General features: G+C 36.1%; 1 protein-coding gene across 1 annotated transcript; it reads right to left on the bottom strand.

The window, feature by feature from the left end:
- Window positions 1–18,494: 18,494 nt before the first annotated feature.
- LOC149549215 (BRISC complex subunit Abro1-like protein) lies at window positions 18,495–62,281 on the bottom strand. The gene is made up of 3 exons (XM_089792634.1): window positions 61,134–62,281; window positions 38,622–38,701; window positions 18,495–19,533 (listed from the first exon to the last, which is right to left on the bottom strand). The coding sequence occupies exons 1-2, from the start codon at window positions 62,244–62,246 to the stop codon at window positions 38,654–38,656; spliced, it is 1,161 nt and encodes a 386-aa protein (XP_089648760.1). The 5' UTR covers window positions 62,247–62,281; the 3' UTR covers window positions 18,495–19,533; window positions 38,622–38,653.
- Between the last annotated feature and the right edge of the window lie 9,808 nt (window positions 62,282–72,089).

The following is a 72,089-nucleotide window of genomic DNA, read 5'->3' as shown; positions in this document are numbered from 1 at the left end:
TGTGGTCTTGTCTAGACACAGTATAGCCAATTTTTCAGAGTCAATACCAAACTTTGTAAAAAAGGAATAAGATGGATGAAGCCATGGGTCTGATTTCTTTGAGTGTTTTAGACAACTTACAATTTTATCTTGAAGAATGTTCCACTCCTCAAGAATTGTGGGACAAGTTTAAAGACTTGTTTGGTACCATCAACGAGTTCATAGCACTTCAAATTGAGACAGAGCTTACTTATCTTGTACCTGATGCTTTCCCCTCTATTAAGGACTTTCTTATGACATTCAAATAGTAGAGGAATTTGTTACAGGGATGTAGGAAAGAGAAGCCAGATAAGGAGTGCATCTACCTGATTCTCTCCAAGCTTCGAGGAAACTTTCAAATTTTCTCTTCTACCTTCCATTCCACTATGGATGCCTTGGGTCGTAGATTTACCATGCCCCCTTTTGACATCTTTTGTGATCAATTGACTAGAGAGAAATCCAAGCTTACACAGTTGGGCACTATCAACGGTTCAAAGACTTAGGCATTGGTTGCTCAGAAATCTACAGGGAAACAGAAGAAGAAACTGAAGCCCAAGACAAATTCAGCAGCCAATGAGAGTTCCTCCAAGCCTACTCCTAAATCAAATGCTCAAAAATTATTTCAAAATGGTGAATCTTCTAAGTCTGGTGAGTCTTCCTCCAAGACTAAGAAGTTCACAAGTGATCCTTGCAATTTTTGTGGCAAGGAAGGACATCTAGTTTTCAGGTGTTGGAAACGTCTTAAGGCTTTAGAGGAGGCCATGCAGTAGCATAGTATTGCTTCTCTAAAGCCACCACCTCCTCCCTTAAGGAAAGGACATGCTCTTTCTACATGATCATTATCCTCTACAGCTACTTGGATTCTTGATTCTGGAGCTTCACATCATATGACACACTCACCTTATTTGGTTACCTCACTTGCTTAGAGTGTTACTAAACAGATTGCAGATGGTGATTCTTCTCAGCTTTCAGTTACAAGTTTAGGAACTATCTCTTTAAAAGGTGGTTCACTATAGGATTTTCTCTTAGCTCCGGCCATTTCTACGAACCTCATGTCTATCTTTTAGATTTGTCATTCGGGCTTTAGAAAGATAGTTGAGTTCTCACCACATGATGTGGTTATTCGAGACCTCCATGATCCTGACTTGATTATTTCTACAAGGAGTGTTGATCTTCAATCTCACTTATATCGGTTTGATGGCTTTGAGAGCTCTAATTCTACAGGTGTTTCTATCATTGCTCATGCAGACACGGTGAGCAAGCTTTGGCATGAGCATTTTGGCCATGTCAACTACGGATATCTACAGTAGATGAGTACATAGGAGTTGGTGATTGGATTATCTCAAATCTCTTGTATTGATGGTGTGTGTCAAGGTTGCACACTTTGAAACCATCATAGAGATCATTTTTCGATAGGCAGATCTACACATGCTAAGGCACAATTGGAGTTGATACATAGTGATCTTATTTCATTTCCCACTCCATCTTTTCAGGTGCTTGATATGTGCTCACCTTCATTGATGACTTTTTCTTTAGACGCACATGGGTGTACTTTTTGAAGTACAAGTTTGATGTCTTTGATTCATTTCAAATCTTTAAGACATTTGTGGAGAAGCAGTCTGGTCTTTCAATCAGACTATACACATTGACAATGGGGGGGAATATGTGAATCAGTCTTTCAGATATTTTTGTACTGAGCATGGTTTACAACATCAATTCATAGTTCCCCACACCCCACAGTAGAATGGGGTTGCGGAGAGAAAGAATAGGACATTACAGGAGATGGCCAATTATATGATACAGTCTTGAGCTATGAGTTTCGCATTTTGAGCTAAGGTTATCAATTGTGCCAACTATATTCAAAATCAGATGCCTCACAAGGCATTGCAACACTTGACTCTTGAGGAGGCTTGGACTCATGGCAAGCCCGATGTTTCTACTTTTTGCATTTTTGGTAGTGAGGCTTGGGAATCTATTCCAGATGCTCAATGGAAAGCCATGGAGAAGAAGAGTTCGCCACTCACTTTTGTTGGCTGCTATGAGGATGTGAAGCCATACAAGTTTTTTGATCTTCATCCTAGAGATGTCTTGTTTCAGCAAGATGTTCAGTTTGATGAGTGTTATCCTCCATTTCCAACTTCTTCCTCACTACCAAGTATTTCCTCTACTCCTCCACTGGATTATGCATCCTTTGAGGAAGATCTTGATATTGATCCCCCTTCACCACCTGCATCAGATATTTTGTGAGTTCCCAAGTGGGCTCGTGATACTGTTGATGCAGTTGCATGTTTGGTAGGTGATCCTATAGGTACTCATCGTACTTATACTTAGACTGTTGGTAGTGGCCTTTTGGTTCATGTCATTTAAGATGATCCTCAGAGTGGGATAGGGCTATGGATGAGCAGTACTCTTCTTTAATGAAGAACCACACACGGGATCTTTGTCCTCTTCCAAAAGAAAGAAAGTTAGTTAGGTGTCGTTGGGTGTACAGTACCATGTATGATGCAGATGGTTCTATTGATAGGTATAAGGCATGTCTTGTTTCCAAGGGTTTTTCACAAGTTGAGGGTATTGATTACTCTGAGACCTTTTCCCCTGTTGCCAAGATGAATTCTATTTGCCTTGTACTCTCTCTAGCAGCTTCACAGGGATGGACAATTTTTCAAATGGACGTGAAGAGTGTTTTTTTGCATGGAGACCTTCATGAGGAGATCTATATGGAGCAGCCTTATGGTTTTGTGCAAGACTCTTCATTGGTATGTTAGTTTCAGAGGTCTTTGTATGGTCTCAAACAAGCCCCTAGGGCTTGGTATGAGAAGATGGATTCCTTTTTGCTTGCTTCATAGTTAACTCATGGTCATTCCGATCCACAGTTTACATTCAACATCATGGGGTTAACTTATTGATACTTGTGCTTTATGTTGATGAGCTCATCATCACAGGAAGCTCAGTCTCCATGATACAGAGTGTTCAGTAAGCATTGAGAGAGCAGTTTGAGATGACAAACCTTAGACTTCAGCACTATTTTTTGGGCCTACAAGTTGTTCAATCTTTGGATGGGATAGCCATACTCTAGCAGAAGTATGCTCTTAATATGCTTCAAAGATTTAGCATGCTTCATTGCAAGCCTACTCCCACACCTTTTCAATCAAGTGTTGTTTTATCTACCACTTGCCCTACTCCTATAGTGGATTCAACTCTATATAGATAGCTTGTGGGTAGTTTGTTGTACCTAACACACACTTGTCTTGATATTTCCTTTGCGGTTGGTCTTGTCTCTCGATTCTCCCATGATCTGTATGAGAGTCATTGGAAAGCTTCCAAACATATCTTAAGGTATATTAGAGGTACAACATGTTATGGCATTCACTACACATCAGAGGATCCTCACATTGTTGGTTTCACAGATTTAGATTAGGCCGGTGATATTGATGATTGAGAATCTACTTCTGGTTTTGTATTCTATCTTGGTTCTACTCCTATCACATGGTCTTGTAAGAAGAAGCATGCTCACGCATTATCATCTACAGAGGCAAAATACAGGGCATTTGTATTGGCTAGTCAGGAGGTTTTGTGGTCTCAACAGTTGATGACAAAGTTTGGATTTTCTCCTAATAGTCTCACCTTTCTATGGTGTGATAATCAAAGTGTTATACACATTTCACGCAACCCAGTTGAGCATCAACGGACCAAGCACATTGTGCTTCACATGCACTTCATCATGCATCTCATTCAAGATGGTGCCTTAAGCTTGGAGTACATTCCTACTGCTGAGTAGGTTGCAAACATTTTCACCAAAACTTTTGCATCTCTGTGGTATCTTTAGCTATGTTCTATGCTTGGGGTGAAGGAAGTTGTCCTTGGGAGGTCTCAGTGATGAATCCTTCCTTCTTTTTCTACTATCTCTTTTTGGAGTAGAGTTTTTCCCACTGGGTTTTCTCTATTTCTCTGTTTCATAGAGATATGGTTGTGATTAGATACCTCATCAGGCCTTGTTGCATGTACCCAAGCTTTCTTTCAGCATTTCATTGTAGTTTCTTTGCTCTTTATGCATTGTTTGTAGTTGCACTATTTCTCATCTTAAGGGGGGTGTTAGAGTAAAGTGTTAATTTAATTTCATTTATTAAATTCACCTTATTTCCTTCTTAAGATTTCATTTTATGCACCTTTTCCATTCTCATATAATAATTAATTAGTAATTATTAAATAGCATTTACCTTTTAGCTTACCCTTTGTACCTTTTCGGGTTTCGATCTCCTTCTATAAGGATAGATTGTTTGTAAGTATCTTGCATCTTTTTCATTTCTGATAATACAATTTGCATATTTTCAGAGCAAAACCCTTGCCTCTTCTCGTCTTTTTCTTCTGTAACAAGTTTTTTACATGCAGGTATTCTTCAGGCTTTGTGGATTTGTATTGATCAAATCCTTCAGATGCATCTTTATTTTTATTTTTTTGTAGTTCAGATACCACCAAAAAGTGGTTTTTTCCATTTGAACTCTTTTTCTTTATTTTGATTTTATGACTAAGGTACTTGATATCTTTTTCTGTCATATTAACCACAGGTTTGCTGGTGGAAGATATTACAGGTTCAAAGCATTAAGGTAGCATGTGATCTCATAATCATTCTGAAAAGACAGTAGTTCAAGTCTTTGATGTTGAACCGACCAATCTATGAGATCATTGTGAGTCAAGGAAAGTGATGTGGAAGCTTCTAGGTGTATTGATACGAAAGGAGTCATCTCTGGTGACTTGAGAAGTTGAGCATATAGTGAAATTTCCAAAGGGATCCAAATTAGGAATAGGCCCAAAGGGATCAGCGTGATCCACTAAAACAATTTGTAGACCGAACTCGTCAGACCCTAGGCTAGACTCTTCACCTACACTTGTTTGGGTAGCATAGGCCTATATAACATTCACACCTATCTCACAAGATACGTTAGAAGGACTATCCCATTCATATTCACCAGAATTTGTACTTTGGTTCCTAGATATCAAATGAGCAATAGTTTCTCTTGTATGTCCTCTGTTTTGATCTTCATTACCAAATGTATCTAATTGGCACTGTCAAGAAGTGGAAGATTTGGCAACATTAGAAGACATTATATGTTCTTCTCCCCAAAGTAGGGAAGTGGGAGGCAAAAATTCCTCACTTGATAAAGTAGTGGCTACAGAGGGTGGATCTCCATCCTCTGATTCGCTAGACATAGGAGCTCGTCTGTCCAATCTAGGTAGTCCATCTTCTAGACCGAAGCCTAAGCTAGCAGTATCTCTATGGTTGGGACCCTCGATATGACTCAACGGTTCTATGAGAGATTTATTGGCACCATTTAAGGATCCTTGACCCTGATAGCCCATGTTTTGTAGCATCTTGTAATCATTCCCATAGCGCTTGGGAGAGATGGGGGTAGTGACTATAACCTCATCATTATTTTCTACTTCTCTATAAATCCAATCCCTTAGAGCCTAATCTTCTTTTTCTACTTTTAAAGGGATAGGTGACTGAAAAAAAGTTCCAAAGACAGTCATGGTGGAGGCTAGGGGTTTTTATTTTTTTAAAGTTCTGACATATGATATAGGAGAGAATGGTGGAGAAGCAATAGAATCAAGAGTGTATTCCCCCATATCAAGACATCATTTTTAATCTTTGTTGAGAATTTGTAAGAGGAAGCCGAATGTCATGAGATGACTTATTGTGAGAAACAATGGTTTCAATAGTAGGCAATGTATTGATAGACATTGAGTTGTCACCCGGGATGACAACTTGTACACCATTGAATGGGAATTTGATACATTGATGATATATTGATGGCACGACTTGCATATCATGCATCCATGGTCTCCCCAATAATAAATTGTATGCCAATGGAATGTCTAAGACTTGAAATACTACATCTTTCTCAATTGGTCCCACACGAATTGGCAACACAATCAGGCCTTTGCAGGGTTGTTCAACTTCATCATAAGCTTTTATAGTTATTTTCTTTTGAGGATCGATAGAAAACTCAGACATTCCAAGTTGTTGTATAACATTATAGGAAATAATGTTCAACCCAGCACCATTGTCTATTAGGACTCAACGGACACGGATGCGAAAGATTTGAACTTCAATGTGAAGAGCTAGGTTATGAGGATGGCTTAATGATTTATCATCTTACTTAGAGAAGGTATGGTAGTGAGGTGAAGAAATGTGGTTCACCATAACTTGGAATCGTTATGCATCAATATTTGTGGGGACATTGGCAAAGCGTAAGGCCTTTTCAAGGATTTCCTTGTGCAAAGGAAATAACTCTAACAATTCAAAAATGGAAATCTGAGCTAGTGTTCGTTGAAGTTGACTAACAAGATCATAGTTAGAGATGGTGGGGGTAGTTGTTTGTTTGGATGAAAAAGCACTCCTAAGATCATTGGCAAGTTTTAGAAAAACCTTTGATTGCCCCCTAGTGACAGCATTAAGCTCACCATGTGAGGAAGAGGATTCTGCCACTCTAAGAACTACCTTTGGTCGCGTGTTGGTATGTTGTCATTGAGTATTTTGAGTTCTTAATACAACTGTAAGCCTCTCATCATTTGTATCATAGTTGGGATCTTTGTCAATTTTTGGACCCATCATGCAAAGATATTTGATGGGTTTTATTATTTTAATGATGTCGTTGGTGTTAGGATAGGTGTAATTGATCTTTGCATCATGATTTTTCTTATTAGCTTTGGAGGTTTCGCCCTTTTCGTACTCTAGTAGTGGTTGCTTAAAAGCTTTATGATCAGAGTTTTTAACAAGGCCATCTGTAACAACTTTGCTAGCATCGATAGATCTTGGATGACGTCTTTGAGCTTAAAATAATGTTCAGTGTGTTGGCCTTTACTTCTATGATAACTACAGCTATGATCTTCTCTCCACCAAGGAGGTCTGATGGATGGGTCATAGGATCTGGAATTGTCTGGAATTGTAACCAATTTGTTTGCAAGAAAAGTCTTCAAAACCACCTCATAGGGTTCAACCATAGGCATGTAAACACGCCTTTTCTTCACAAATTTGCTATCGTTTTTGTCAGATGTGAGAATTTTCGAAGCCTCTTATTGTTTAGTAGCATATATAGCATTTGAAAGATTGAAGGCCAGTTCTTTTTTAAGCTTTAGAGGTATCCACCACACCATCGTTGACAAGATACTTGTTCTTGTTCCAAGACCAATTTCTATCTTTCCCAATGTTGTTGCCATTTTTATCTTTGTTTAGTACTATGTCACCTTTTTTAATGGCAACATCCTAGATTCAATAAGCGCTTTCAATCATTTCATTGAAGGAAGTGAATAATTATTTTCTATGGTCAAAATAGAGTTTAGGCACTAAAGTGTTGACAAAGATGTCAATTTTCTCAACTTCAAGTATTTGTCGAGGATATCTGGAATATAGAACTCTCCAGCATTGTAGATAGGTAGAAAAAGGTTCTCCTTGCTTTTGCTTAATGTCACATTAATCCAGCATAGTAACAAGATGTTGAATATTGTACAAATACTACTGGATGAAACGACGCACAAGTTCATCAAATGTCTTGAGAGGTGATGATAGCTTTGTAAACCATTCCATGGTTTGTCCTTTCAAGCTTCTAGGAAATAACCTCATAAGGTATCCTCATGCATAAAATCCATACTAATGGTGTAGAAGTGTCTGACGTGGTCATGGGGATCGCCATTCCCGTCATACTTATCATACTTAAGAATCTCTATGTCCCTAGGAAATGGGACCATAAGAAGACTCTTGTCGAAAGGGAGTTTACATATGGATTCTACAAAAGAAGTTTTAGGTTGTTCCTTAGAAACTTGTAAGTGGATAAGTTGGTCTCTAAGTTCCTTCATTTCTTCTCTCAATATTTAAGCCTCAGTGGGCTCTCATTTTATTTTTATTCTCTGTACATCAAAGCCTTGGGGGAATTTCCACCCCTTTGCTGCCATATATTGATCCTCATTTTGTTCTAGGGCTCTAAGCATTAGTCTTTGTGCAATTTCGTCTTGTTGGGACTTCATCAAGTCTTCACTAGTGATTTCATCATCACTTTTATGAGGTGGTTGTGAGCATCTAGGTGGTGATGGACATGTTGTTGTGTTGACCCTATGAGTCATAGGAGGCGTGTTATTCCCGTCATTTCCACCACCTATGTCATTCACAAAGGGATTGCTACAATAACCATAACCAAGAATATCAATGTTGTGTTTCATGCCATGCATTTCTTTGATAGAGATTTGTCTAGCCTCTTCCAACCTTTCCCTATCTAAACGTGTTTGTTCCTCTTTGAATGCTAAGTGTGTCAAAGGAGTAATTTCTTTTCTCTTGGTTGTTGGTGAATGCCATATCAGTGCTATCAACATTTGTTTCTAAGGAACTATTGAGACTGAAAAGTGGGTTCTACCACGTAGTGACACTAGTTTCTTGCAAAGGTTCTCTATCACTAGTCTACTTGTGTGGATGCCTAGTGGGAGTAGTCGACTGTTCAAAAGAAAAGGGACAGCTAGCTTGATCGACTTGGAGCCTAGTTGTGACTGGCATGTAAAGATATATCTCTAGTCTAGGGATAGATTGAGATTTTTGGATTAAAGCTTAGATACCAAAAATGTTTACCTATCAATTAAAGAATGGCTTGTCAAGGATGTTCAAGATCTTACAATGTCAATGACTCGAGCTGAGAATTTGAGCAAGAAGCCCAGTAGAAAATAGCTTGAAGTGATAAGGTAACCGAAACTTGACAAGTGATTATCAATGATAGTTGCAACTTATGTCCAATTAACTGGATCTATCTTTTCGACTTCAAGAACATGACCATAATGCAAATTTTGAACCAAGCTCAAGCAGGACGTAGTTAAGAAACCCCTAGAAAAACTAAGGTACAATTACGACTCAATTCTGCAAGTGACTGAACTAAGGCGACACTTTTCAACAGGATGTGCAAAATTTTTCTAGAAATAACTAGCGTATGACAGTTTCTCTTTAATGATGCGACACTTTGTGACAATGCAGCAGTATATGCAAATCAATGGGACTGAATAAAGGAATTCATGCAACAGAGTTTATAACTAGATGCTACAGAAAATTTGATGTGAACTATCATGCAACAATATATCAGCAAATGTAGTTTAAAGTTTCAAAACGTCTCTATTTTAGCTTGATTTCTTGATTGTTTCTGATCAGTGTATGACAATAGTGATAGAACGTTTTAGTTTGTAGTTTGAAGACAACAAGGGTAATAAACATGACACAAATAGTTGATAAAGGGACAAAGCAACCTTGTCAACACAAGCACTTGTGATATCAAAGAAAAATCTTATGCATGCTACCATTGTGTTTGATGTTCAAGAATGTTTACAAGGGTTTTTCACTTTCGAAAATACATACCAGGCAGATCTACCTAGAGATCATGGCTCAGTACTCAACAATTTGGCCCACACTTGATGCCTCTTCACCTCACACCAAGTGTTCACCCACGAGAGATATTCGCTTTTTCGTGGAAGTGCCAATGGCACAACCAAGGAGACACAAATGGTGAGTGTAAACTCTTGGGGTTATCTGGGTAGTACACTAGGATCGATCCTTGCACCAATATGTTCATAGCACTCCTCTTGCACCCAATTATGAGACACCCTTGCCTTGCGGCAAGTAAAAAACTTTGAAGTCACAAGAGTACCTTTAGCATTCCTCCCTAGTGATCTTCTCATGATCGCAATCCCGCAAGCAATCACACTAAGTAAGACAAGCACTATGTCTACCGAGGTTTTGTGTCCTCGATAGCCTTGAGCTTGTAGTGGGTCAGAATAGTCGGGTTCACTTGTCCCCACTTGGGTCATTCCTCTTGGTTGCCCAAGAGCAAGCCCTCTAAAGAATTCTAACTAAAAACAAATTGGATCCACTTTCAAGAGTCCAGATTTCTGATTCACCGCAAAGGTGAAGAGAATACTCTCCTATCTTGATTGTTTTCCCCAAACATGCCAAGAAGATTCAATTATCCCCTTGCTCTTGAAATCCAAAGGTGAGTTAAGATTTGTGATTTGACACAAGGGTGAAGAGCATACTCTCCTATCACCAAAGAATCCCAATTACAAGTTGTATGTGCCTAGGAAACGAAAACAACTATTAAAATGTCGCATATGGAATAAAAGAAATAAAAGCACGTATTTGGTTTTTATGCTTTTAGGCAGCCCTACAAATAATCATTAGTATCTTTTTTGCATTTGAAGCTTTAATATGTTATCTTCTTCTTTTTTAAATCCCTACAAAACCACAAGTTAGAGCATCAAAACTGCATAACAAACATGAGTTATGAAAATGTTAACAACTTGACATGAGTGATGATGTCTAACATCCCAAATGAAAGTTTGACAATGGGAAAAAAAAAATTTAACTTTTTTTGTTATTTTTTATATACGTAAAACAGCTTAGAATATCCTAAATCCTACGGAACCACCAAAAGTCAAATTTCTTCTTTTGAAATTTTAAAAAAAAATACAAGTTAGAATAGCAAAAATATAACCAAAAATCTGTAAAAGAAAACTCTGTAAAACTAGTGATTAAATCTATCAAAAACTAGAGAACTAAAGAGATTTGAATTCAAGTTCCTTTAAACAAAATAGAACAGTCTAGAACAGAATAGAACAAAATGGAACAGTCCCTTTAAATAGAACAGGTGATTAAGTCTGCTAAAAACCAGAGAACTCAAAAGATTGAAATTTAGTTGCAATATGATTGGAGAAATATCAAAATAGTTAATGGAAATGGACTACAATAGAATTGGACAAAGACCAAAACAATCAATTGCAACAGAATTGTGAAGCGGTATTTTATGTTGATGACATAAAATATAACTCACAGGTGATGGTCTCCTGTATGTTTGTGCGATGCTTTTTGGAAAAGTGTGGCCTCCAATTTGAGATCCCTTTAGAGAAACAATCACCTGATTATCTGCAAAATAGAAAGCAATTCGAACAGCAAAATCGAAGCAAAATAGTTAGTTATACCTGCAAGGCAAAAATGTGTGCTCTAAAAAGTGCACTTATCTATGTCCTTCTATCCAAGGTTGTCTCATAGGTTGAGAGCCTCAAATGTTGACATAGAGCTCCCTAGTCATGGAGTGCAAGGAGCAATGCATAAGTGTTAAATTAGCTCTTAGTTTGAGATGTAGGACCATGCCCCTTGCTAGTAAACCATGAAACAGGAGATTCTTGAACAAAAACAAGAGTGTAGATGCCAAGAATTTCTTAGATATGCAATGCAAGATGTATTATGCCAAATGAGATGTAAATTACTCTCAAACCAGCGAAAACAAGTGTTACAACCTTCCTAATTAAGATACATGTATTAACTACAGCAAGAGAAAGCATCTAAACTAAATGCAAATGAACCTAAGCTAGCATGAAGATGCAAGCATGAGAGAAGAAGTAGACTAGAAGATAGAAATTCTCCTCAAAGCTTCAAAGTAGTGATGATTGCACCAATGGAGTCTCAAAACCTGCAGCATAACCTTAAGAGAGTGAGCCTTTTTTTTGAGAGGGAGAGAGCCCCCCCTTTAAAGTTGAACGAACGGTGGACATTGAAGTCCAAGGGTCAAGATCAAGAGTGGAGATTGGTGAAGAAGTGAGTGGATGTGTCATATTTATCATTTCTTTACTGAGCACTTTGAATATTCAATATTAAAATGAGCACTCATGGATCCATTTCAAATTCCATTATGACATTATGGTGACAATTCTCATCCCATTGTGACATTCTTCATTAAATCTTGACACCTCCAATTCCATTATGACATTCTTCATTTAATATTGACACCTCTGATTCCACTATGACATCATGATTATTAAATCAATCTCCAATATTAAATCATTTTCCTTTATCCAAATGTGATTCCACCATAAATATTAAATGAATTATAGATTTTTCCAAATATTTAAAAGATAAATACCCTTTTTAGCTTTATTTGGAATTAATATTCATGTGTATTTTCTAAATTGGTTCAAGTAATTGAATTAAATGAGAATGTCTAACATTTGAATTAATTCAAATGTCTAACGTTTTATAGATGAACATGAGTGATTAAAAAGCATGAGCTAGACCAAATTTGATGATTATCTGATTTTGTTTGATTTCATTATAAAAGCAATGAATTTAGCAATTTGAGATTGTAAGGCCAATTTTGGGTGATTACATGGACAACACCCATAACTTGGAGGGCACCACATGGAGTTGTTCCAATAGAGAGCGATAGCTCTTAGATGCACCAGAGGCTAGCAAGGCAACTAACATTACAAAAATAAAAACAATGGCATTGAGTGCAATGCCAATACCCAACAAGGGCTGAGGAATGCCAATAGTTGGTAGCCTCAGAGACAACAAATTTCTGAAGGACACACAATCCCTCAACAAGAGGGCATGTAATGCAGAGGAAACAAAGTTGACAATGATGTTACTATTATGCATGCTTAAGTCCTTTTTGCTCTATGTAGAAATTGTATTTACTCAAGATTCTTATTTCTAATGTATTGTTTTCCTCTATAGGAATGTTTTCCATGCTAGCACATATATAGCTTATTATTATTATTAGAGTTTACATACATAGTTTTCATTATTTTTCTTTAACAAAACTCAATGTTTACTTATAAATTGCCATATAAGAATGTATTCTTAAGATCTTTTTTTATGAATTAAACATCTATTTAAAATTAGCAAATGTAAAATAAATTAATAATGCTCATGCTTGCTACAAGTGCAAATTAATAATCATTGTTGACTTTTTCATTAATAAAAACCTCCAATTGCTAAGGTTCATTTTCTTCAACAAGGCTCTCTATAAGATTACCCTCAAATATTACTTTTCCTCGATGTTGCATCATGTCCAAAACTTTTTATAGTCCCATCCCTTTTAAATTGTTATTTATGAAGAGAGGTGTCTATATTCTTTCATGTACAAGTTTCTACCATATTTTATTCCCTTGTTTCTCCTCTTATTATTTTTTCCCTTTAGCACCCTACCCTTTCATCTCTAGCACAATTTCATAGTTAATACCTAAGCATCCATGGATCTCATGTGTGACACTAGTTGGTTGTTTGAAAACAACAAAAGAAAGAAAAAAATCATCATCTCAAAGAAACATTGAAATTGAAAGAGGAAATGAAATGAAAAATGAAAAATGAAAGGCTACATTCTCCCTTATGTTTTATGGGCATATTTAAATCAATTCCAAAACAATGCACTAGAATCATTTGTTCTATTTGTCAAAAGACTTTTAATTCACGTAATTGGGTCTTTCATATTCATACCCTTTTTATAATTTCACATGTTTTAAAATTTTACTAAGATGCATAACTCTACGACCATTGTCAATTTATTAAGAAATTTTGGTACTTTTTTTTAAAATTACTACAATCTTCAACTCTACAACTCAACTTAAATCCCTACTTCACATAAATTTGATGTTCTTGTTCACACCAATACATATTCATGTCCATTTTAACAATGTTGAATGGTCACTAAAAGAATTATATAACTTTAAAAAATGTAATAGGATGCATAATTCTACAAGCATTGCCTAATTTAGCTACCCACAAAGAACACTTGATATTTCAATCACTTTGCAAAGTATGTCTACAACTATTTCTTATCGAATTCCTTCTATAGTGACATATATATTTACTTAAAAGTATATAAAAACCTTTATGAAAATTGCAAAAATAAAAGATGAGGAAAAAAGATGCTTGATTTCAAAAAGAAAACAAAAAATCATTTTTGATTATTGCTTTAAAAGTTATATTATTCTAGACATGGAAACAAGATGTTTCAATCACTTTGTAGGTACGTATACAACTCTCCCTTGTGTGAATACTTCTACTATGAACATATATCTTAAAAGTCACAAGTATAAAAATCTTTATTAAAATTAAAAAATTTAAAACACAGTCATTAATCATTTCAACATTTACTTAAATTTTTCCAAGTGAACTCTAATTGTTGTCCCTATTTCTACTAGTGCAACTCCTTTAAGCCACAAGGACCTTTTGGCTCCTAATGCTTTTGCTTCCACTCTGCAACAAGTTTCTATTGCAATGCTCAACTTCTTCATCACTTTAACCATTATACTCACAATTACCCTAGCAAGGTGATGGAGGAGCACCCATGACACAAACACATCAAGAGAATAAGGGTCACAAAATGATCAAATTTGAGTCATTATCGATATCTTGAGAGTCATATGAATGTATTTGAACCATGAAATGTGTTATAAAATTGCTAAAGTTGTCATGAATAACTCATCTTTGGTCAAATGGTCAAATGGTCAAATATTGTGAAAAAACTTCTCATGAAAAGGTAATCATAATGTAAAATCTTGTGTATTGTCCATTTAGATGTATTGAGATGGTTTATGCAAGGTCATTATATGTGTAAGAATTTGCCTAAGGGCAAAATTCACCAAAGAACTAAGAACTCAAACACAAGTACACAGTAGACCAAAGAGAGAGTATGATCAGAATAACAATGTATTCAATAACTTGCATTCTCATTAAGAGTACACTAAGAGTGCCTGAATATAAAAGCCTCATGAGAGCTTCTAGAATGCATAGAAGTTAGCATCATGATGTGTCATACAACCAAGCGCATGTCCACCAGATATGGATTATCCTCCATTAAGCACGGAAGTAAGTGCGGTGATGAGAGGATAAGCCTACAAGGGTAGGATACGCAAAACAGTGTTGTAGACACCATGTGCTCAAATAGAATTGTGTACTCCTGTGTTGTCAACATGACAACTCAAAAGGTGTGCAAACTCTTAAATGTCTCACAAATAAAAATAATTAAATAATGCATTAACCTAAGTAAACTTAAGTAAGCGTAAATAATAAAGTACGTATTTACACCAACAATATGCAATAGTGCAAAAATTGCAACAACAACAAAAAAAAATTTAACTCTGCAAAAGTAGCAATGTTAGACAAGAAGTTGTAACTTTACAAAAGTTGCAATGTTAATGGTCGTTCCTTGAGGTAGTTAAATATGTTGGTAACTGATCCAATGCTTTAAAAGGAAAGTGTAATGGTCGAAGTGTAAGGGGACAGTCAAAGAGTTTCATGTATCCATGGCAATGGATCTCCATGGAACGTTAATGAGGAGAAGATAATGGGTGAGAGGCACAATCAAGATGAACAGTATAATATATTTTATTGAATAGGAATAAAGCTCTTATTGTTGAGTGCAAAAGTATTTAACATTTAATGAATGCAGAGGTAATTTTTATTGTTTCATGGCATTTATTGATACACAACAGATTGGGTTTTGTCTGAACTTGATTTGGTAAAGTGCATTGAGAGTTTGGTTAAATCTTATTAAAACTGTTGCAAAACCCTTTGTAACATAGTATCTCACGAGGGTTTGATGATATCTGTAAATGTAACCAGTCAAAAAATTTGAAACTCTCGTGTTTTACAATAGACTCGGGTATCCTTAAAACAAACTCGCTTTTGTATTAAAAGATTGAGGCATGTGCAAGTACAGCGATCCCCTCGCAGGTAAAACTCGGGGAAAATGCCTTGTTTGGACAGTATGCCATTTTATCTGATGGATTTAATGGCTGCAAGGAGTTTTTAAGGACATGAAAATGATCTCTTAAGATAAGTAGACGTGGAAAGATCCCACACTTGGTAGGAAGATTAAAACATTCAGTCTTAAAAGGTTTTGATTGTGGGAAGTTATCTAAAACTACCACATTAGGACAATCCAACCAAGTCTGATCCGAAGTATCATACATTATTGGAACATGATTGTTTGAAAGCTATGCTTATGGGAATGTAAAGCATAAGCTGTAATGGTCTAATAACTTCAATGCCAGGGATGGACTGATGCTTTTGTTGATTATGATGTATATAGAGAACAATAAGCTCCTTATGGAGTTACTGAACCACAATAGGACTGACCGACAACATGTTATCTTTTGTGTGGGTAAGTCATACTAGAGGTTATGAATTGGTTGATAGAATCATTATATTAACAACATGAGTGTTGCATGATTTGTTGACAAGACCTTGTGGTGGTTTGATGATCAGTGCGCTACCTATAATGTGAGACAAAAGGCCTTCGATAAACTAATGTAATTAGGGATTTGAGATTCTGAAGATCGATTGTTGCATTGGATTGATAAACATGTTGTTTTGCCTTTAACAAGTTGTTTATATGATTTAGTGTTGATGGATCATCAGAACCCTTGAAGAATGGTTGAGTTTCAGGATGCTCTGCCAATATCGCCTGGACAATTGTCTGATCATGTAAGAAGAATTGTCCTCAAAACTCTTAGTATCCCTTGTCATGTAAGTTTGGCCTGAAATTTTACCTTCAAGTATTGTCTTTGTAAGGGTCATCCCATTTGTTAAGCTGCTTACCCAATCGAAAACTTTTACTTAAAATGACAGTAAATTTTTAAAATTGATTTATTATTTATTAAAGCTACTTCGTTATTCAACAGTAATGTAATTAATCATAGAAAGCACATAAAAGTTGTCACATTAAACCAAAACACAGAGTTCAAATGTATATCTAGAGTTATTATAACCCTAAACGTATTACTCATTTTACTTGAATTATTTTGAGTTATTTTCAATCTAGACAAACACCTTTGGAATGTTAAAAAAAAAAATGTCAATGATAATTTTTGCCTGCTTAAATCTGATATATATATATATATATATATATATATATATATATATATATGGGACTCAAACTCACCTCTGATTCGGAAAGTCAAAATCTAACTCGAACTCGAAATTGGCAAATCAAAAAATCCATGTAATTCAAAAATTTTAAAAATTTAAAGATTTTTCCATTCATCATTTAATCAATTAACACCAAATACACAATAATTTAGATAAATAGAAGCTACTTAACACTCATACAAAATTTTGCATAGATCACATAAGTATAACAGCGAATTTTTTAAAGAAGAAACTGAATAACATAATATAAAGTTAAACGTAGTGTCACTCTCAAATGTCTACAATATATGAAATCCATGAAATCAAAAGTCGAAAACATTTATCAAAATATCAGCTAGAGTGTAGAAGACTAAGGTTCATAGTAGCCTATGCCCTCCTACGAATACGCCTAAAATAAGTCATGGAAGACTCGAATATTGAGAAATATGTGTGTTACAACTTATGCACGCATTGTAGACAACAATAGAGCTCTCAAGTATGTCTATCAATTTGCTTGGTGAAACAAAATCTTCAACAGTAAAAAAATTTTAATAACAATTATAGTTGGCTTACAAATTTTTGCCAAAAAAATGATCAAGGACATAGCCAACAACACATACACATGTAAGTGTGAAAGTTTATAACTTTATGTACAAGACTAGAGAGTTCTAACATTCATGAACACGTAAATCTAAAAAAAATAGAAAAACTCATTCATCATTATAGAATTCTAACACGTATATATGTAAATCTGAAAATATTTATACAGCATTACTAAACTCTACAATGCTGAAAGCAAATTCTTCATAATGAAACCCAGATAGTAACCAATATTGGCAGTGAGCTTTCAATTTGGGTAACTATCCTTCATTTTGAGATGCAAGGCAATTCAGCTGTGTAATTTGCTATACCCTGGTTAACGACATTTGAATATTTATAGTTAAAAATTAAATTTCCTATAATATTCAAGAATTTCAGACATAAATTTGAAAATTTAAGATTCAATCCTTAATAATATCTTGACATACCACAACATCATTTTCAGAATTAATATACAATAAAAAACAAAAACAAAACCTTCCAGAAATCTATCTTTGAAAATTTTTTAAAAAAATTAAAATAATTTTTTTAAGTTAAAATTTTTTGGGGGAGTCCTGGGTTCAAAACTCGACGAATCCACATGGACTCTGCCAGGACTCGGCCAAGTCAGAGTCCAGAAGCCATTTGCCTCAGAAAATGCTGGAACACTGATATATATATATATATATATATTATTATTATTATTTATTTTTATTTTTTGGTTTTTATTTTTTGGTTTTTAATGACATGCATGCATTGACACGTGGATGGTTAAATAGCAAATTTGAAAAAGAAAAATAGACAACAATCATTTTAACTTGAAAATTATTCTATTAATCATAGAAACCTACATAAATTACCGAACAGATTGAAACAAAACAAAACCATTGTAACTTTTGCTTCAATAATTCAGACAATAAAAGACAATTAAATTTAAAAAGTTTTAAACAACTTAGTTCTACAAAATTTGTTACGACTTCTTTATTTTTTTTTCCTGTTGATGTTTATTCGGCTACTTATTAATTACATGTCAATAATTAATTATATGCATTTATTAAATATTAATAATTTGATGTCCAAATGAGCGTCGAATTAAGTAAAGAATTGTTTATGTGCAGGATCACAATTAAAAAACTCAGTGCTGCCACTACTGAATGCTTCTCAACAATAAAAAACACCTTGCTTCCTCTGTAGAATGCCTTTCAAATTAATAATATTAGAAATGATGTATCAGCAAACAGATTCCAAAATACATTTAAGGTCTTCAAAACAATTCCATTGAGCCATATTGGATGGAAACTGAATTAGCTGATAGGGACTACATATTCAGACATCTCTTGTATTTTATTCATTCTGAGAATACACAATATTCTTACATTTCATTCTGAGGGCAGTAAAAGCTGCAGAGCTTTCGAAATATTGCGCTTTGAACGCCAAAGATTATTCCAGACTACAATCTGGTTAAAGCTAATTGCTGGGTCACAACAAGGATATCAATTCTTTCAAAATCATCACTACATAATATATGACGCCTGCATGTGAAGGTTTCCCACTACGAAATTGTGCCAGAAATGCTAAAATTACTTCCGAGGATAATAGTAGTGATTCCATAAACAATTATTTTGGAATAAGTACCATAGAAATACCCTTGGTTTATTTAAAGCACGAAATGCAAAGAGACGCACATATTGAAAATGATTTTTGTTCTAATGGCCACAATTTGGGTCACAATTTGTGCATTGTGCAACATAAAGTGCCCAACAGTAGAACATTTTCTTGACTGTATGATCACTGGTAAGAGCATTATACCTAAAAAAATTCAAAGACGTTCAAAGAAACAACATACAGATGCCTTAAACACTACCATCATATTTCCTGACTTGGAAGGCACCTAAATTACATTTGATGGAGAAATTAGGTACAAATCTAGAAACGGCTAATTCCAACACAGACTACAAATGTCTACCATTTTCAAATTTCAGAGACAATTGGCATCAAAATTTATAAATATATGACCAATCTTCACACGTACAGCAAAAATGGGTAAGAAGCATATCCAAATAACATACCTCTGGCTAGAAAATCCCACAACATAGAGATCAATGTTTAACTCTGTCAAAAAATCTTGACATGACTAACTTTATTGCACCTCAATCAAGTTGCAGGAAACCATAGCCCCAAAAAGAACAGACATATTTGGGGAAGATTTGCCAGGTACTTATCTGCAATTATAATTGAGAAAATTAGCCATAAGCTGTAAATGTATCTAATCGTAGCAAGCACTTCTATAGAAGACAAAAGAATACCAAAGAGAATAAACATGCACATTAGCTGCATCATAAACAAAACAAAAAATTCAAATTCTCATGGAAAAATGTATTATTCTTCTTTGTAAGAAAAATAATCCACTTGCTTGTTACAAACAATATATTGCATTTAAATGGTTAGAGATGGGAAGTTCAAACCCCAGGAAATTTCCCAAGCAATAAATCATTAAACTGAAATAGCAGTGTAATGCATCACATTATCATTAGTTTCCTAACAATTATTACAAGCTAGTGAACTCATACTTCTAACACTAGGCAGAAACGAAATTCTGTTGATAAACGTCATCCAAGCACAAATATACTCAAAACAATAAAAATTGTTTGACTATGAAAATCTGTCTATTCAATCATAGATGTAGTGGTTTGAATCCCCCAACATCAGCAACTATTGCGATTTCTAGGGCAGGCTTAAAATAGTTGTGTAATGAAGGAAACAAGGTTCACTAGCTTGTATGCAATGATCCTTTGTTATTATGGAAAATGACAACACAAATGTATTTTGAAAATGCAAGGTTTCGAGATAGGTAGAGAGAGAAGATGGTTTTCTGCATGCATAGGATGACTAGAGATAGACCAATTTCGGGAACAGAGCCTAGAATCAAAGACTGTAACTGACCTGCAAACTAAATTTTGGGCCGACAGGTATGGGGCAACTCGCTCACCCTAGGACAGGTCATAAGCAACTTGCTCGCCCTTGGCCTGACACTTTTCAATGAAAACAGATGCTGACTATAGCCTTTCTCCTGATCAATTCTGTTACCCTGGAATTAGTCTGGTCCAAATTTCAAAATTTCATCATTTTTTTGGTAAAAAAACATTAAAAAGTAACATTAAAAAATTTATGAATTAAAAATGGTGAATCATTTATGGGAATTTTGGTGATTTTATGTTTCTAAACATCAGGTTTCCAGCCAGCTCCATCCTGTATTTTGAATTTTAAAACCAGAGTTCTGGGTCAAAAGTTGTGCCACTTCGAAGTTGAAATCTTAACTTTTTAAAAGTTAAGATTTGGGTTTTTAACTTTAAAAAAAGATAATGGTTCGGATCTTAACTTTTAAAACAAAGAGGTTAGAAAGTTAAGATCTTAACTAAAAATAAGGTTAAGAAGTTAAGATCTTAACTCAAAAGAGGGTTTAGAGTTAGGATTCCAGCTCTTCTATATTTTTTGGTCAAAATCTCAACTTACAGTCCAAATCTTAACTTTAAAGAAGTTAGTTGGGATGATAACTTCTTTCCAGAATTTGCCCATAATCTTAACCTTGAACGATATCAAGATTAAAACCAAGATCCAAACTCCAACTTCGCAATAACTACCGTCTGGCAACTCATGAGAAAATACAATGGCAAGTACAGGTTCTGCAAGAAGAAAAATTTGTTAGCAATCCAATGGAGAAACTTTCAAAAGTGGATATGAAGTCAAGGTGAAAAGAATGTGGTTTCATGGAACTCCGTGATTATGGTGAACCATAGACTATGGAATCTTATTGCTTGACAGATTGTCATAATAGATGCTGCAGTATATATCTTTGTAAAAACTAAAATGTGGAAAAACAGGAACCCATGGGATGTTTAACAGAATCCTTCAATGATATGTGTTCTATTGAAGGTTAATACTTTTTATGATTATTGTGAGATTATGCACAACATGAATTTGTTGAGGCTTCAAAAATTATCAGATGGATGCAATTGGCAGATATGCAGTTAAATTCTACACCCTTTTCCAGCCTTGATCTTACCTGTATCTGCATGGAAGCTTTGAAATATGCTGCAAAAACTTCTTTCGGAAGTTGCATCTGTAGTATATGTTGATCATACATGAAAGAGGCACATAAACTGTTTGACCAAATCCCTCTGTAGCGTGGTTATTTGCAGTCCTTAGGATCTCCAAATGAACACCTCTCAAAATGCAATGACTGGAGGATGCACCCCATTGAGATGTTATAAAATGTTTTAAAAACATTAAATTTAGCCATCAGAGGTATCACATAATATGTAGGAAATCACCACACAGGGCAGGAATATTGAATATGCCAATGATAAATTCCATGGCAGCAAATTCTAGGGCAGCAGAGAAATTGAAATGGATCTTCACACAGATCTTCAGGAACATGGTTTCTATGATCTTCTGCTTGGCTGTCTGGTTAACGGATCGTATTTTCCACGGTCTCCATACTTTCCTACCATCTCATATTTCAATGCTTACAGACATTAGCCATCAAGGAGAAAGACATGTTGCTACCACTCAATGAAGAATTGGCAGACATGAAAGACAAAGAAGCTGTGTGACAGGGTATTTATGTCCTTTCTATGCATATGAGGAGCGCAACCATGGAAGACTTTTTGTCAAATACACTTGTTGAAGTTCTTGTAGAACTTCATTCAAAATGTGGAATCATAAACCTAAGTCACAAGGTTCGAATTCGAATTCAAGTTCGTCGATCATAAACTTCGGATGGAATTCAGCAAGGGTAAATATTCGGAAAAAAATTGACATTAAATTGAACTTATATATTTTTCTATTTTTAAATATAAGTAATATATCCACAAAATTGTCAAATACATTGCTAAATAATTAAACTTATTATAAATAACAATTATATGTTAAATATATCATAAAATTCGGATGAAGTTTGGAAAGGGTAAAAATTCGCTGAAATTCAAGCTTCTGGGATTAAATCCGGCAAATCTTGTGGCTTAGTCATAAACAATGCTCCTGAATTGTTTGAATGAATGTTTGAGAAAATACAGGTTATTCCAAATGGTCTATGCATGCAAAATGTTTAATATCATATAGTATTATACCTTAACAGAGATGTTATCATAAGGAATGCAATGACTGTGAGTGGATATTAAAAAACTGCCAGACCCACATTCAAGAAAGTGCTCTTCCACGACATGGATCCATGCCAAGCATGTGTGCATTGTGTGGATTCATTAAGAGTGCACAAATTGTTATACAGATAATCTTGCTGAAGAAGCCTATGCTCAAATGTTCAGCTCTTGTAGAAGTTCTAAACTTTAAAACAAATGAAAATGGCATGTGCAAGGGCACCATCCACAACCTCTGCTCCATCCTCCTAGTGTGAGCCATGGTCAAAGCATTGACTTGATCCAAAAATAATTTGACAACGTGCATAGAAGTGATGTGGCTTTATAGAGCACTCACAGAGCCAAAACACAAAGCGGAAGGCACTGAACCTTTTAACTGAATGCCTTGGTTGCAAGGTACACTGAAACCAATCTATTGAAATAGCCTCATAAATTCTCAAGCAAAAGAAATTGGCAGGGGTGCCAAATATTTCATTCTCCCTCCTCAAGGGTTGAAGCAGGAATAGTCAAGCAATGATTGTCATCTTTCAAAGCATACTTAAGGTGGATTTTTACAGAAGTGTGCGAAGACACACACCACAGTGAGCCATTCAAAATACCGCCAGCTATGTGAGAGTATGCCTCTTTCCCATCAAGAACCACTGTGAAAGTGTTGGACAAAGCATCAAGGTGTTTCACAGAATGCTTTGAAGAGATCCCATGTCATGGAATTAAACAATCAAATCGCTCAAATACGTAGCACCCGAGTTGCTTCATGAAATTGTGGACCATGTAACACAATGATTGCACATTGTAATTATAATTCAAAAGTCATGGTGCAATTGCTAATCATGCAGATGCTTGTGGAGTAGGCATTTTGGGACAGGTTATGGACATCCACCAAAGTTTCAAAGTTTGAAGATACATACTGTACAATCTAGCCGCAAACCACAATCTCTCAATGGACATACAGATAAAGTGTTGAACTTTGACAACATGCCTGAAAGTGCTATTTCATAGCAATGCTCACAGTAGGGTGGCCTTTAAACTACTGTTATTCTATTTTGTTATCAATTAAAAAGGGTCCTAGAATGATATTCTCTCATGAATTATGGACCCACAGGTCATGACACGAGCCTTGTGGGGATCCACCGCGAGCCCAGGGCATACCCGCTGAGAACTCATGCGGACCTGCAGCAAGGGAATCCAAAAATTGGGGAAAAAAAAACAATGTATGACTTTTCAAATATGTTTTTTCTGCTAACCCTAAAAGGAACCTAATAAAAAACATTTGACACATTCAATCACTCATTTGCTCTTTCATTTTGGTGTACCCATTTTGCAAGTTTGAAGAGAAAGTTGTAGATATTGTTTCTGAAATCTCAAATCCTTCCAATAATCAGTGTTGAGAGTTCCATGTATGCATTTGATCCTTCCTTCTGCTTCTTTGATAATTTGTTTCAAGTTATTTTATTCTTCTAAATTTTATAAAGTTTTTGTATACGTTTTGAAATATGTTTTTTTGGTTATAAACTGCAAGAATGAATAGTCAGAACTCAATAGGTGGGGAAAGATCCCACAACTTTAAAATTGATAAAAGTTTTCCTTTCTAGAAGGGGTTTATATGGAAATGCAATTTTTCCAAAATCCAATATAGAAGCTCCTATTACCGCGTTAAACATCATTTTATAAGCCCTGGGGTAAAGGGATCAATATGTGTGAAGGCTCAAAGACAAAGAATAAGGGGTTGTCGGCTTCTCAAATAAAAGCCATGTTAAAAGAACAAGAAGATGCTGATAGGTTAGTGTCAAGGGGGAAACAAGAAAAATCAAAGCACAAACCACAAACACCACCCTCTCAAACAACCACTAGACATCATCCCTTCTTACCTATCCCTTCTATGGATGAAGAAAATGTAGAAACACCCCAAAGCACCACTCACAAGAGAGGCCCATTACATAGGGCATTTCAAAGTGAATTGAGAGAAATTGATGATGTAATGGTTGGGTGTTGCCTCTTTGTAAATGGTCTTCCATTCAATCTAGTTAGATCACCTTATTGGAGAGAGATGGCGCAAGCAATAAATGAAGCACCTTGTAGTTACCAAGGTCCTAGATATGAAAAGGTAAGAACCACCTTATTGCATAGTGAGATAAAAATGTAGTTAACCTCCTCAAACCAATAAGAGATTCTTGGATCCAAACGAGGGTGAATGCTGTCTCCCCCAAAGGGACAATGTTTTTGAAGGCAGTTGATTGTGAAAGGGAGGTAAAGGATACAAAATTTATTGCCTGGATTCTCATTGAATCCATTAAGTCCGTAGTAGTTGATAATGTTGTCCAAGGAGTAACGGGCAATGCAAAAGTTTGTAGGGATGCAGGTACTCTGGTAGAAGCGTGACATGATCATATCTTTTGGACACCATGCAACATCCACTCCTTGAATTTGGTGGCGAAAGGGCACACAAATTGAATGGGTGAAAAAAAGTATACGAGACTGAGGAGATCCAAATATTTGTGGCAAACCACCATATGTCATGAGCAATTTTCAGAACTTTCTCCCATTTGGAATTTTTAAAGGTAAATTCTAAGATTTAATTTACACTTTATTTAGTTTCATTTATCATTGTGTCATACTTAACATAATTAAATTTAAAAAAATTGTCTTGTTTGCATATTTGAAATATGCTATTAACTTACAATGAACATGTCATTAGGTTGCTGAAACTCGGTTTGCTTCAAACACAACCGTCCTTAGAGGACTTTGAGGGATAAGGATGCATTGTCCTACATGGTTATTAGCAACCAATGGAGTGTATGGAAGCAACCAAACACAACAAGGGCATTGGATGATCTTGGATGATGATTGATGGGGTTGGGTGGATTTTGCATTAGAATTCACCGAGTCCATCATGTCTATGCTTTGGTTTGTCGACACTAATTTGCCTTGTTTGGGGGACATCTATGATGCCATGCACTCATGCTAAAGGAGGTGAAAACAGTAAGTTCAAATTTTTATACGATACTCTTTGTTTATTGAGATATTGTAAGTTTTTATTTTAATTAACACTACATCAAGATAACTTACATGAACATTATTTGACATCACAAGTCGTTCATAGGAGAGACCATATTCCTAAGGATAACTTGTACAAAAAGGTGTAGTAAATTATTCTTCATTATTGGAACAAGATGACTAGACCTTTTCAACCTCCTGGCATATGCACTATCTCCCAAGGATTACAGCAGTGAAATACTTATTATTCCCAGAGACCACCATATAGAAATCCTAAGGTTGCTAGTGGGTATAAGAAGGCATTCAACAGGCTCTTTAGTGATCCTAAGGCGGCATCAAATGTTAGAAGACAGTTTGCAGAGTTCGTTTCAAAGAAAAATGCAAACCTCGATGCAATCAATGACCAAAGTAGAATGGATGCCATTAGATGGCAGTACCTACATGGGCAAGATTATATGCACCTCCAACCTCTTGCCATTAAAATTTTAGGGAAACTTAGCTTGTACAATTCACACTCATAAATCTCTATTGTATTGCAATTTCTAATTTTTTTTAATTTTGTTGGTTGTCATTAAATTTGTTGTTGGTTGCCTCTCTAGGTTGTGAGCTCTTTTGCTACTAAGTGGAATTGGAGTACATACTCCTTTATCCACTCGATGAAGCATAACCAATTGGGCTCCAAGAAAGCAGAGAACTTGGTATATATGCACAACAACTAGCGCCTCTCGTGACACAAGGATACAAGATACAAGAAGGGGCCAGAGAAGTTGTGGGATGTATTACCCAAATCTGTTGACTTAGATCCGACCATCCAAGATCTAGCTAGAGCTACCTTGCTAGATGTTGAGGATGATGATAATGGTATAACAACATCTGGGGCTAGTGGAACCAGTTTGGGTTCCAACGATAAGGATCCAAATATAGTTGCAATCAGCGATGAAGCCACTAATCCCTCATTTTTTGATGACACATTTGACCCTTGAAGGGCATTGATAATATGATAATTGTGATTGTAAATTTGATTTTGAGTGGGAGGATTGAGTTACCAAAATAAGGTGGGTAGCCTTAGGAATATACCTCTCCTAGCCATTCCAAGGTGTAAAGCTTGAAGGAGCTGACAAGGATTTAGGTATCCCACATAAACCAAATCACCATTACACTGTCCAAATTTCGATTAATTCTCGAGGTCAAGGACAATTCCTAGATCAAGGGCAACCCAAACGTCTACCCAATATAGACCTAGGTTTGGACAAGAGGTCTATTTGGTATGGAGATGTCGAAAATGTGTAAAATAAAGGTAGGATAAGCATAAACATATGTGAGAGGCCACAAATGCTAAAATGGGGCGTAGGTAAGCAAGAAATTGTAAAGGGATACAATTTACGATGCTACAATTAGCACCCACTTTACTGAGTGTGAATCTTAGAAGCATACTCGTGGTAAAGTGAGAGAAAAAGAGTGAATGAAAGATGATCATGGGCAAGATTTAAGGAGATAAGACACCACTAAGTTTGGCGGAGCAAGCCCCCAAGCCAAGAATCTTAACCCATACAACTATGCGTAAGGGCACACATAACCAAACAAAGAAAACTAAAACTAAATCCCTAACAATATTATCAAAATGTTATTGGAATAGTATACATCAAATATGAAGCAAAAATTCTATGATCCAACTAACTAGCAAGGTATGTTGTGCTATTAGATTTTGGAGGAGAGATAAACACACCATGAATTATATAGACCAGCAAATCATGTTATGCTAGGTGATCAATGAAAAGAAGGAAGAGTTGAGGGGCTAGCAAGTTGCATTATGCTAGTTAACTCATCCTAAGAGAGTTGGGAATAAAGAAGTTGATGGTCTAGCAAGCTACTCAAATCATCTTGAAAAATTACATAAAGGAGGGTCAAATCTCTAGACAGTTGCACTATGCTACACAACTGAGCCTAAGGATAACCAAGGAAAGCATTGTATCCAAAGAAATTTGCTAGAAACGTTGTGAAGGAGAATCATTTGTATCTAACAAATTGTGATAATCTAGAAGATTCAACCTAAAATATTTTGAATAATGATAAGAAGAACATTTGTAGCAACAAGGCCATGCATGTGCGTGACTTAAGATATCAAGATAAGATTATGTTGATGCCTTGAGGAAAATAACAGCGATAAACACCTTCAACACTAAGGTGATATCATTTAAGCAACAATGTTCATTCAATACAGCTTAAAGGGAACATAGTTCTTATGAGGCGAGGAAGAGATGGTTGTAAAGAGATATCATACAAGTGTTAAAAGGATCCTTTCAAGGGATTAAAAAAAAGAGGGAGGGATCTTTGCTAAAATACATCCACTTCCAAGAGACCTTAAACAAAAACAATACATAATTGATTTAAAGATAAGGAAGATAAAAATTCACACCGTCCTCCATTGCATGGTAAAGGGATTCTTCATGGAGAATAACACACTTAAAGCCTCCAAGTGACAAATTTCTTTATGACTGACATACAATTGTAAACAAGGAAGACATCGTGATCAAGAATCCAAACATCTTGCATGAGAGAGAATCCATCAGCAAAACAAATACTTCCATGTACCAAAGAATGTCACATGATAAACAAATACTACTTCACCAAAGGAATGTGGATCCTTCAAAAGGATAGTAGATTGAAACACTACCATTTTACTTCAAGCATTAAGACAAGGATAAAGATGACTCTTATGTTGCTTACAAAGTATGATTACAGCAGAACTTGTACGACCATGAATGATAATGAGCCCCCATGAGATTGGCTAATAATGTCGCATTGTCTAGAGCAACATAATTGGACTTCAAATGTTATTTAAAATAATCGGAATAGAAGTACAATTCATCATTATTACACGTTATGTAAATAATATCACAATCAATAAGGTTTTTATTCTTATAATGCAAGGCATGACATTCATTAGTCTAATGGTCATGATATTGTTGATACATGCAAAAAGGTAGATTTTGAAGATCTTGTTTATATTTCTTCTTTTGTTTGGGTTGGGTTATCGACTTGGCACAAAGAAGGTCCATCAATATTCTATCTTGGTTAAATTGAGGCATGAAAGATATTAAAGAATTAGACAATAGAAGAGGGAATGGTGAGAAAGGAGGAGGTTGCAAACTTACCTTTCCATAGGCTAGTGTGACGTAAGTTTCTCATAAATCTCTATGCTTTGCTACACACATTCTAAACCATGTCCAAGATAAGGTGTTCAAATGTCACGAGGGGAGGGTTAAAATAATGACACACTAGTCCCTTTCAAGGCTCCTTTGTATGCTATAAAATATAATGGCCCCCAATCATTTTCTAGAAGTTTTTCTTGAACTGTAGGAATAGAAGGATGTTCCAATTATAAACAACTTTGTAATTTATGATTGGTTTCAATGTTATCGAGAATATTGTTATAGATGAACTTGACTTTCTGAGAAAGAGTTGAAGAGCCAATGCACATAGCATGAAGTCAAGGTCTAGAAAGAGTTGAAGAGCCAATGCACATAGCATGAAGTCAAGGTCTGTCTAGAAGAAGATCATAGTTAAACATGACATGTATAGGAGTAGGGGAAGTCATCGGACCTCTTGTAATAGGTAAGCTGACTACACCTGAGGATCCTCTAGCAACATTGTTAAGCCAAAATATTGAGAAATAGAGGGTTGGCTAAGCCTACAATTTATATTGAATTTATGTAATAAAAAAAAAGAAAGTCAATGTTATAAGCATTAGGACTCGATTCACTATCAACCCATGTTCTTCAAATAGCATTATCGTTCACAAGGACCGCAATCATAAGGGGATCATGTTGATTTTGAAAATCTAAAGAAGGTAAGTTATCTTGGGAGAACACAATCTTGACTTTAGTTTATGTTGTATTCATACACTCCAACAAAGTTACCACATCATTAGGTCCCATTGGAGAAGCAACAATCTTTGGTAACGTGTCTTTAAGCATAGTATGGTGTGTAGGTGAAAGTTGAATCAGATCTCAAAAGGATTTAGTAGTAGTAGAGTTGTTCAAGAAGATTATATTCCTTACCAACAAGTCGTAAAGGACTAGGGGATGAAGGAAGAAAAGATTAACAAGGGAAAACACTGAAATTTCGATTCTTGTTCCAGATGTAATATGTGTGAGCTACCACATGATAATCGTGTTTATGAGTAGCTTTTACCAAAGTCACCAATTTATTTTGAGGTTGGAGGACATCTTGACAAAGGTGGATAACGATCTTAGTCTTCTCACAACCCTAAACATGGCTTGTATTAACTTGATGGTGTTCATCAAAGATTTCATTTTGGGAAAGGAAAGCACCGAGGATATGAATGTTATCCTCTTTCTCCAAAGTATCTTTCACAAGTGGAAAAAGCTTTGGGAGAGCAACATACATAACTCATTAATGCTTCATCTCTAGATGGGAGGTCATTGAAACGTAAAGTGTCATTAAGAAGATTGTCGACCATATCAATCTCCTCTACCACCTATCATCTTCTTTCACTAAGTTTCTTTAATGTGGGAGAGAATAATCAATATCCATCTCCAATGGTTGATCCCAAATAGGGAGATCATTATTAGTGTTAAAATATCTTCTTGCACCAATATGTCCTTATAGAAAGAAGGGACCTTAGGAGATGGATAAAGAGAGAAAAGAGAGGGTAGGTCACTATCACCTTTAAGAAATATTTGCATTATCAAACCAGTCTAATTGAAAATTCAATGATAACATATGCTAAATGCATGAAACAACATAGAATTTTGTCCTTATTTCAATAATGTAAATGCATAGCAATAAATAAAAGGATTTAAATGTGCATAAAATGTAACAACACAAACGAAATAACTACTAAGAAGGTGCACACAAAGTAGATATACTCATCCAAATCAGAAATGAGATGTAAGTTGTCAAGTTCACCAAAATGTAATGACGGAAACAGGGTTCACTAGCTTGTATGGGTAAACTTGTTGGACTAACCACCAGCATTCCCCTTGGGGATTCGTGACATGGCTTAACCGCCTCATGTGTTTTATAAGTCTAGTGGTTATATTGGGCATTGACAGGTCAATCTTTTGGTGCAACAACAACTCTAGCTTGCAACAAAACTAAGAAGCTTAGACCTATTTCATCTTTACATTGGAAGGAAGATGATCCACTTGGTTTTAAGAGGAATGAAGTACTAGTTGGATGCAAAGATCCTTCATTGTTATGGAATATGCCTATACAACTCGAATCTGGAAATGCAAGATCTAGGGCTAAGTAGAGAGAGAAGATAGTTTTCTGCATTCAGGACAATTGCAGACTGACTAATGAATTCTGGGACAAAAGCTGAGAACCAGAGACTATAACTGACCTGCAAACTGAATTTTGGGCCAAAACAGGAGGTTAAAGCCTAAAGGCGACTTACTCACCCTAGACCAAAAGAGGGGCTACTTGCTCACACTTGACCTGAAGCTTTTTCAATGAAATCAATTACAGACTGTAGTCCTGATCTATTTGTAGCTCATTTAGCACATGCACAAGCTGTTCCTATACAGAGAAAAACAGGAAAAGGTTGTCTGGAAAGGGATTTGCCTATGCCAAACTCCACTTTTGGAAACCATGAAATCAAAGTGAAATGTATTTGGAAAGAAAGTGTGTTGACATATCGCAGATGCTATATCTGAGAAATAAGATGTCTTATAGCTTGATGATGCAAATGCTCTTTAAATGTGATCACAAGTGTTGATGCAATAAAATGACTTCACAATGACTTAAAAGAAAATCATAAAAGATATGCTTGTATGAAGGTTGTTGAAGCTTGCCACAACAAAAAAATATGGTGGGATGAAATGTTTTGAATGCTTGAATGCTGCTTCTTGCATCTTGAATGCTTCAGTTCATTAATGCTTAATTTTGGGTGAATGGATTTGGTCTTGATGATTAGACCTAAGGAAGTGATTTGAAGAACAAATAGGCAATGAGGATTTAAACTCAATTCAACTATTACAGCAAAGAAGACATGGCAATGAGAGAAATTAAATTGATATGCAAGGGTGAACTTCAATGGATAAGAACAATTTAAGGCAGATTAGAAGTATAAGTTAAAATCATATCATGATACAAAAATCAGAAGAGGGCAAATTCAATCAGCTAAAGATACAATGAGACTTGTAGATAGAAAAATCCAGAGATAAATCAGAACCCCTAGTAAATTAATTTTCGCAAGAAGGATAAAATGTCATTGAGGGGGGTTTGTGCAATGAGTCTTGAATCATCCATTACATTTGAGTATTTAGGATTTTATTTAAAATTGTGATTCAAGATATCTTCTATTTTAAAGGTGTGATTGCATGGAATAATGATTATACAAAAAGTGAAAGGGAGGACTTCACAACTTCAAAAATACAAAGGCTGTCATGAAGAAGAGGATGGAAGAACTTGACAATGCAAGGGAAAACCACAACGCATTCAAAGAATGCAAGATGCATAAAGAAGGACTGCAATCACCATCTTGGATTTCCCTTGACAATTGAAGATCAAAATGAAAGAACCAACAACATAAGGGTAAAGAAGATATAAAGATGAGGAGATATTTGAAATAATGAATTCTTAGAACAATCAAGACATCTAAAGGATGAAGTACATTTACTAAGATGAGGCAATTCGAGAAAATGAACTATTGCAAACATTCACAAGAAGTTGATAGGAGTTTATCGAAGTTAGAAATGTTAAGCATCAAGAGGTATTTCTTCTTTGTAATTAAAGATATGAAAGGTGAGATGGACCCACTCATCTTCATCCAATCAACTGATTTGAAGTTGATGTCTAAGTTTAGCCAAACTAAGTCATTCACAAGTGGACATGTGGAAGGCAATTGATGTGTTACTGAAGGCAATTTTCTCTTTGCTTCATTTTTGGAAGGATAGGAACTTGAGATTTGTACAATGGTTAGCACTAAATGCTGGTAAGCAGTGGTTGTAACTCACCCTAACTAGGGTTTCTCTAGATTATCTTGGTCATTGATTTCAAATCAATATGGCCCTTCATTTTAATTGTGAGGTCTATAAAAGGCATGGCCACCTTCTCATTTGTCAAGGGATTAGATCATTAGAAGATTAGAAGATAGAATAGTAAGAGGAGGAGATCACAAAATTGTTTTTGAGACTATGCTTACATTTTTATACAATATCCATTGAAGATATGGTGGATCTTTGTGCGTTGTTTTCAATATTTTAGATGTTTTCAACTTCTTGAATTTAAGTTTAAGTTCATTGATTTTGACGTAAAAGCATGGCAATATGCGATGAATTCCTTGGTTCAAACCATTTATAGTTTGTCTGTTGCAAATTGGAATGTATAGTTAGTTTGTACCAAATCTAAGCACAAGTTCAATTGTGGATGTTCATTTAGCTTGCCCCAATATTGGGTATTTGGATGAACATTAACAACATGGATATCATTTGTTACCTTTGGAGATTACAAAACTTTGTGTGTGGTTGTTTCCTCATGGTGAATCAAACCTTAGTTTAAGGAATTCTAATATCTGAGCACTATCCATGGTTTCAATTGTCGCTAGGTGTCAAAGAGTAGTTTAGATTCTCCAAACACTCATTCCCTGTCTTTTCATTCAAGTCTAAAGTAGTTTGATATTCAAGTTCTAGAAACTTTGAGGAGAAAGAAATGATTAATTCCAAGATCAATTGCCTCTGTCCCCTTTGTGAGAACTAACAAGATCACATCATATTCACTGAATTATATCTAACACAAAGTCGCTAGTTCGCAGTGTAAATCTTCTAATTGCCTTAATTGATCACAGAAAGCCATATTGTTTACTATTTGAGGTTTACTTGTTCAAGAGGTGATTAAGTATTTGGTATTTTATTCTGTGTTGATATGTGTCACAAAATACGCATCAACATAATCCTAATTGTAATCATTGATTTAATGAATTGTATCTTCAATAATTGTCTCAAATGATTGCAAGATCTCAACACGACTCTATCTTCACTGAATTATATCCAACACCAAGTCGCTAGTTCGCAGTGTAAATCTTCTAATTGCCTTAATTGATCATAGAAAGCCATATTGTTTACCATTTGAGGTTTGCTTGTTCAAGAGGTGATTAAGTATTTGGTATTTTATTTTGTGTTGATATGTGTCACAAAATACGCATCAACATAATCCTAATTGTAATCGTTGATTTAATGAATTGTCTCAGATGATTGCAAGATCTCAACACGACTCTATCTAGTTCCCTGTTTTTTGTTGAATTTGTGATTCTAGGGCAAATTATAGGATGATCACAACAGGGAACATTACAATTTCTTCAAACATATCTTCCTCTTGACATGTTACCCACAACACTCTTATAGCTAGAAATAATGTTACATATTACAATCATTAAGAGATATATGACTCCTAGATCAGCTTAAAGATTATAATCAATTAATAGATATATATGACTCCCAAATCAGCTTACAGCTAATTATGACAGGTGTAATCATTTCTTAAGAGCACTAGAAGTCTAAATTAAGAGAATATGGTCCCAGATGTTTAACAAATATTGAAATTATCCTCGCATTTGCTTGATATTCTAGTTGTAGTAAGCTCTAAGATAATTTTTCTAATTATCATTATCATCCTAATAATTATTCGCTAACCATTATCATCTCATTAATTATTATAATCATAATAATATCATTTATAATTCTTTATTATTTAATTAATACGAGTTAATTATTCATTTAATAAATTAATTAACTTCAGAACTATCCCCTCACAAGCTAATTCCATCAAATTAGCAACTTCCTCATTAAAAACTTTATTTGATAAATTAAAAGATCCAACCATTATCCTCTCATGAGTTTGAATTAGCAATTTCCCCATCCGGTCGAATAAATTGGTCAACCTCTCGTCAATAACCACACTTAATGAAGTTAAATCCTAATCAATGATCAAATCTCAACTGTCAAGTTGATTATTAGTATAACTATTAACTTGTCCTCTCAATAATCTTCAATGCAAAATAATTCTGTCAATTTACTTATAGAATGCTACTGTTGTGTAACATGTTGATGCTAAGAGCACCCACATACCCTTGAAAGCTTGAGCACATTGCTTCAATATGCTCAAATGAAGATTTGTGTGAGTTAGAAGAGAGGATTTAATTTTGTTTTATTTTTAATCCTTTATTGTTGTTTGATATTACTTTTCAACTTCAAATTGTTGTAAATGAGTTTATATGTGCATGCAAGATAACCAGGTGTAAGCATGCTTTCAGTCCCTAATTTTTTAAACCTTGCAAATTGGTCCTGTGGAGAAACTGCTTCAGTTTCTTGTGAGTTTTGTTGCTAACAGTGTCATTGTAAAGTTCGATTTACAAAGGGTTAGTGTTCTAGGATCATGTTGAGCTTGAACTTGAACCTTAAAATTCAAGGTTTGAATTTCAGAACCAGGTTCAAAGCTCAGTTCCAAATTCAAAGGTTCAGATGCATGGTTCAGGCTCCAGATTCAAGTTCAAGGTTTAATTCATAATCATGGCATGCAGATTCAAATGCTCAAGAATTCAGGTTCAGTGATCAAAGTTTAAATTTGGGAGCACAGACCAGAGGTATAAGTTCAAGTTACAAGAAAAATGATGGTCAAATTCCAAGAGTTCAACGGTTCGAAGTTGAAGATTCAAGAAGAAGGTGCAATATCCCCCTAGCAATATAAGATCGACATCGTAGTTGTGATCCGTGCATGTGATATCAGGTTCATATGGCCTGAATCATTGCTTTCCCCGTCTACAAAAGGGTGAACTAAGTCACAATGATAACAAAACCATTGATGGAAGTATGCTTACAGGGCTTCCGAACATGATTGCTCGATAGCAAGTAATGTCTCTTGCTCAATGATCAATTGTTCTGAATCTCCCAATCCATGAAACCAAGTCTAGAAGTCCAGGCCCGTAGCATTCAGGAAGTACAGATGAAACATGTCCAACATGTAAGTCGGTGACACGCATTTCATTTCTCATAGCAAATGCCAGGATAGCGCCTTTGGGTTCAGTGATTATGGATTGAAGGTTTGATTATGAAATAAATATTCCCTGCAAGTTGCCCGCATAGGAGAAGCACCACAATTGTTTGACAAAATGTCACTACCATCAAAAGAAAATTAAGCATAGAAGAGATCATCATAGATATATTGAAGGCAGCTACATTTCCTAACAGGGACCACAATCTAATGAAGATTGAGTGACCTCATTAAAAAGAAAATCCGTGCTCGATAAACCAAATAAGCTCCAAACAAGACAGAACAGGGCAAAGCAAGGTAGCTTGCGACAGTATGATACCTCAACATTTCGATTTGGGTATTCACCCAAAGTTCATTATCCCTGATGGAAAATCGGGGTTTGGCTACCTTGATGATACAAGGGTGTAGAGAACTAATAATGAGTTTTGAAAAGACTGCTACAAAGTGCCTCAACATAGTGATTTCTATATTCATATAAATGAACACACCTACCACATTGATCATTTCCATGCGGCATTCTTTGGAGGCACAAGTGGTCAGAAGCATGTGAATTGCTTGACAAAATGTCTGTGATAGCTATAGGAGAATATAGTTTGGTAGCGCTAAGTTCTAGATAGCCATTTTGTTAATCACATGCACATCATCGCAATGAGCACTGCAAGTGCATATAATGCTCAAGGTTGAACAGAAGTTCACCTCGGTTATAATGAATGTAGACGATTGATGGTAGAGTAACTTTGAAGCAAAAATTGTGAAATGATCAGAAGTCTCCAAGCAGAAGAACACAAATAAAAACCCACAGTTGACTTCCTAGTTGAAAGGTTGATCTATGATCATTGTTAGCCGACTGGACGGTCCGGCGGTGTTTTCTGTAGCCGACGGTCCGGCAGTGTTTCTGTAGCCGACGGTCCGGCGGTGTTTCTGTACCCTGTAGCCGACGGTCCGGCGGTGTTTCTATATTCTGTAGCCGACGGTCGGCGGTGTTTCTGTATTCTGTAGCCGACAGTCCGGCGGTGTTTCGGTATTCCGTAGCCAACGGTCCGACGATAAATAGTTTGTAACGGATAGAATAATTGTGGCCGACGGACTCCTTCAGGAAGGTTCGGCAGTAGTATTTATATCCCGTCTGGGATCATTGTAAATCATCATTAATCTACTATTGCGAATATAATTCTGCTGTTCGTGTTCATTGTCTGTATGCGTTCATTTACTTTACCTGTATGGTAAACAATCATTGCCAAAGGAATCGTGGGAAGAGCCGATATATATGAGATCAGTGGAGAGACTCAAATAGTCAAAAGTTATTAAGTCCCTAGATGTCACTCAACTCTACATGGTAATCTCAATAGAAGAGGCACTCAATATGGGTCCCCGTGGCTAATTGATGTGTCTGCACATAATCGTAGCTCACCTCTAAGAATTCAAACATTTTCATAAAAGACATTGGACTTTAATCTTATTAGCTTTCAGTTCAAATGTTTGAAAAGTGGTAAAGTTCCAAGAAATAAAACCATTGGGAAGTCATGAAAAGATTAAGGAAGACAAATCAGGGTATTTCCAAGAATCAGTTACTAAAACTGAAAGAGATCATCGAGAGGTAAGAAAGTTAAAAATGTAGAGAAAGACAAAATCAGGGTTCTTTTTTCAGCAGTCTTGAGAGTTGAGACTACCAGAGAAGACATATTGTAAGTGTTAATTGTAACAGAGAATGGGGAGTTGGTTTTATTTTCTATATTCCATTTGTAATTGCAGGGGCAGGTTATTGTATGGTTTTCTGTTATGTGTTCATAATAAATATAGGATATGTTTATCAGATTTTGTGGTCTGAAGATGTAATTCTTGGATCGTTGTTGATCGTATGGTCACATCTTTCGTGTTTTGAATCCAATACTGTAGTTATTTATAGTTGCAGAATAAAATTATGTTTTTCTCCATTTCTCTGTAATTTAAAAAGGATTGAATGACTGGTCATATGGCTATTTTCTATTCTTTCACTCTTTATTCTATTCATAAACCTTGTAATCACATTCATTTCATGTTGATGGTGAATGTTAGCAAACCTGCATGTCTTCAGATTAAAGACATAACCAATTTATCTAATTCGTTCAATATCTTTTTATGAGGGGGTTGTACCTCTCAATTCAGAAGAAAGTTATCGATCAACGATAACTTGTCCAACTGTTAGTAGCTTTTTGTTCTTCTATTTGGGGGTTTCGAGTCATTTTGCAGTTCATTTTGAAGGACAAATCTGTTTACTAACATGTGGTGTGCTAGTTGCCAAGATATTAGAGCAGCAGCAGTAGTCCTGTGCACAGGTTGTGTTCTGCTGCAGCACCATGACTTCCCCTTTCCAGCATCACAAACATGGTGGAACTTGTTGCAGTACAGCAGCAAGGCCCGACTGCCATTTTAGACCTCCAAGACCATACTTCAGCCTCAACAAAATAAGCACTCGGATGAGTACAAGTGTGTGCATGTCTGCTTGCCTAATAGTGAAGAATTGTGTTATCCATAGAGGAAGCACAAGTTTGAGTCCAAAAGAATGTAGTGTATTGTACCCAGTATGAACAAGATATGAAGCACAACCTGAGCGAGCCAATGGTGAAGATGCTTATGCAGCTAATACAATACAGTGAAGGCACAAGATCAAATCTGGATATAAATTTTATATCCAGAGCATATGTTATGTAATCCTTGTTGAACAATATATATAAACAAAAAGGATCAATTCCCTTGCGGGCAATCTTGTTTCATGCACCAAAAAAATACCTATAACCATACCTTTAAACATGCATATGGGGAGATTTTGGTTCATTTGAAGGAAAAAAATGCATGAATAAGCATGATAAAACAGATAACATTGGAAATCTGGCAAGAGGAACAAATCCAGGCCTATAGCACTTCTTATGTCACGAAACTATGTGTCTCCATCTCATTCAGCTCAACATATCACATTACACTCAAACCACTTGCGATAATCCAAAAAATGAAAAAAACCAATTCTAATGCACATAAATCATACAAGATGCCTATTGTCCAAGTAACAATTAAAAGGAAATAGTGACATAAAACTAAATGACAGAATTCTAATCAACTTCTTCCCAACTAGCAAGAATAATAAATATGTAAGATGAAAGAAGCGTTACCTTCTGTTCATAAAGTATATTACGCCAAAACCTCACTCAATTCCAGCAACCTTATATCTCAACTTCATATTGTGCTGCTCCTGCAGCACAAGAAACAATATCATTCATTTTAACTGGTGAAATAAATTAGAAAAGGATCATATCAACCAATAATCAAACTAGTAATAACAAAAAGTGATCTGAGGGAAGAGAACAAACAGTAAGAAATAAAAAAATGAGACAACTCATATCAATAAATTAGCCAGATCGTAGTTAGCAAAGTTAAAACACAAATGCTTAAGGAAAATAAGACAAAAAAAATACATAACTGATAATAATCAACAAACAGTATACAAAAGGAGAGAAAGCAGCTTTATCCTTATAATCTTGTGGCTAATGAAACATGGATGACAAGTGCAAATTAAACCAGATAACAAGTGCACCAAAACAATTCCACTAAAGATTGACATTATATGTAGAGTAATTCACTAATTCTATATATTGAAAATAAAAGTCGGAATTGATTGTAACTTTTTTCAACCAAATTGAAACATCCAAATGATTGTAGAATTTATTCTAGAAAGGTGGAGGAAAACAATCATAGTGCGTAATCTTCCCTTTTCCGATGCCCTAAACTTACTATTGCAAGTTAGAAAGAGTTGGAACAGAGTTGGTAATATCATTTACCAATTGTAGAATAAGATAGATCCTGGTTGAGACCCTGCAATCATGTAATAATCATTGAAACATAGTCCTTGAACACTTTTTTCTTGGTAGGGTTACAATAACTAAGTCAATCATATGATATAACTAATTTCATTGATGCAGTTCCTTGGAAACATATAGGTGCCTCAAGCTTATTAGCCTAGGTCAAGAATGACACCTACCATTTGGCCTCCCAGTCCCACCCGAGGTTACCACCACCCAAATGGAGCTTAGATGCTACTTGCATCCCTTATATGCACAAGGAATTCCCTGAAGGCCTTTCCCAACCATCCATCCACATTATGAAGTGCTGGGGGAAATGAAACAAGGTGACTTGAGCCAATCCATCAAGCCCAGGTGCACAGAATTACACCTGCCATGCAGCTTCCCAGTCCCTCTCGAGTCACCACTACATGAATGAACTGATGTTACTTGCATTCCTAGCATGTAACATTTCTCCACTCCATAATGGGACATAAGTTTTAAAGGAAGCTACATCATTGTTAATTGTCCATACATTACTACTTCCTATTAATTGGAAGATGAGATAATCAAGCAGTCAAATTAGAATGCACCATGCTGCTGCATGCACCATACCAATACCTTTAACACAGTATATAAACTGCACCCTAATTTATTGTGAGACTGCATATTTCTTTCTCAGTTGCATACTTATTCTTTCTTTGATTCCATGCTGACTTCTTCTTTGATTTTTTGTTTCCCTCGAGAGATGCAATCTTTGGAGGTATCTGCTCTTCTGTAAGGGATCATGTCCTTTGAGTCTGACTCTTGATGATTCCTTTTCATAACTATTATTCATCAATAATTATTCCTTTACATACTTGAATTGCAGGAGTAAACTGTTCTTCTTTCTTCCACAAAGGTCTACCCTGAATAAGCTTGAAGGCCTGCTCTACTTCTATCTTTATCTGTTCTTAGTTCTGCTCAAACACTGCTTAAAGATCTGATTGTGTGTTGCCCTTAGATCTGCTAGAAGTATTCATAAAGATCTGCTTTTATTGAACTTTCACCTCTCACGCAAGTCTGCTGCTTTACACATAATACCTCCCTTTTTTACCTCCTCAAATAAAACCTTCTTCCCTTTCTAACTTCCAATGTAAGGGAGAGATCACATCTCTTCATCATGTCTGCCTTTTGGCAAAAGACACAACCTTTCACATTTATCACCCTTTGGATGTGTACAACTCTTTATAATTTTTGCCCTTTGAAAGAGTTAATTCCTTATTTACTTCTCATCTCTTTATTAATTCAATCTATTAATGTCTATCTAAGTAAGTTGTTGTTCTTTTAGCTGTTAATGTGTGTGTATAAATTTATAAAAATACTCTTAACAGGTATTGACCTTCCAGATTCCCTGTAATTCTCAAATCTAAATTTGTGATTGTCCAAGCCACTTTCACATTCTTGTGAATTCTTATCCACTGAGCTGTTTGGAGAAGCGCAAAGATCTAATTGAGTAGATGCATGCTCAGACTTTTCGGCAATATTGACTAGAAATCCATCACGCATTATACAATCTGCTGTGCCCAAATCATGTAAACAGTGAATATCCATGATAAAGTTCACAACCATTTTTTCAGCTTTAAATTCAGCACTCGTGCTTGCAGCACCTAGTGAAATAGCGTCTTTCAACTTTATTGATAACTGACTAGTCAAAAGAAGAGAAAGACGAGACAATTTCAGACGACTATTTCCAGATATCATATATTAATTTTGGAGGTAAGCAGCTTCATTCATCTTGTCTGAGATATTCCAGAACTGTTGTAGCGCAGTAACATTGTCATAGGAACTGACAACTTTAATGCATCCAGGACCTTCTGACAAATCTAAAATCAGCTCTAATCTTATATAAATTGATATATAATGTATGCACTGAATGTCTTATATATGAAAATTTGAAATTTTCAATATTACTACCCTTTTAATTCTTGTCCCCTAAATAAAACCCTCCCATCTGCATTGTTCTGAAAATGCATCTGTAATGTCCCTTTCTCCACACTAGACCTAATGGCGCCTAGTTGGTCTATCTTTCCATCCAGATAAGCTAACAGCAATTGTTTTAGGATGCCAGCTAGTCATGGGAGTCTTTTGGTTTCAGTAGAGTAGATATTTAAGTGGGAAATTCTAAGGTTAAAGTCACATTATTTTATTAAGTTGATTTATAAAATACTTTATTATTTAAAGTCACTTATGACAAAATGACATAAGCAACTAAAAGACAATAGGCTTTTATCCCACATTGCTAATTTGTTCGCATCTCCCCTCACTTCAAGGTTATAAAAGAAAGCAGTTGCATTGGGATTGATACATGAAATATATTATTTTCTCAAATACTAAAAGTTGCTTAATGTGACTGGATATTTCCTAAGGACGAAATCTCTTCAGGAAAGTAGTGAGACCGGACGCAAACCTAGTATCTCACCCTTGTATACACAGAATTGAAATTGGACATAGCACATTGGGATCTATCCGTACATTGGAACTCAAACAACTGGTCGCTGGAACAGACATTTGAGTGGCAGACCAGAATAATAGTGACCCCCATGGGGATCACAAGCAGGAAGACAAACAAGTCGGCAGACAGGATAGACAATTCCAGCCCAAGAGTGTAGAGGTAATTCCTTGAATTAAGTGTATTTTGCATCAGTATGGGTTCAATCATAATCGTGGGATAGGCAGTGGAGTAGACATGAGATGTTGGAAGCAGCAGGTTGGCCCTATGCATGAAGCACACAGCAGATGCCACATGAAGTTTGTAGTCCCATCAACCAGAAAGCAGCAACATGGCATTATAGCAGACATCCTCACCATTCCGCAAGAAACATTCATCTAGTATGTGCATGCCCACAGTGAGTTCTGCAGATTGCGTGAGTGAGTATAGTTGCAGCCGGGCCAAGCAGACTACAGGTGACGAACAGCATAGAAGAATAGGTGTCTGGAAGTGGGCGCTGGGCAAACACTCACAGTACAGCTGGACCTCCACAGTGGCACTCTCCATTGCTAAACAGGTTTTTACTATATTTACCCAACCGCATGCCAGATGTTGTATGTTTATGTTATTCTTTATATGAATTTGGAGTTCTGTAAATGGTGCCTTGTCTAACAGATCTGGGTTTGATAAGGAGATATGGGTTTATTGTTACTGCTATAAATCAATATAACAAATTGATGTTCTCTTGCCTCTATTATTGTATGTTCTTGAAGTCACCATTTCATTATTAATCTAGCTATTCTATGACCTTCATGCTGATATTCAGTAAAGTGATGTGACAGTAGTACCTTTGCTTAAGATCTGTGATTGCATATCAATTGTTTGACAAAATTCCACTAGTACAAGTTTAAATTATCTAATCAAACCGAGCAGGGATTCTTACAATGGTATCAGAGCCATGAGTCCTGCCAACTTGTGGGAAAATTTATTATGTAACAGGCTGGATTAAATGGCAAAAATTACAGCCGGGTATGGAGAGGAAACCTTCTAAATTTAGTGACCTCCGACCTGAACAGGCAGAATCTTCAAATCAGATTGACATTGAGGATAGTTACTCAATTGATGAGGAGTTAATTTTTGGAACAGGTTGAACAGGTTGAACCGATTGAGCAGATTGAACCGGTACAGGACACTCAAATGGCTCATAATGAGAATGAACAAGAATGGGAAGTGGGGGAAACTTTGAAAGCTAATAGAGATGGGCAGAACAATATAGCTATAGCACTTCATCAACTTGCAGGTGTTATGCAGCAGTTAGCTCCACCTCACAGGGCAGCCCCATGTCATCACAATAGATGTGGCAATGTAGCAAGATCACCCCAAGCTGCCAAGGCCCCCACATAGAACACTGACAGGCCTTTGATGCCCATTTTTAATGCAAAGGAAGAGGTATCACCACCCACAGCACCAAACTTACTGCTAGATATCGTTATGGCAATGTATAATGAATGGGATTTATTCCCTGGTCCGGTAAAACAGAATTTGTCCTTTGTTCAATACTTAAATCAAAAGAGAGAGACAGAGAGACCACAGCAAGACAGGACACCTAGAGCACAGAATAGGGACTTGAAGAATGCCATTAACAAACTATCTCCTCCTACTTTTGATGGCAGCAGTAAGACATCCACGAGAGCCTCAATTCACAAGCTCGACACTTACCTAACACTTAAGCTCATGTCAAAGACAAAAGCCATTAGATTCGCTACGATACATTTAGAGGGAGCGGCATATGCTTGGTTGCATCATGGGTAGGTCACCCAAGATCATGGTCTCATTACATCTTATGAGACTTTTAGCTCTAAGGTGATCACTCACATTGATAGGAAGGATATAGAGGTCTATTACAGGGATTTAGCGCAATTGCAACAGGGTGGATCTCTAGATGATTTCATCAATGAGTTTCAGTAGATTTCGGTGATGGTTTTGGATATGTCAAAACAACGTACGGTAATGTTTATTGAGAGTACAAAACAGATATAGAAGTTTAGTTAAGGTACTTAAGCCAAACACCTTGGATAATGCTATTAAGATCACACATGATCTAGATTCACCCTCTTCGATATTACAACCTCCTAAGAAGTCTTATAAGGGGTCCACTTTGTTCCAAAAGAACAAGAACCAAAATAAGGCTACACCTCCCAAGATGGACTTTGAGACACAAAATAAACTCAGGAGGAAGAAACTATGTTTCACTTGCAAAGAGTCATGGACACCAGATCATAGATGTCTTGGCGAAGACAAAATACATTATGTCGATGTACTTTCAGAGGAGGAGGGTGATCAGCAGGAGGGCAGCCCTAAGGAAGAAAGTGAGGAAGGGCCACCTAGAGAGAAGGAATCCATTCAAGGACAGCCTTCTATCATAGCTTCCCTTTCCAGGGATCCCACAGGACATCTCTTTCATTTGAAGGGAATAGTTAGGGGACAACGTATTGTGTGCCTGTTAGATACAGGGGCATCACATAACTTCATAAGTACACAATGGGTTACAAAGAGGAAGTTATAGATTGATGACATACCCGAGTTTGAGGTTAGAGTGGCAAGAGGTGAGAGATTTAGATGCACAGAGAAAGTGTCGGGACTTTCGATTCATTTTGATGACTTCCTTCTTGAAGCAGATTTTTATGTTGTAGATTTGGATGGATTAGATGCCATGTTGGGAAGACAGTGGTTGCAAACTAGTGGTAGATACATCGTTGATCACGATAAGATGCAGCTAGAATTCTTACAAGATGACAATCAGGTGATCCTCAAGGCTATGCCAGAGGGTGAACCCAAGTTGATTTAGCCCATAGGATGGAGACTATTATGAGGCATAATAACATGGAGTGGGCAGCACACTATTTCATTTCCTCTAAGGCTACCTTAGATTGAGGACAGCAGTTTCATATTGATATTCAGCTAGAGCTTGATAAGCACAAGAGGGTTTTTGAGGACATACCTCTGGGCATTCCCCCAGATAGAATGTTTGAGCATATCATTGAGTTAGAGGAGGGCGCCAATCCTGTCATCGCTACACCTTATCGTCATCCCAGGCACTATAAAGAGGAGATAGAAAAGACGATTAAGGAACTTTTAGACATGGGACACATCAAACCTAGCTCCAATTCCTTTGCTTCTTCAATCATATTGGTGAAGAAGAAGGATGGCACTCTTCGCATGTGTATTGATTACCGTGCTCTCAACAAGAGGACAATCAAGAACAGGTACCCTATCCCTCACATTGATGAGTTACTGGATGAGCTACATGGGGCAATTTACTTATCGAAGATTGACCTCAACTCGAGATACCATCAAATATGGGTTTGTGAGGATGTGCATAAAACAGCTTTCCAATGTCACTATGGACAATACGCATTCTTGATTATGTCATTTGCACTCACAAATGCACTGGCTACATTTTAGTCATGAATGAACCATAATTTTTAGAAAACAATTGCGAAAGAGCATGTTAGTATTTTTTGATGACATCTTGATTTTCAGCAGAACTTGGGAGGCGCACCTCCAACATTTAGATGAGATACTTAGTATTATGGAGGAGCACTCATTGTTTGCGAAGGAGTCAAAATGTGAGTTCAGATTACTAATATTCTTTACCTTGGTCACGTGATTGGTGCAAATGGGGTAAAGGTACACCAGGAAAAGATTCAGGCAATCCTAAATTGGCCACCACTTTGGAACATATCAGATTTGAGTGGCTTCCTGGAGTTTTGCTCTTATTACAAGAGGTTCGCTAGAGGTTTCTCACAGACAGCAACTCCCCTCGCCAATCTCACTCGGAAAGGGGCATTCAGGTGGACAGTTGATGCAGAGGTGACCTTTGATAGGCTCAAACAGGGGATGAGCACATGCCCAGTCTTGGCACTAGCCGATTTCTCTCCATCGTTTGTACTAGAGTGTGATGCTTCAGGGAGAAGGATTTGCATAGTTCTAATACAAGATAGGCATCTGATCACTTATGAGAGCAGGAAGCTCAAGGATGGTGAGAGACTATACTCCACCTATGAGAAGGAAATGTTGGCCATTATGCACACTTTAGCCAAGTTTAGATAGTACTTGGTGGGTGCCAAATTCACAGTTAGGACAGACCACAACAGTTTGCACTACTTCTTAAAACAGAAGGATCTAAATGAAAGACAAAAAAAGTGGGTCAGTAAGATTCAAGCCTATGATTCTGACATCGAGTATGTCAAGGGTAAGAACTATGTAGTTGCTGATGCGCTTTCCAGGACACCTTCAGTGGTAGAATGTTATACTATTTCCGAGATATTGGCAAATTGGAAGTCCTAATTGTTGGTTGAGTATTATGTCAAATTATGGACGGACAGCTTCAAGATAGCAGGTACAAGGTAATCGATGTTGTGATTTTTTATAAGGATGGGATCTACCTCATACCAAGATCTAAACTCAAGGGTAAGATTAGGGAAACTCTTCATGATGCGTCATAAGCAAGACACCCAGGTTTCTTCAAAACCTATAGACAAGTTAGGGAAAGGTTTTCATTGAAGGGCCTAAAGGACGATGTCTTCCAACATATCAAAGAATGTCAGACTTGTTAGCAAAACTAGTCAGAGCACAAGTTTCCAGCCGGACTATTACAGCCTCTTCCTATTCCAGCGCAGAAATGGGAGAGTATCTCCATAAACTTTATTACAGGGTTGCCGAGGGTGCAAGGCAGATATTCCATTTTTGTGGTGGTGGACAAATTGACAAAATTCTCTCACTTCTTTGCCATAGCAGCAGATTGCCCAGCCTCTAAGGTAGCTAAGTTATTCTTTCGAGAAGTTTTTCATCTACATGGTCTTCCTTGCACCATTGTGAGCAATAGGGATAGCAAGTTCCTCAGCACCTTTTGGCAGGAACTATTCAGATTGACAAGTACGAAATTGACACCCAACACGAGTTACCACCCCCAGGCGGACAGACAGACTAAGTAAATAAATGTGTTGAGGGTTATCTCTCGAGCTATGTAGCAGGACAACAGAGAGCTTGGGTTAAGTGGTTATATCTAGGGGAGTATTGTTACAACTCCTACCACATGTCCATCCGGATGACTCCATTTTGAGCTCTCTAGGGCAGCAAGCCTCTTTTTTTCGTAGATCTGGATTTGCAGGACAGCAGGGCACCACTAGCTAGGGATTGGATACAAGGCTAGCAAGACATTCTCAAATCTCTTCAAGAGAACATTGTACAAGCTCAGAATCAACAGAAAATGTACGCTAATTGCCGGCGGACAGAGTAGAGTTTTGAGTTGGGCAACATTGTTTATCTTCATCTCCAACCATACAGACAGAGTTCCTTGAAGAAGAGTGGGTCTCAAAAACTTCAGCCCAAATTTTTTGGTCCCTATCGCATTACTCAGAGGGTTGGGGAGGTTGCTTATGAGCTAGACTTGCTAGATGACAGCAAAATTCAAAACGTTTTCCATGTTTCCTACCTCAAGAAAGTGATTGGTCAGCATGTAGTACCCTCCATTGGATGCCTCCACTTGATGAGGAAGGGAAGCTAGTATTAGTACCAGCAGAGGTGACAGAGTTCAAAGAAAGGAAGCTACATAACAGGTCCATCAAAGAATATCTGATTCACTGGAAGGATTTGCCATATGAAGATGCCACTTGGTAAAGTAAGTCAATCCTGCAGCATCCGGCATTGAGATTGCTTAAGGGCAAGTAATCCCGCGAAGGAAGGACTGTAATGTCCCCTTCTCCGCACTAGACCTAATGGAGCCTAGTTGGTCAATCTTTCCATCCGATAGGGTAACGGCATTTGTTTTAGGATGCCAACCAGTCACAAGTCTTTTGGTTTCAATAGAGGAGATATTTAAGTGGAAAATTCTAAAGGTAAAGTCACATTGTTTTATTAAGTTGATTTATAAAGTACTTTATTATTTAAAGTCACTTTATGACAAAATGACATAAGCGACTAAAAGACAATAGGCTTTTAACCCACATTGCTAAGTTGTTCGAATCTCCCCTCACTTCAAGGTTATAAAAGAAAGCAGTTGCGTTGGGATTGATACCATGAAATATGTTATTTTCTCAAATCCTAAAAGTTGCTTAATGTGACTGGATATATCCTAAGGACAATATCCCTTAAGGAAAGTAGTGAGGTTGGACGCAAACCCAGTATCTCACCCTTGTATACACAGAATCGAAGTTGAATGTAGCACATTGGGAAATATCCGTACATTGGAACTCAAACAGCTGGTAGCTGGAACAGACGTTTGAGTGGCAGACCAGAATAATAGTGACACCCAGATCGCAAGCAGGAAGACGAACAAGTCGGCAGACAAGATAGACAGTTCCAGCCCAAGAGTGTAGAGGTAATTTCTTGCGTTAAGTGTATTTTGCATCAGTATGGGTTCAATCACAATCCTGGGATAGGCACTGGAGTAGACATGGGATGTTGGGAGCAGCAGGTCGGCCCTAGGCATGAAGAACACAGCAGATGCCGCATGAAGTTTGTAGACCCATCAACCAGAGAGCAGCAACATGGCATTGTAGCAGACATGCTCACCATTCCGCAAGCAACATTCATCCAGTATATGCGTGCCCGCAGTGAGTTCTGAAGATTTCGTGAGTATAGTTGCAGCCGGGCCGAGCAGACTACAGGTGGCGAACAGCATAGAAGAATAGGTGTCTGGATGTGGACGTTGGGCAAAAACTCACAGTACAGTCGGACCTCCACAGTGGCTTTATGTTATTCTTTATATGAATTTGGAGTTCTGTAAATGGTGCCTTGTCTAACAGATCTGGGTTTACTGTTACAGTGTTACTGTTATAAATTGATATAACAAACTGATGTTCTCTTGCCTCTAATATTGTATGTTCTTGAAGTCACCATTTCATTATTAATCTAGCTATTCTATGACTTTCATGCTGATATTCAGTAAAGTGATGTACAGTAGTACCCTTGCTTAAGATCTGTGATTGCATATCAACTGTTTGACAAAATTCCACTAGTACAAGTTTAAATTATCGGATCAAACCAAGCAGGGATTCTTACAGCATCCCATCATTCCAGCCCCATATATACCTCATAGGTTATTTCCTTATGCAACTGTTAGGGTAACAACATCTTGTGAATATGACACAAGTGAAGTTTTTTAACTTGTTGTATTATGAAGAATTCGGAGCTATATCCTGATAACTTTGTGTTACTTATTGTCAATATTATTTACTGGTCAATATTGTAACCTAGTGTAAATATTGGACATTAATATTTTAATCTCATCTTTATCTATTTTACGAATGCTTCGTTATAGAGACATCTGTTTTGTAATTCTTTAAATAACTGTTTGATCATTTCATAATTCATTCAGTTATTTTACCAAAACATGGTATCAGAGCTTAGGCAAAGGGAAAAAAATATCTATCATTCTAATTCTTTTTTAGTGAGTTTTTCAAATCAATTTTTTGAGGGCATCCTGATTGCAGAGGTTTTGTATTTGCAAGGGACATTTCTTTCTACAGACTTTTGTGGTCCTCACACCCAACCTGTTTGGAATGCTGTTCTCTCACACAGGCTCATTTTTCTTGTTTACAACAGCCATGTTTCTCTGGCTCTGACTGGACTCCCACAACTGTTCATGCGTCATATTTGAGAATGTTGGCTTGATTTTTGAGTTTGTTCCTCCTTATTTGGAAATAAACAAGCTCAAAACTCCAGTTTCTGAGCTATGCACATGACCAAATATCTGATCAATTCTTCATTCGTGACCCTTTCTGGGTTGTTTTTTATGCAAAAGCCGGCTTGTTTTCTAAACTTTTTGGCTCTCACAACCATACCAGTGGTTGTTTTTGTTGCAGACAGGATTCCTTTCGAGTTTTTTGTGGCCGTCCATTCACGTATTTTTCCTTTTTTAACATGATTTTCTGTGTTTTTTTTTAGAATCATGGCCCGTATTCACTGTATTTTTCCAAGGATTGAGGAACTGTTCTTTGTGCATCTAGGGTTTGTGACAGATTTCGGTGATTTTCCCTGCCCTTATTTTGTGTTTTTCAAACTTCTGCATCGACCTAGAGTTCTGGTTTACACCCAACTAAGGTTTCTGAAAAATCATCAGATTTTCACCCAACTAATTTTTTGAAAAACCCTCACAGATATTTTGGTTGGAATAAATTTTAACCTACAAATTATTTGTGGGCTTTTTACAAAAAATTCTGGTCTTCATCAGAACATTCTAGGTTTGTGAAAAGTCTATACATTGGGATTTGTAACAGCTGTACTTCATACTTTTTGAAGTCTACCTGTATCCTATGAGCACTTCATCAAGATGTTAAACATTACTGCATGTTGACTTAATGTTTCTAGACTTGTGCAACGAACTTCTGCAACAGGACCATTAGAAACAGCAATTTGGTAGCAGTGCCACCTCATCCTGCTCAAAACAAGACTTCGTAGCCAAATCTTTTCACAAGGATGAAAGCATATCTCGATCAGCTCATCAGAAAGGCTCCAGATAGCCTCAGGATAGCTCAAAGAAGAAGAAAGTTCAGTGTAACTACTGCCACAAATTAAGTGACTTGATAAAGGGTTGTCAGAATCAGATTGCTTCCAAACTCCGAAAGCAGCAAGGGTCTCAGCCTAAGGCCAATGTCACAGAGCATTCAAAGCAGAAATAATCTGCATTTCATGCTTTCGTGGTGAGACACGCTGCAGATCACAAAAACTCAGTGCTTCTCGACACTTCAGTCATCGTCATCATAGGTTCTCAAACTTCTTGTTTTCCATTGATCCCATCATTCTTGGAGAAGAATATACTGTTGTCAACAAGGGCAACATACAGATACAGTCTCATGGAGGAATCTAATTTTTCTCGATGTAAACTGCATCCATGGTATGAAACTAAATCTTCTCTCAGTGAGCCAGATTACGCTGCAGCCTCTTCAGCTTGATGTGGTAATCTATTCGCATAATTGTTTGATTGTACTTGTCAAGAGTTTAGTCACCTTTGTACTTTAATTTATACACCCCTTTGTAGCTAATGGGCTTATTCCCAAAAGGTAGATCATTTAGAACCCAAGTTCTAGGGCTAATACTTGATTGTTGATTGTGGACAAGTACAATGCTCATCTCGTTGCTAGGGATTATTAGTCCTAAGTTACCAGATTCTCTCCTGGACCTAGGAATTCCTGGTTCAATTCTCTCAAAAGTCTGGTCTTGAACAAAATTTAGAAAGATCTTTACTGTGGTTAAATCTAGATCCAAAGCCTACTTTCTTGGCTTAATCCACTCTGATCCAAAGCTGCTGTCTTTGAACCATCGAGTATGACAATTAATGTGTGAAGCTTACAATATGGCACAATCCAACATTGGCCTTAACAGGCCTATAGCATTACTTTTTGTGGTTCTAATTTGCAACAGTAGAATGATGATGATTTGCTTGATGATTTTTGATAATATATGATCAACATAGCAAAAAAACCACCATATCAATGTTTCAGTTCGAAAACAATATTGTCACCATTAATAATCAGCCATCACGCTTTAAAACTAGCACAGTGGTGTATTTGCTGCTACATATATATATATATATATATATATATATTCTTCTACAGGTGAACCCAAAACGAATCCCAACCCAAAAAATTGAATGAATTTTGAACCCAAACCTCGAACCCGAATACAAACCAGCAACTTAGGTTATTACAAAAAGAAGGGATTGACTATGAGGGGACTTTTGTTCCGACAGCCAATATGAGTAACCATATGATTCGGCCTTGCCTTAGCAACTGAATTTGGATGGAAAGTCCATCAAATGGATGTTATGACTGCCCTCATCAAGAATGAATTGCAGGAAGAAGTCTACATGATGCAACCTCCACAGATTAAGGCTGCCGAAATAGAACATCAGGTGTGCAGACTAGTGAAAGCACTCCATGGCCTCGAACAAACTCCTTGGGCTTGATACATCAAAGTTCACAAATATATTACAGATAATGGCTTTTAGGAAGTCCATCTAATTCAATATGTATGTCAATAGCGGTGGTAGTGATATGCTTCTTCTTCTTGTCAATGTTGATGACCTTATTATCATTGGCAGTTCAGCACTTATGATCGATTAGTTCAGCACTTTTGATTGATTAGATCAAACAGAGTTTGTGTCAATCATTTGACATGGCAAACTTAGGACTTCTACAATATTATTTAGGTATTGAAATTTGGCACACCGAAGGGAGTCTGTTTGACAAGTTTTGGATGTAAGACTGCAACCCTGCATCCACACATCTAGAGAACGAGCTGAAGCTAACAACCAAATCAGAGTCACCTGGGGTTCATGAATCGGCATTCAACCACTTGTTGGACCGTCTCATTTACCTTATTGCTATTAGGATTGATCTCAAGTTTGCAATGAGCTGCATTTCACACTTCATGGCAATCCTCAAGGCAGATCATTAGGTAAAGGGCACTTCTGATTTTGATCTCTTGTCCAGCTGAAGTCACGATCGAAGACTAATTGGTTTTTGAGACTCAAATTGGGCAGGTCAGATTGATGATAGAAAATCAACATCTGAGTATGTTTTCAGTCTGGGATTTAGTGCAAATCACATAGACTAGCAAGAAGCAGCCTGCAATGGTTCTTTCCTTGACATAAGTATCAAAGAACAGTTAAGGCCGCTTGTTAGGGAATTTGGACAAGAAAATGCTTGAAGCAAACTCCTGAAGCAATTGCTACTCCCCTCAACTAATTCTGTTTTCAGTGTGTTTTTCCGCAATTCCGCATTCAAAATGAATTATTCTTTACAGAACAGAAGTCAAAGATGTGCACATGACTACATGATAAAGGCCAAAGGTCAAAAAGATAATCTGAGGATAAGACCATTTTTCAATACTGAAATAGTGAAGAGTGCACAGAGCTGCAAACATCAACAAGTTCACAAGGGAAGAAAAGGCTAGAAGGAAAGGGTTCGACAACAAAAGCAACCAAAGAACAAGCACTCGCGACAGTACATGCCAAAACTGATAAACTTGTGCCCAGAGAATCTAAGCCTTTCCAAATTCAGTTTCCAGCTCAAATGAAAACAACGATTCTGAAAATGGCCCAACAACAAATATTAAATCCAAAGACACGACTTCATTAGGACCCAATCCCCAGCTTCAAATGTTCGCTCAATCCGATTTTGACCAGCATAAATCTTTTGTTGGTTTTGTGCATGATGGAGATTATCTGAGTGCCCTCATAATGTCCATATTTTGCTCTACAAAATCCTTAGTTCTGGGTACCCTGCTTTCAGGGAGGATCAAGCTTCCAAAAAAAGTGGCTTCGTAGTTGTATAATGCCTTGAATGGACTCATTCCAATAAATAAATGATGTGTGGTATTGTAACAGTATTCACCAAGGTGTAGTCACTTTACCCATACATTTTCCTGCCCTGTTACATAATTCCTTAAATATCTCTCAATCCATTTATTGACAATTACAGTTTGGTTGTTGGTTTGAAGATGATAACTTGTACTGGGTGTTTATTCGGTGCCTGCCAACCGAAAGAGTTCTTGCCAAACAATGCTCAAAAATCTGCTATCTCTGACACTGACAATGTAGTCTGGTAATCCAAGTGTCTTAAATACTTTTTTGACGAAAACTTCTGCAACTTGAGGTGCTTTATATTAAGTAGAGATGGTCATGAAGTGTGCATGTTTGGTCAATCAATCCACTACCACGTATATACAGTCTTTCCCTTGTACTTTGGGAAGGCCCACCATAAAATCCATGGAGATACTTTACCATTTTTTATCAGGAATCGGTAGGGGTTGAAGCAAACCTGCTAGATGTAATTGTTCTTCTTTATTTCTTTGGCATGTCATATAATCTGGAATGTGCTTGATTATGTCCTTTTTGAGTCCTTCCCAGGATTAATTTTCCCTTGTTTGTATGTTTTGTAATACCCTTGATGTCCTGATAGGGGGCTGTCATGGAATTCTTTAATAATTGATACTTTCATTTTCGAACGTGGAGTATGATACATTTGATTCTTATATAAGATGATTTCCTCCACTACTTTATAGTCTTTGGATTGTATATTTCCTTCCATGATATCTGTTGCAAGAGAATCTTTAGCATATTCTGCGATGATGGAGTGTTTCCAATCTGCTGTGATGTCAATTATGGTGTACGAGTGGGGTCCTTTGGATAATGCATCAGCCACAGTATTATTTTTGCCCTTGACATATTCTATGTCAAAATTGTAAGCTTATAACTTGCTTACCCATTTCTGTTGGCCGTCATTAAGATCTTTTTGGCTTTAAGAACTGTAGACTGTTGTGATCTGTTTTAACCAAAAACAATACATGGAACAAGTATTGTTTAAAATTTGCCAATGCATGCATGATTGCCAACATCTCTTTGTCATAGATTGAATAAGATCTTCGGTGGGATGGAGTTTCTTGCTTTAAAACGCAATTGGGTGTTTATTTTGCATGAGAAATAAACCGCTGCCTTCTTGTGATGCATCGCACTATAGTTCAAAGATAAAAGAAAAATCAGGAATGGCTAGTATGGGGCATGAACTCGTGATCTTTATGAGGTCTTCAAAAGCTTGCTGAGCTTGTTCATTCCAACCAAAAACTCCCTTCTTGGTCAAATCTGCAAGGGGTGCTGCTAATTTTGAGAATCCTTTCACAAACCTCAAGTAATAGCTGCAAGGCCCCATGAAGCCTCTTAGTTGGGTCAATGTTTTAGGTTTGGACCATTCCTTAAAAGCCTTGATCTTTTCCTCATCAACACTTACTCCTTGCTCGCTGATTTTGTGGCCTAAGTAAAGGATTTACTTCAACCCAAATTCAAATTTTGAAGCTTTTGCATACAATGACTCTTGCTCGAGAATTTCCAATACCTCATCAATGTGCTTAAGGTGTTCGTCCCACATTCAATTGTATATGAGGATATCATCAAAAAATATTAATAAATACTTTCTTGAGTTGTTTCCTAAAAGCATGATTCATGCAGGATTCAAATGTAACAGGGGCATTAGTTAACTCAAAAGGTAAGACCAAAAATTCTGAGTGTCCATAGTGGCATCTAAATGACGTCTTTGGAATGTCCTATCTCAATATTATTTGGCATATCCATACATTAGGTCAATTTTTTAGAAGTATTTAGCTCCATGGAGTTTGTCAATAAGTTCATCAACCCTAGGGACAGGGTATCGATTTTTTATTGTTTTCTTATTCAAACCTCTATAAGCAATGCACATTCTCATTGTTTTGTCCTCCATTTTGACTAGTACAACTAATGATGCAAACGGGCTAGCTAGGTTGGATGTGACCCATCTCCAATAATTCATTTACAGTTTTTTTGTTTCTTCTTTAAATTTGTGTGGATGTCGAAAGGGGTTGGTGATTATTGGTTGTCCTCCTTTCTCTAAATCTATGATGTGCTGAAATCCTCATTTGGGAATTAGTCTTGGAGAGATATAATCAAAAACCTTTTTATGCTTCCTGGATCTATATCGATGTGAATTGATTTCCCTTGAGAGGTGGATTTGTCAAGGATCATGTATGGTGTTGCTCAACCCCCTTGATCTTTTCTAATAATTTTGTCCATCTTACAAGACACTACCTTCGGAGACCCATTGGGTAGTCCTTTAGATGTTACTTCCTTCCCTTTATGTTGGAAATGCATAGACTCTTGCTCGAGAATTTCCAATGCCTCGTCAATGTGCTTAAGGTGTCCCTCCCACATCTACTATGTATGAGGATATCATCAAAAAGTATTAATATAACTTTTTGAGTTGCTTCTTATACGTATAATTCATGCAGGACTAAAATGTAAAAGGGGCATTGGTTAACCCAAAAGGTAAGACCAAAAATTCAAAGTGTCCATAATGGTATCTAAATGTTGTCTTTGGAATGTCGTCACTCATCCTTATTTGGTGATATCCAAAACATTAAGTCAATTTTTGAGAGATATTTAGCACCATGGAGTTTGTCAATAAGTTCATCCACCCTAGGGATAGGGTGTCAATTTTTTATTGTCTTCTTATTCAAAGCTCTATAATCAATGCACATTCTCATTGTTTTGTCCTTCTTTTTACTAGTACAACTAATGATGCTAACAGGCTAGAGCTGGTTTGGATGTAACCTATCTCCAATAATTCATTTATAGTTTTTTCTATTTCTTCTTAAAATAATTGTGGATGTCAATTGGGGTGGTGATTACTAGTTGTGCTCCTTTCTCTAATTCTATGATGTGCTCAAATCCTCGTTTGGGAGGTAGTCTTGGAGGGAATAATCAAAAACCTTTTTATGCTTCCTTAGGATTGCTTCTATATCAAAGTGCATTGATTTCCCTTGAGAGATGGACTTGTCAAGGATCACAAATTGTGTTACGAGTCCCCTTGATCTTTTCTAATAATGTTTTCCCTATTCTTACAAGGAACTACCTTCAAAGACCCATTGGGTAGTCCTTTTAATGTTCTTTTCTTCCCTTTATGTTGGAAATGCATAGTTAGGTTGGTTAGATCAAATAAAAAGCATCCCAATGAGTATATCCAAGCGGTACCCAATATTATGTCAGAATCCAATGGTACCACATAAAAGTTTGCTTTAATAGGATGTGTTCCAATTAGTATTGATACTTGTAGAACCTTCCTTGTGCATTTAACTAGGGTTCTTGTTGCTATTGCTGCTGAAAATCTTTTGAACTCTTTAGTATCTAATTTCCTTTTTGCCAAGGATTCACTTATACAGTTATGAGAGGCCCCACTGTCTACCAAGGTGATAATTTTTTGTCCTTTATGGGTATCCTTTATAATAAACTTGAAGGTGTTTGGCCTTCCGAGAAGTGATCGTGGCTATGGTTACTTGTTCTTTGTCATCATCATCCTCATACTTAGCTTTCTTTTGGGTTTTTCCTCATTCTCATCATTGGAAGATTCTTCAATTTTGTGGACTTGGATTTTACATTTGCTGCTAAGCTCCCATCTATCCTTGCATCTACGACATGGGTTGCACCCTTTCTTATGGCATTGGTGACCCCTCTCCCATGGCTCTCGACATTTAAAACGTAAGTTTTTCTTCTTTAATTCATCCATGACAGAATTGCCTTCTTGGGGATGGTCTCTCTTTTGGAAAGATTTAGCATGATCGTTTGAACTTTTGTTGTTTGAGCCTGCTTTTTCGACATCCAGGGTTGTTTCTATTGCATCATCAAAGATAGTTGGCTGGAAGGTGGACACTAATCCTTTAATTGAATCTTTTAACCCTTCTAAGAATAAGTATCTTAGTTTTTCCTCATCTACCCCATTGATTCCCATAGATATTCTTTGAAATCTTTGAGTGTATTCGTCTACTGATCCTGTTTGTCTTTGTTGAGTTACCTCTCTAAAATAACTTTGGGGATGTTTACCATCAAACTGGTAGGAGTTAATATATTTGTATCCTTGGGTACAAACACTATGGTGCTACCAATCATGAGCAACATCTTCAAAGTGTAGAATGGCAAAATGGACTGCATCCTTTTCTGTCATGGGTTAAGATTTGAGAATTTGTTTAATTTCTGCAACCATCCATGCGTTGTGATCTTGCCAAAACCGTCAAAGTTTGGAATAGTGTCTTGGCTTGCTTTGTGTTTCAAGTTTTTATTAGGTTGTCCTTTTTCTCTTCTAGGAGCTTCTAATCTTTTTGCTTCAAAATAAGCTATAAAAGATATACTCCTAATTTCAAGATTTAATTTTGAGTAAGGCTAGCTCCTCTATGATGCTAGGAAGGCAATTTGTTTCTTCCTCTATTATATTGTTTTGAAAAGGTAGAAAAGAGGGCTTCTTAATTTGGGGGGTATTTGTTCAGCTGTTATTTTCTGCATGATTCGTGCTAGTGTCCTTCCCACCAGAATTTCTGTCGCTTATTTAATTATTAACATGTTTCAATTCTCTCGTGAATTCTATGGCCATTTCATTTTAATCTGTTAATGTTCTCGATGTCATTTCCATGAATGCTCTTAGTTCATTGTTTACAGGTTCACTCATTGTATTGTTTGATGTTTGTTTCTTTTTCCTCTATCTAAGGCCCTTTGCGTCATTTGGCTTTCTTGCATTAACAAGATGGCACGATGAAAGCTCTCATACCAACTGTAATGTCCCCAAGTAAGTTTAACTAACCATACATAAATGAAGCTATGTTCTACTGTATTTGAAAGAGCTTACTTCAAACCATAAAGATAGCAATTATAAGTGAGTTAGAAATTTAACTATATGTGAGTTAAGAAAGCATGCTCTTCTGTTTATTATACTAGTTTAGGAGGACGGGGAGATGCAATGGGTTGCTTGGACACCAAACTCAACAGCTTTCCTCAAGGTTTTATAGATCCAAGCCCTTGAGCCTTTCCTGGACGTGTCCTCAAGGCACTCGGGGACACTGATCTTGTCCTATCTGGAAAATGACCTGTTGGCTGGATTTACAGACCTCTCCCTTATTGCATTTCTGCTCATTTTTCCTTAGCTTAGAATTGATAACCAGTTTGAGCATAGGAGTTAATTAAGGATAATATTCAGATTTGTATGTTACTATGATAGTTAAAGTGGTATTACTGATCATAACAGTCACTGGTTGTGCAGAGCTCTGTCTGGGCAATGCTGTTTGTGTATAGGTTCCAATTGTAGAATATAAATCAGACTAAATTTTCTTTCTTATCTAAATAATATTTCTTAGGATGCAGTATCACTGTTAGATCCCTGTCGTATTGCTAACCACGGCTCTGTAATGCATCGCTGTATTTTTTGCTTTCCTTATGCTGTTTTATGCAGATGATAATATAATTCCTTTTTTTGTTCTTTTTGTTGTGTATCATCCTGTTCCCCTCTTCCCTATCTTATATCGAATGTCCTATTCAACAGACGTGATCAGGGGAGTCGCATCATTTAGGAATCAGACTGTCCACTAGTCTTTTGTGGAGCATGATAATTAATTTGCCACCAGTGATTATTGGCTCCCTTGCTACATTGGAAGTTAGGAGCTTTGTCAACATTCCCCAGCGGAAGATAATGGACACGGTGATGTGTTTAATAAGATATTTCATACTATAATTATTTTATTAATAATGATTTGTTTACCATAAAAGTTTTCTGGATTCAATTGTGCTTGTGTTTTTAGCATCAAAGTTTCAGATCACACTCCGTGATCCATCATCAGGATGAAAGTGAGCAAGAGATGTAAAACAGATGATCCATCAAGTTTTCTGCCACATCTCTTGTTTACTTTTATCCTGATGATGGATCACGAAGTGTGATCCGAAATGTTGATTCTAAAAACACGCACACAATCGAATCCAGGAAACTTTTATGGTAATTATAATGGATTGTGGAAATCTGATATCTCTGAATGGTTTGATTGTTCAACTATTAAATATGCATATTTATTATTTAATTAAATACCAGTGATATTTATTTATCGGTATTTATTTGTTTATTTATGAAATACTGAAATTGATTAATTTATTTGTTTATCAAATAATATAATTCATTTATTTATTAAATTATTTATTCATTTATCCATCAAAATAATAATAAAAACCTTATCACGAGCAGGGGATGTCCCATAGAACTTTAAAAATGCAGCCTTGAGAGACATATGGATGATCAAACAATTGAAAATGTTACGCTGCGTAGGGACGCATGTATTCATATACATGTGCACAAATATTTAGATTTTGAGCAGAAATAGAAAGTAACAATTACAAGTTGTTCCTAGGTTATGTACTAGCCTGGTCGCAGCACACCTTTGACTAGACTTCTATTGGCTTTTTGATTTTCTAAATTTTATTTAATCCCCTCAATTACAAGGTTATAGTTACCAAAACCTAATTGGGTTCATAATTAGTGAACAGACAAATCATTTCATGTGCTTCTATGATTGATGATGATAGGAAGAGAGCTGCACAGATACAGTGGAAGCAAGACTTTTTCACTTATATAAGCCATTTAAAAACTCAAACAAAGTCCAAACTATTCGGATAAGTTTGATCAGAAAGGTGGTTCTTTATACTATATTGACAACTTGTACTTCCAAAAGAGATCACAGTTGAAGAACCAGCTGTTATCTGGGATACATACATCATCAATTGTTGGGCACTTCAACTCCCCCAAAACTTATTGCGGATCTACAAATGATTTTTTTTTGGGGTGAATGGTTACGCTGCAATGTAAAAACTAAAAACATGTTACAATAAGGTGTTCGGTGCACTAGGGAAACAAATGTGCCAAAGTCTAGGCCCAGAAACTGTTATTAATCTAAACTCAAGCAAGTGCCCAACACTATAAGTTAAGGAGATTAATCATGCAGGAATTCACTTTGACGGAAATTTTATCCTACCTTCTCAAATAAATGAGCCCTGAAGCTCTCCATAACATCAATATCACAAAGAAGTGTTGGCAACAGCAATAGCAATGTCCATCAGTGGTGCAGTAATGGTACACTCTTAGCCCCTCACAAAATCTGTATCACTTTGATAAATTTGGTAGACAAGGTAGATCTTAATTAAGCCAGGATTCTATGATGAAAAAATGAGTCTGTAGTCCTCTTGGCTGACACAAAATTATTGTAGCCATAGCAATGGGATAACCTGCTACTGGATAACAAATGAGATCAAGTAAAGGGTGCAAGTCTGGAAAAGATTTTAGCAGAAAAACGACCCATAAGGCCCAGTAGCTTGGCTAAAGAGATTAAATTCAATTACGGTCGACCAGTGAATCCCATAGGGCATGTTTCAGGCAGCTGTTTTAGTTTGTAAAATTGCAAATAAGAAATCGCCTAAAGAGGTCTGAGTCTCAAGGTCTGCACACCAAATGGATAAACATTGGATACAAATCTTTGACTGCACTCCATTTGAGTTGAACTTCTTTGCTGAAAAAACATAATTAATTCCATGTATGCGATAAAATCCTCATATAGCCTATTTCAAGCAGCACTTCTACTCAAATAAGCATTTTTGACAATGGACAAAAATGTGCAGGAAATGACAATCACATCTAAAAGAAAGCTCTTGATCCAGTGCTTGGATTCATAATTTGCAAAAACGACACCAAATTGAACAATAAATAGAAATGAAAAACTAGCAATTGTTGATTTCATTCGGGAGACAGGATGGAATTCAATCATTCACGAGAGTAATTTTACACATAAGTGAGATAGATTGCTCAAAGCAAAATTCATTTGTTTTCAGAGGAATATACCCTAAGATATCTAAAACGTTAAAAGAAGAATTTACTTGCTTCACTTTTCTAGCTTTCTTAGCTATCAAAAGAAACTCCTTTTTCATCTTTAATGCTGAAGTTTTCTCTGCAAAAAGATAGAGAAAAACAAAAGTAACTGTTATTTACCTGTTTCGCAAGCACCTGCGAGCTCTCCGCCACCTGCTTCGCCAAATGCTCCATCTGCGAGATCATTCCCCCATAAAGTTCTTCAACCTCGGCGACTACATGCATTGTGTCCGATCTCACCAATTTCCCAAGCCGATCGACCGAATACCCTGCAGAATACATATCCAACGGCCGTTGCCCCCTCTCGCCTTTCTGCCTATGCCCGTCTTCTCTATTATCATATCCATGGCCATCGTCCTCCTGTAGGGGCTGAAAACCACTAGACAACAAAGGAAACGCCGAAGCAGGCGCAAATGCACTATAAACACTACGAAATCCGGGACCTATGTTAACAATATCCAAACTCTTCGCCTCAAAAACACCCGTTTCACCTTTACAAAAATACTGAAACCCTCTGTACTCGTGCGTATGAATGGAATGTTGGGCAAACGACTCAGAAAAAATCAAAAACACGCATGGGGAAGAAGCGGGTATTCCACAATTTTTACTTACAACCTCCTCCTTAACGACTTTATTTTTAACAACCACGCCCTTTTCACGCCTAGGGCTGCCCTTGCTGGCCTGCGAACTGCTGCTGGACTCGGTCGAATACGGCAGCCCTAAACCACTCTTCGAAACCCTAGGTGAGTAGCCCCCTTCCATGACCCTGACACCGCTTCCTTCACTGTCCGAACCCACAGACAAGCAGTTTTGAGCAGCAACGGGAGCATTGCTAGCACTTTTCCTGAGCCAAGATGTGACCGCGGATTCGCGCATGGAGGGCCTGAGAGGCGTATTTCTGCGGGCAACAAACCAACCAATGAGGGGATCGTGATTGTTTTTGGGACCAATTTGTTGACCGCTGAGTTTAGCGAGTTTGGCATGGTCGATTCGACCAATGGAATCGTAGAATGAATGGAGAAATCCGGAGGTTGTGCAGGCGGTAATGGTGGCCACCAGGTCCTGCCGGAGAGCGGATTCATCGTCGTCGTCTGCCAAATTTGGGGAGGAGACAGAGCGGAGATGGCCGAAGAGGAGGCCGTCGAAGTCTGCGTTTGATGTGGTGAAACGTTGCATTATCGTTGCCAGTGTTGGCCCTGGAATTAAGATTTTCTCCACTGGAGGATCTGCCATTGAAACGTTCCCCTCACAGAATCTTACGGATTCGTATGTGCAACTGGAAATTGTGTTGTTTTAAAAACAGAAAAAAATTGTACATTCAGCGATTTCTCTGCAACCACGTGTTTTGCTTTTTGAGATTAATATGACAAACCCTGCCTCTTGTTTTCTAAGATTATTACTATGATTCATAATTTAATTATTGTTCTGCAATTTCATATCATAGTGATGAAAAAAGATTTACCACATTTAAAGAGTTATTTATCTTTATGGGGTTGTATAGAAAAAGCAAGTTGTTAGTGGTACAATTAAAATACATCATATTGTATCATATTGTTACATGTGTGAGAGGGTTTGGATCTTGGTTATAAGTACTATAAACGAAAAGTCTCACCATTTCACCACCTACTAGCAAAGAAGTTTAACTTAAATTAAGTGCAATCAAAGATTTGTATCCAATGTTTATCCATTTCGTGTGAAGAACTTGAGACTCAGACCTCTTTAGGCAATTTCTTGTTAAGTAACTTTTTAAGTATAGATTCATTTTTTCATAACAAATTAGAATATAGGCGAAGAGACAAAGCATAGCAATTGCAAATTCAACAACCTTTTCTAGCACCCTCTCTACTTGTGCCTAAATGACAGCGTAGAATAGGGCATGCAATCTATTTGATCAATAATGTCCTCAAGAATGAACAATATTATGGGTGTCATGATTTCAAAATTAAGGGGAAATTGTAATACTTGTATGAAGGGGTAGCATGATGTTAGGAATTGAGGACATTGTTGACACTTGGATGAGTTTCAAAGATGTTATATTTGTTAAGAAGTAAAGTCCACACACAACTGAGAGAAGGGGGTGAATCAATTGTGAACAATTATACTTAAATCCAAACTTATAAATCGTAATTCCAACAATTAAAATAATGACGCACAACAAGAGAAATCATACACCATAACACAAAGATTTGTTGACTAGGGAAACCCTTGATTAGAGGGAAAACCCCAGTGGGGATGACACCCACAAGATAGTGTAATAATATATATGTTCCTTGTGAAAGGATGTGACCCTGTTAGGAGCCAATTATAGTGTGTTCAGTACAACAATCCTTGTTAGGATACCTTGAACCCTTGTTAGAAGTTTCTAACTAGGTTAAAGGTTAATAAAGAAACAAGTAGGCTTACAGCCTAAGTGCTCCAACAACTATGAAGATCAAAATTTAGGATAACATATCCAAATCAAATGAATTGAATAATATGCAAGTTACTTGCCAAAATAGTTCCTTTGAAGCCCAACACCATCAAACAAATCAATTGCTACTATCTTTGATCATCTATCCTTCAAACTCGCGTCAATTGACAATATACATTACATGCATGATGATTTACATCCAATAAAAACAACTTTCATGTATACCATATACAATTAACTAATTAGGTCGGTATGTTAAAGCTTCTTCAATGTACATTTAATTGCATGGACCACACCAAGGCATACAGGTCTTCATGGGCATCTTTACAATGATTACATTGAGGTTCCCACACATTATAATACAATTATTACATTTTACAATGATATTCAACACATTTCCTCAACTCAGTTGGTTGTCAATAAAACATATTGCATGTTTCACAACAGTGACCATTCTATAATTATCTCTAAACCTTGTTATCACAAACATAGGTGCACAAACAAAACTTATACCATGAACTAAGCTTGTTGATGTTAATTCCACCTTGTTGATAAGATATATTAAATAAGCCACTAGTTGTCTATGACATGATTTCCTGCACACGAGTATACTACTAGTATTTACCAAATGAAGTGTAACTTATATAGAACTCAATATAAAACTAAGCAAACATAGATATGATATTTATACTCATCCTTCTTTGTAAATCTAAGCTCATGTAGCTCATCATGTTATAAGCCAACTTTGTTGTCCCAATAATCACCCTATAATATACAAAAAAAAAATGTCATGATCACATAAACATATGTTGTCACTAATGACAAACATGTCATCAATACAATACATAAACAATGCATTCAAGCGCCAACCAAACCTCTATTTCTAACAATCTCCCCCTTTTGCATTAATAGCGACATATGATTAAAAAAACATCAATCCAGACATAATCTTTTGAATATCCTCAACAAATACAACTGTTACAATTTTTTGAATATCCTCAACATATATAGCCTTTACAATAATCTCCCCATATACATTCATTGAGTTTCTCCTTTTGATAGCTCTTTTGGTATTTTCATTTTATTTCTCGCCCTTTGAAATCAATGACAAAGGTGCCAATATGCCAAATATATACTATCAATTTGAAATACTTCCCCTTTGATGAACATTTTCATCAAACTAACTTCATTGGATAAAGCCAATCTACAACCAAGAATGTGTCAAGTGCCAACAAACATTGTTAAGCCAAAAAAAAATCACAAGACCTCAATGAGTAGCTATGCTCACTATGATCACTCCCCTTAAGGAGCAAGACCAAGCATCATGCCCAGATGAATGAATAATGCTTTAGTTATATTGGACTAATGCAATGCTACATCAATTACTTTGCACTAGGTGGGGACATTGCCCAAGCATACCTCGGAGAAAACCAAAGGTCTCCTTAGCTAAGGCTTTAGTGAATGTATCTGTTATTTGTTCTTTCATGCTCATGTATTCCAATCTAATTTCCTTCATTGCAACCTTCTCTCTCAAAAAATGAAATTGAATTATAATGTGTTTAGCCTTTGAATGTAAAATAGGACTCTTGGACATACTAATTGTACTTGTACTATCACAATGTATAATAATAGATTCAGAAAAAAGTAATGCCAATATCCTTCAACATTTGGTTCATCCATATTATGTGATTACAATTGTTAGTTGTTGGAACGTATTTTTCATCTATTGTGGACTAAGAAATACAATCTTTTGTCTTACTTAACCAAGATATTAACCTTCCTCCAAGAAAGAATGTTCCTCCACTTGTGCTCTTTCTGTCATCATTTCCTGCTCAATCAACATCAATATATGCATACAATGTGAAATCATCAGATATGTCATACCATAAGGTGAAATTCATAGTTCCTTGTATAAATATCTAAAAATTATCTTACCACTACAAGGTGTATCTCTCTAGAATCTAATTGGAATCTTGCTATAATTCCAACTACATTAAAGCAATATTTGGTCTTGTATGAGTCAAATATTGTAATCCACCAATCATTGATATGTACCTTGTTTTCATAGCACTAGGTAAATCATCTTTGTTTGACATTCTGCATCTAGTTACAATAGGTGTTTTAATAGTTTTGCAACTTTACATACCAAATCTCACCAATAACTCTTTAAGATGCTTAGTCTGAGATATAAAACTATCATCTTTAGTTTTTATTTGCAATCCTAGAAAGTATTTCACCTTCCTAATTATGAACATCTTAAATTCATCTTTCATCTCAACAAAAAACTTTTTACTTGCCTCATCATTACCACCAAAAATGATATCATCAACAAATACTTCAATGATTAACAAGCCATCAGAATTAGCTCTCAAATAAATGTTACTAGCTTCAATACCTTTCTTAAATACTAAACTCAATAAATATTTATCCAATCTAGCATACCACGCTCTAGGTACTTGCTTCAATCCATGCAATGTCTTCTTTAACTTGCATACTATGTATTTTCTTCAATAAATGGAAATCCATTAGGTTGTTGAATGTAGACCTCTTCCTCGAGTTTTTCATTCAATAAATTTGACTTCACATCCATCCAATACACTTTGAATTTTTGTTAGATGCATAAACCCAAAAAATTCTAACAACCTCAAGTTTTACTACATGGGCAAAATTTTATTTGAAATCTATACCTTCTTGTTGTGAATAACCTTTACATACCAACCTTGATTTATTCCTTACAACTTCACCTTGCTCATTCATTTTGCTCAAGAAACCCCATTTTATACCAATAACATTCTTATCCTTAGGTCTAGGGACCAATTCCCATGCATTATTATTTTCTATACTCTCAAGCTCTTCTTTCATTGTATTAATCCAAAATTCATCCTTATATGCTTCATCAATAGTCTTAGATTCAATCTGTGAAATCAGACAATTATTTTCTCTTACCTTTCCTCTTATCTTTCACTCTTCTAGTAGCATTACCAATTATTTTATTATCAGGATGGTTTCTTGCAACATATTTAGGTATTCTTTGTTCTTCTCTAGGTTCTTCAATCTATACCTATATTCCACCATACATTTCAATGAAGTTTTCTTGCTTTGTATTCTAATTCATCATTGGTCTTTGACTTGTACTAACCTTATTTGAATCATTGTTAGAGTCATATTCAAATGTTCTTTCGTGTATCTAAAATATTTCATCAATCCTGACATTTGCACTCTCAAAATTCTTCTTTAGTCTTTCATTGTAACATCTATATGCCTCACTCTTAGCAGAATAACCAAGAAGTGTGCCTTCATCACTTCTAGGATCAAATTTCCCTATATCATCTTCTCTTTTTGTATAAAATTTTCTTCCAAAAATTATGGAGTATTTAATACTAGGTGTACGACCAAACCATAGTTCATAAGGGGTTTTACCTGTTCCTTGCCTGATCTGAACTTTGTTCATAGTACATATTATAGTAAATTAACTGCTTTTCTCTAATGTACATGTGATACTTTACCCTCAAGAAACATTGCTCTAGTTGCTTCACTCATTATTCTACTCCTCCTTTATGTTATACCATTCTGATGTAGTATTAGAGGTGTTGAAACTTGCCTATGAATACTATTATCCTTACAAAATGCATTGGACTAGTTTTTTTGATATCCTTCTATATGGATTGATCTATTGTACTTTTCCATTCATTCTTTTGGCTGATAATAAACTTTTCATATTATTAGAGCGAAAAACCCTAGTCTTGTCTTATGAGTACTTTTGTGTGATAGGTTTTTTTGCATGTAGTTTTATTAGGCTTAGAAAATTTGTTTTCAATCAAATCTTAGATGGTATCAGAGTTGGACCTGCTATAGCTTGTTTGTGTTTGAAGGAAAAAGAGGAACAAGAGTTTGAAAAAATAGATCTCAAATTTTTTGGGTATTTTTCTATGGAAATGGGGGGATTTTTGAAATTCAGAGCACTTTGAGCAAAAACAGACCTCACTATTGTGCCCACAACATTCGAAAACCCCCAAATCCATGTAAAGCATGTTAGATTTGGACACTATAGCTTGGACAGTACGACCTTTTGCACACATCCTAAGGCAATTTTTTTTTTTTTAAATGCAAAAGTTTTATTTGATAAGGGTTTTAAATAATTAATTAAAAAATCTCCTTTCAAAAAAAGCACATGCTTTTTTTAAAAAGCCTTTCAATTTTTATTTTTTTATAAAAAAGGTAAAAAGGATGCTCCATTATCATGTCAAATTGTTGACATCAACAATTTAGGTACACCTATAGGTACAAGTCATGATGTCGACAACTTTGGAGCCAAAATTTGATGGTCATTTAACCATCATGTAATTGATTTGTTTTGTCATAAAAAGAAGTTGATGGTTTATTTGAAATAACTTGAGCATATGGAGGCATGTTTTGGCAAACAAGATATCATTGAAAAGTTGATTCTAAGACGAACATAATGGTGTAGATTTTATCTGGGTTTTTTTAGTATAATTTCTTTTTTGTTTTGTTGAAGCCAGATGATCATTCTTGCATTCTAGAGGGCATAACTTGCTCAATTTTGTTCCATTTTTTTATCAAAAAGAAGTATCAAAAAGCTCTTCTCGAGCACTACCCATTTTTCTATTATTTTAATTAGTTTTTATTATAGTACACATGATCTCATACTTAAGTAATTTTGAGCTCTCTTTCTTGTATTTTCTTTCCATAGTTTACTAGGGTTTCTTTATATTTATTATGGGGGGTGTTTTTCTTGCTTTCTATTATTTATATCAGAAAACTAGCATTTAAAAACACAAAAAAAACCCTTCTACATCTTCTATCTAGTTATGAAAGACTACAGTAATAATAATAATATGAGCAATTGAGGCACCACTTGCAGCATGGTAGACTCCTATTTAGTTGAGCCTCTTACTCTACATATCTATCATCTCTGGAAAGATCGCATGACTTGACTTCTCAGATCATGAGGGTTATGGCCTTGTTTGGATGAGGTTCAACCTCAATTGATACACCCTTTTGAGGTTATGCAACACAGGAGCAACATGGGTCGGGCTATGGGATTGCTATCACTACATGTTATAAACAGTCTTCTTTTTCATCTTAATGGTTGTACTACTCCTCACAAGATCTGGAACAAGTTCGAGAGGTTGATTGGCACTGTTAATGAGTTTAGAGCATTTTAGATTAAGGAAAAGTTGACATCATTGGTACCAGATTTATTTTCCACTATCGAGGGCTTTCTAATGAAGTTCAAACAACAATAATCTTTTCTTCAAATTTGTGGAAAGAACAAGACTAATAATGAGTGCATATATCTAATTTTGTTTAAGCTTCTAAGAAAACTTTTAGATTTTATCCTCTACTTTTCACTCCATTGTGAATGCCTTGAGTTCAAAATGTCCACTTTTAAGGTGTTTTGTAATCGGTTGACTAGAGAGTAGGCCAAGCTTACATAGTTGGATTCTCTTACCAAATCAAAGAACCACACATTGGTTGCTTAGACATCTAAGGGGAAGAAGAAGTAGAAATATAAGCCCAAATCATATTGAGCAGGCAGTGAGCATTCCTCCAAGCCACCTCAAAACTCAGATAACAAGAAATCACCTACCAAAGGAAAATCTTCTGAGTCTAGTGAGTCTTCCTCCAAGACTAAGAAGTACATAGGTGATCCTTGCAGTTCCTGTGGCAAGGAAGGGCATCTAGTTTCCAAGTGTTGGAAATGACTTGAGCCTCTTGACGAAGCCATGCTGCAGTATAGTCTTGCTTCTTCAAAGCCACCTCATTCTCCTCTAAGGAAAGGACATGCTCTTTCTACATGATTTGTGTCTTCTACTATTACATGGATCCTTGATTTTGGTGCTTCACACCATATGACACACTCTCTTGATTTGGTTACCTCACTTGCTCATAGTAATACTACACATATTGCAGTTGGTGACTCAACACAACTTACAATTTCAAGTTCAAGCATTGTTTCATTAAATGGTGACTTTCTACAAGATGTTCTTTAGGTTCCTGCCATTTCTACAAACTACCTCTCTATTTACCAAATTTGCCATTCTAGCTCTAGTGAAACAGTTGAGTTCTCCTTAACATATTGATTTTCCTAATCAAGTTTCAATCTAGAAATAAACTAATTTCCTATTTCATTTCTCATGACTATGAATTGCATCAATGGTATAAACTGAAATTTGAAACTCCTTTCAATATATATAACATATTCTACGAGTTTACAAAATGTAATATTAATATTTAACTTCATAATCAATTGAAATTAAATATCAAATGTTCTTGAAATGAAATATCAAATTAAGATATTATTCAATGAAAATAATTATCTACTTCTAATTATTCAACTGAAATTAAGTAACATATATGTAATTAAAGTAAAACTATTTGCAAATAAAGAGATTTCATCTTGAAACGAAATAACTAACATTCAGAGGTTAAAAGAACATACAGTATAATTTGTGAAACTTCTTTTACTTGTTGTTCAAGCCCTGGCATTGGTGAGAGGAGAAGCATAGACATAGGCTTAACCTCCCAACCGTGGACCTTACTTATCCCCATTTATTCTAATTTAATAGAACGACCATCCCTACCCTGAGGTCAAGCTTGGGATGTTCATTAATCTAGCCATCAAAGTATTTAGGTGGGTTGAATTCCCAACAGTTATTCAACAAAATAACTAAAGCGTCTAGATAATCAACAAAGATCACTTGTTCGACAAATTAGCCTAATTCCACCCTGGCCAAGGATTTCAAAATGTGGGTCAACAAATCCGATCTCCACCACTTGACTTGACTACTTCATGAGTGGAACATGCATGAGCTAATGCATATTTATTTTATTATTTATTTACTTATGATGTCATTCTTGTTTTGTAGATATCACTACACCTCCTCACCTTTCTTAGGCCATCAAGTTGGTGATTCCTTGGTGTTTTCAGATTAAAAATCACAAAGATGCTTTACACCTTCTTCACCACATATTGGCATCTTAGCCTAGTGAAATCCTTGGTGTTCTGATTTTAATATCTCACTCTCAATATATATATATATATATATATATATATATATATATATTTCAGGATTGATTCCATTTGGAAAGATAAATTTTATGCAAATGAATTCAAAGATTTCTATTGAATCATCTCACATATTTGATTATAAATGGATAAGAAAATTGGCATACTTTTATGCATAAAACAATATCATTTTATTACAAGAAATAAATTAGACTGTATAAGCAATATCATATTATCTCAAGGAAAACGTCAAATTTGGTAAAGGGAAAATGATATCTTTATGCTTTAAACAATGTCTTATTACTGACGGCTTTAAGGAACAAAATCTAAAATAATCAAGTGTAAAGAAGGTTACGAGTTGCATCATATATCTTACATGACCAAAAATTTGAGTCTAGACTTGCACTGGAATAAATTTGCCAATCCTACTTCCTGACCCACGATTAATGGAAACGATTTGAATTAGAAAAGAATGAATTGAAACAAAGGTAACTAGATAAAGTTATTATAGTAGAGCTCAGTCTCAATAGTGATATTTAGTAATGAGCTCGATTGCCAAGGAAGGAAGGATGCTGAAAGAGTTGAATGCCAAAAGACAATTAAGGGATTCATAATATAGATCGAGCCTACCTCTACGATTTCCTACAGTTACAAGATTCAATTTAAAATCCATTCAAAACAACTTAAAAGAAAGTGAGAAAGAAAGAAGATGAAAGGTTTTTAAAAATTAATATTATTTTATTATTGTTTTATTTTCTCAACTATGCTTATGTGTACATAATGATAAAGTGGCATCATTGGATTATTATTATTAACGTAGTGGTGTCATTTTATTATTATTTGCATATGATCATATTTGAGAATGTGAAATAATAATTAAATAATATTAATATTTGATAATACTTTAAAGGTAAGAATTTATGTTTATTTTACATTGTTTTATTATAATGTTCCACTTTATAGCTCATGTTGTTCGACCATGAAATATGTTGCCAAGTCCTAGTAACCTTGCCAAGATAGTTTTAGGTCAAACCTGTCGATTCTAATGACTGAACTATTCGACCATCCTCTTTCGATGGCCCCGTTTCGCAATGCTTCCCCTCTCTCTTCAGTCTTCATCTTGTAATCATTCAAAACAACATTATCGCCAAGACATCAATTCAAGATTTATAAATTTCTAATTCAAAATCATTAAGTGACTGTTAGGGATTTTATCAATGTCAGAATAACTAACTTTACATGCTCATCATATATATACGACGGCTATAATTAACTAACTCAATTTCACATGGATGAAGGAATGAACAACAACTATAATTAACTAACTCATTTCCACATATTATAACAATGACTATAATTAACTAACTCAATTTCACACAATCATGAAAAAAGAATTTGATTCAACAACTATCATCGGTTTTAATAATTAGGGCAAAATTTGGGATGTAACATACCCACCCCCTTAGATTTTTCATCGTCCTCGATGAAAATAATAACATATTGTACTTAATCAATTAAAATAAAAGAAATAAAGTATTCAATTTTCAACTTCAGAGAAAAGGTAGGGATATCTTTGAAGAATATCATGATAATCTTCCCAGGTGGCATTATCTTCTGTGTACTGGTCCCACTGGAC

This window comes from Cupressus sempervirens, chromosome 7 (genome assembly GCF_028749045.1).
Source record: "Cupressus sempervirens isolate cs-2001-9-10 chromosome 7, ASM2874904v1, whole genome shotgun sequence".
NCBI classification, from domain to species: domain Eukaryota; kingdom Viridiplantae; phylum Streptophyta; class Pinopsida; order Cupressales; family Cupressaceae; genus Cupressus; species Cupressus sempervirens.
This window is presented reverse-complemented; position numbering and strand designations above follow the sequence as displayed.

Coding starts and splice junctions, on each gene's coding strand:
- LOC149549215 (XM_089792634.1), bottom strand. CDS start 62,246: ATGGCAGATCCTCCAGTGGAGAAAATCTTAATTCCAGGGCCAACACTG. Junction 38,702..61,133: donor CGCAGGTGCTTGCGAAACAG/GTAAATAACAGT, acceptor CTTGTGCTGCAG/GAGCAGCACAATATGAAGTT.